The 52557-nt window shown below is 41.9% G+C and overlaps 5 protein-coding genes across 9 annotated transcripts; 4 read left to right on the top strand and 1 right to left on the bottom strand.

Annotated features, from left to right (window-relative positions):
* The first annotated feature begins 7239 nt into the window (after positions 1–7239).
* LOC118785979 (claudin-10-like) lies at positions 7240–12590 on the top strand. Of its 2 annotated transcripts, XM_036540957.1 has the most exons (6): positions 7240–7459; positions 9950–10111; positions 10215–10296; positions 11220–11328; positions 12370–12403; positions 12481–12590. In XM_036540957.1, the coding sequence occupies exons 1-6, from the start codon at positions 7240–7242 to the stop codon at positions 12588–12590; spliced, it is 717 nt and encodes a 238-aa protein (XP_036396850.1). The 2 variants fall into 2 exon arrangements, with proteins under 2 accessions (XP_036396850.1, XP_036396851.1); XM_036540958.1 differs by lacking the exon at positions 12370–12403 and having other exon boundaries at positions 11220–11324; positions 12455–12590.
* Positions 12591–17435: 4845 nt separating this feature from the next.
* si:busm1-52i16.2 (claudin-10) lies at positions 17436–22149 on the top strand. Its single transcript, XM_036540315.1, has 5 exons — positions 17436–17761; positions 19376–19537; positions 19635–19716; positions 20370–20477; positions 21281–22149. The coding sequence occupies exons 1-5, from the start codon at positions 17530–17532 to the stop codon at positions 21534–21536; spliced, it is 840 nt and encodes a 279-aa protein (XP_036396208.1). The 5' UTR covers positions 17436–17529; the 3' UTR covers positions 21537–22149.
* Positions 22150–22560: 411 nt separating this feature from the next.
* LOC118785564 (claudin-10) lies at positions 22561–28702 on the top strand. Its single transcript, XM_036540317.1, has 5 exons — positions 22561–23251; positions 26932–27093; positions 27181–27268; positions 27604–27711; positions 28013–28702. Exons 1-5 carry the CDS (start codon positions 23020–23022, stop codon positions 28224–28226), a joined length of 804 nt encoding a protein of 267 aa, XP_036396210.1. The 5' UTR covers positions 22561–23019; the 3' UTR covers positions 28227–28702.
* A 1108-nt stretch (positions 28703–29810) lies between these two features.
* LOC118785562 (claudin-10-like) lies at positions 29811–33275 on the top strand. The gene is made up of 5 exons (XM_036540316.1): positions 29811–30310; positions 31689–31850; positions 32029–32110; positions 32378–32485; positions 32581–33275. The coding sequence occupies exons 1-5, from the start codon at positions 30079–30081 to the stop codon at positions 32825–32827; spliced, it is 831 nt and encodes a 276-aa protein (XP_036396209.1). The 5' UTR covers positions 29811–30078; the 3' UTR covers positions 32828–33275.
* Positions 33276–34285: 1010 nt separating this feature from the next.
* dzip1 (DAZ interacting zinc finger protein 1) lies at positions 34286–49452 on the bottom strand. 4 transcript variants are annotated; one of them, XM_036540513.1, is made up of 18 exons: positions 49290–49452; positions 48070–48241; positions 47157–47747; positions 45166–45250; positions 44144–44277; positions 43458–43625; positions 42667–42804; positions 42513–42575; positions 41703–41828; positions 41104–41155; positions 40887–40931; positions 39778–39926; positions 39404–39608; positions 39109–39253; positions 38396–38610; positions 37842–37963; positions 35779–35944; positions 34286–35272 (listed from the first exon to the last, which is right to left on the bottom strand). In XM_036540513.1, the coding sequence occupies exons 2-18, from the start codon at positions 48070–48072 to the stop codon at positions 35190–35192; spliced, it is 2490 nt and encodes an 829-aa protein (XP_036396406.1). In that variant the 5' UTR covers positions 48073–48241; positions 49290–49452; the 3' UTR covers positions 34286–35189. The 4 variants fall into 4 exon arrangements, with proteins under 4 accessions (XP_036396406.1, XP_036396409.1, XP_036396407.1 ...); XM_036540516.1 differs by having other exon boundaries at positions 47157–47710; XM_036540514.1 differs by having other exon boundaries at positions 48070–48218.
* Positions 49453–52557: the final 3105 nt, after the last annotated feature.

The following is a 52557-nucleotide window of genomic DNA, read 5'->3' as shown; positions in this document are numbered from 1 at the left end:
TAAGCATGATTCTTGAGCATAAGTAAACAGAAGTCAAATGAATATCCCACTATATTAAACGAACTCATGTACATATAAAACAATCAATCATATCAGTGGCTGCAACAATTGCAAAATGTAATTAAGTGAGTAGGCTACCATGCTTACTTCTAGAATTTCGATGGCACTGCCATCTGCCATGATCAAACAGGAAGATGCCCTAGTTAAGTGGGTGTTAACTGAAAAAATAATGTCCTGTTTATCATTCGATCTCTGTAGAACATTGCAGCAGGACTGCCCTTTTTTAATGGGTCTTTGCAAACTGGAAAGGATGTAATGGTAGATTAATCGAATTTCATGGTGGAAAAATGGCTCAGAAGTGAGCAGAGTAAGCAACCCATATTCAGTTTTTATTTGCATGTGTTACGTGCTAATCTGTATAAACTTAGAACTAATAAAAAAGACATGGCAGGCAGTGGTACACGGTCTGTGTTTCCTCACACTTAGTACACGTACTCAAGTCTGTGTTGTTTAGTGTTTACTGAGCTTTGCTCTCCTCCCTTTCTCCTTTTACAATATGATGAAAAAAAAACATGCCCTCTGGAAATCCATCTGTGTCGTGTTAGTTGGGTTGCAAATATGTGTTCTGTAACATCCTGACCTGGAGGCAGACATTTTAAATGGAGCTTTCTCAAAAAACAAAACTGTGCAGGAGATGTTGCCACACTTGCCCAAATATCAACAGCTAAACTTTTAAATTTGTTTGTGCAATAATCTAGGGAAATAAAATAAAACAAGGCAAGGCAAGGCATTTTTAGAATGATTTGTCCACTTTACATTGATTTTTACTGACTTAATCTTTGAACACATTGTGGCTGTCATCACCAACGTCAGTAGTGCTGCTAGCTGCATGGCACTGTGCCCTAGAGCAAGGTGCTTAATCGAAATTATGTCAGTAAATATTCATGTTTTGACATATTGTTTATATAAACAAACAATATGTGAAATGTAAAATGCAATTTGAAATGTAAGTTGTTCATTATAAGGATGTCTGCAAAGCAATACATGTTGTTTAGATTTTAAGGTGTTTTAAGTTGCTAAGGTACGGTGAAAACTACAAGCCACTTAAGGACTAGCCTAACCCAGGCCTGCATTAGGATATCTTTCAGAGAAACCCAAATCAAACCACTACAGACATAGGGGCCGATAAAATGGCAGGGCTACCACGACTACCTTGGACTGCTTTGCTCCGTTGCTTTTCTCCAGCAACACCAGTAAGTCTTGGATCTCATCCACGATGAAGATTAGTCAGCCCAACAGCGCAGTGACTCTTTATCCACACTGCATTAAACACCGTCTTGGCACATTTTCGTGTGCCCGGCCAGTGAACTGCCGAGTCACACCATTATGGAGCCGCAACCCTCTCCACCTGCATTTCAGGAACACAGTCAAGAGAGGATTACAGCAGCCGAGGCTTAATAAAATCAAAATACAGACCAGGGGCGATTACTGTTACCCTCCATAGATATCTTGTGATTGGCCCTAATCCATGAAACTACAGGAGAATGAAGGTAATCATTATGGTTTTATATTTCTTTATAATGGCAGATGCTCTTATCGACAGTATCTAGAGGAGCATTTGTAAATGCACTGCAGAATACAAACAGCAACTAAGCATGTACAAGACAACCCATAAAGTACACCTAAAATACAATATTATATAATAATATAACATATTATATAATACACATCCACAACTGTGATTTCATCATTCAGTCATTAACATGAATTGTAATTGCAGACAGATGTGCTTCAGGTCTGAGTTCACACATTAGATTTGGGTGGATCTGAGTTGGGTGAGTCCAGGTGCAGTCTGAAGAGATGAGTTGTCAGAAGGCAACAGGTGTGAGGGGAGTGACTGTTGTTCCAGGTACAGTCTGAAGAGATGAGACTTTGGAAATCAAGAGGAGATAGTGACCTCATTTCACCACCAGGGGGTGGAGACTGTGAATGACCGGGCTCTTTTACTTAGCCTTACGATGGGAAGACAGGAGAACAGACAGCAGCATAATATAACGCCATAGTTACTCTCAGTAGTTCAAGCAGAAATGTAACTTTCTGTTTGCAAATATAACCCACCATCACACATTGCAGAAAACTGGGGTTTGAAAGTTGTTGCAAACTGGGGTGAATATGACACATTAGTTCCCTGATCATCAAGCACTAGCCAGTGTTACTGTGTTGCATTTTATCCAATGTTATCTAGTATTAGAAAGTTTAGAAGCACTGCAGTTACTGTTACTCTATAATTTAAGAGCAGCAAAATGTTGTAAATGCTCCTAACTCTTTTAGATAATATAGTACAAATTGTTCCACTATGCATACCTCTGATTGATTATTTAATGACTGAGGAACATTCCTTGTGATATTATGTTTTATTTTTAGGTAAACAGGGAAAAATGTTTCATCCTAAAAAAACTGTCCCACCGCTGGAGGCAGTGCCAGTGTGGTTTGTGGGCAAAGTGTGGCTTTTGGGTTGTGTTGGATTACATCTCCCCCTGAGCATTATGGTGTTGTCATGACAGCACTCTCTGTGTTTGTCATAATCGTGGGGAAAGCATTCACCGGGTTCCAGGATTGCTCAGCAACAGGTTCTCCCTTGTTCAGCCAAGCCAGAGGAACAGCAATTAGCCGTGTGCTTTCATTTGCCTATTAAACGTGTCCATTGAGTCCTCATTAGTGTTGTTTGCTCGAGATGAAGGGTGGAATACGTTTTTAATCTGCATGTCACATTAGTACGTCATGCAAATCTCTGTATTATACCAACTCTCTTATGATTGAATAGGATATACATTTACCATGATTTCTAGAACATAATCACAATGCAGTCTCCTCACTTCAGTTCACATAATGCCCAGCATTGCAATTGTGATACCTGTAAGTCCCACTCCCTTTAAATCATACAACAAAGAATTTATGGTCATGAAGTTGGTCAGAGAGATTAGATGTGGGGTTGTGCATAGCTTTTCTGTCTTATTCATCACTGGTTAAACACCCATGTTCCCCAAAGAAATGAAGATAGCTACTGTACATTTTCCGGTGGTTGCTTGAACCCTCCACCAGCAAGAAAAAAATGAAATAGTTCACCAATAAACTGGACTTTGTGACATTATTTTGCGGCTAAAGGATTACTGATTATTATTTTCGTTCTTATGTTAATTTCAAACTTGACAACACCGCCGGGGTAAAGCTAAAAAAGCGATGAAAAAAATGCAAAAAGACGGCAGTTTCATTTTAATGGCTAACTTTCGGTTGACCGGATTTGCATTGTTGATGTGGAACACAGCCTCACACCCCTGTCCTCGGTAAATGGAGCAAGGCCGGGTGTCGTCCTCGTAAATGATCGCTGCGAAAACACATGTCCCTGGTGTAATTTGCTGGCCCAAGGCATTCGATCCTAGCGCGTCTTTCCCGGCTGCTGCAGGATTTTTACCGTGTTTCCTTTTTCTTTTTTTTTTTTTAAAAGCAAAGCACCATTCTCACAGAGCAACATGTCCACCATGCAGATCATGGCCCTCCTAGGTGGCCTGGTGGGGCTGGGAGCCACGATCGGCGCCACAGTGTCCAACGAGTGGAAGACCACGAGCCGGGCCTCGTCCGTCATCACCGCCACATGGGTGTTCCAGGGGCTGTGGATGAACTGCGCTGGGAACGCCATCGGCGCCGTGCACTGCAGAGAGCACCTCACCATCTTCAAGCTGGACGGTAAGACAGGAGAGAGTATGCGCACTTCTCGGACTGGGAGCAGGGGTCAGACCAGTCCCGGGTCCAACGGGTTGCTTGATAAGTCTCTGCAGTAACAGAAAGCAGAGAAAAGTTCGGAGTTGCATTCTTTTTCCTTGATATTTATGATGGAGAGCTTAAGTCAAACCATAAAAATAATGATTACCTGGTATCATTTAACTTGCTTACCTACCTATCTGAAACAGTGAGGAAATGGAGATCTCTTTGCAGTGAGTTATTAATTGCACAGAAAAAAAAATTCTTAAGTTTCATATAGCGGGGAAATCAGCGTCCAGTCTTGGGAGTCACAGAATACCCATGTAGCTGAAATGTTTTACACTAACCTAGACAGCATTACACATTCATAGGCAGAACCACCAACACCTCCTCAGATAATACTCTCTCTAAACTTTCATTAAGGAATCAAAGCACATGTACACCATAGCGAATTGCATTAGATTTATTTTGGTTCATTTTTTTTGTTTATGTTTCCTTCATATTCTTAAAATATGGTCTACATGCCCTCTATATCCATACATTTTCAATAGCTGCAGATAACACACAGGGAAATTGAATTTAAAATCATGTAGGACTGAAAAACAAATACACACTGGAAAATTGGTGCTCCACGTCTGTTTTTGACAGGTGATGAACAGCCGACGCATTGACAATCAATTTTAAGAACAAACAGATGAATGTGACAATAATGTGGCAGGTGGATTTTCTATACCTATTCACCTGAGTTCACCTGTCATCTGGCTATGCACACTTAACACTAGCAACATAGTGGCAAGACTTCCATACTGTTTCCTTTGTTTGCCATTGACATGGAATATGTCATTAGTCACCAACTGTTTCAAAAACCAAACAGCCAAGATTTTTATTTTATTACTTTCTGGTTATCCATAAATAACATACACATTCATTTTGTATTCAGTGAACAAAAAGTTCATACTGAGGAGATTTTGTTTGTATGGCAACAAAACTAGGGCTTTCTACAGATAAGTGAATTGAATCAAACATCAGTGCTTTTTGTCTTTTACTGAAATAATATTTTAGGAAGTTTCTTTGTGGTTAAACAGCATCATCGTTTCTTTTTTATTTATCTTGGTTTTTTATGTTTTACGAGTTGCTAAATGTAATAAATTTCTTTTTAGAAACAGGGGAAAAGGCCATACTTGGTCCTTTGTGTGTTAGCCTGTGTGTTAGAGTCTGATTCATAGCCTTATTCCAAACATATATTCACAGATGAATTATATATATACAGGCTTTCTGAATTTCACATAGAAAAGGTGCATAAGATTCCTTCAAACATGTACATTGCTGGGGCTTTGTCATTGTTGTTTTTATTGATGAAGAGAGCAGGTTGTCTCAGTAAAGGTCACTTGGTTCTGGTTAATGTGTGAACCCGGGGGGAATGACTAAGCAAAGAGTCACAGAAATAACCGGAACCTTCATGTTCGAACATATCACCCCAGCCCAACCCCCCGATCACCCCACCCCACAATGCTGGGCTTTCACTGCTGCTGAGAGAAGACACCGTTAACCTTTGATTAAAGACCACAGCCTGCGTAAGACGGCAGATTTTGTGGCCCCAGACAGGAAACTCACTCGGAAGTTTAGGTGTCTGGTAACATTTTTGGCCATTTTTACCACTTTCCAATCGTTCCAGTTTTAAGAGGGCACGAGAGCAAGGTGTTAGGGCAGGAGGCATTTCCCAACCCCAGAAATGTTTGGATCACAGTAACTGATCCAGTAGCTCTTTTTCCCTCTCTGAGAAAATGAGTGTGAAGAGGTGTCCTATACTGGCTGCAGGCCATGTCACATCCCTTTTGTGTGAGCTTTGTTTACGTCAGCTTGCTGCATAATCATGTTATATATTCACCCTGCAATGCAGTAACTGTTAGACGCACCTCTCACTGTAAAACAGCCTACAGAGAGGTGCAGAATATTTTAAGTTAAACTCATATTAGTGTAATGAAGGATCAAAGTTCATACAATTCATTGCAAGTGAGCAAATATCACTCTCCCCCTTTAATCTGCATCTCATCTCTGGAGTTGTGCTGTTGACTTTCCCCTGCTTCTGGGTCCTTGATGTGCACGTCTCAATAGTCCTCCTTGTGGTTGGATTTGGAAATGTGCAGATTTACAACGTTTAGCCACTAGATGGGTGTCTAACTTCTTAAAGTATAGCTGATTGATTTTAGTCAAAAATCACAGTTTGTGATTAATGTTTTTTTTTATTTTAAAAGTTAAGAACACAAAACAGTCATAGTTCCACACTCACTCTCCCCCTCTGGTTTCTAGTTGTAGTGACCAATCAGCGATCTTTGACCACAGAGCAGTACACCAGCTGATGACCACACACCTCTTGATATGACCCCTGCTCCATTCCTGTTCTGTTCCTAGTGCGGATGTGTCATGAGCAGCAAATGATTAACGGGCTGCTCACAGGTGTTATTTTTAAATTCTGAGAGAAGTCCTCAAGGAGGCACATTAAGTTCACACGTTCATGTTCATCCGGTGAAAAACTTGTTACCGTGACAACAGTTGACAAAACAGGTCCCTGCTGACCCAAAGGCCCCTACCCCGTCGCTCAGACCCTGAGGTGCAGACGGATAGTCCTCAGGAGCAAAGAACAATGAGCCCTGCATCATTAGCTTCCAGTCTCCACAGTTCCCCTGTAATTTTGCAAAGCTTAAATGACTTTCAGAATGTCCTGTAAGCTCTAGTTTCAAGTTAAATCCAACTGAACAGAACAGCAACAATGAACAGCATGTTTTGAGGGGTTCAATTCAGAAGTTAGATCAGGCTATTTCAGACACTCCTCTCAGTCAACAGTCAGAAAACAATTTAGATTGATTTAATTAGCCCCACATTCCAACAATCCACACAGCCATATACACATGAACAGCACTAGAAGAATAAATATTTTGACAACACATTAGCTTTATATTCACACCTCCACACACATGTCACCCGCCCCAGCATATACAGGAACTCCCACACAGATATGTGCACTCAAACACAGTTCAAATCCCAATCTGAGTCATTATGACACACCTTCTGTCATTCATTCCCCTTTCCCATTCATCATCTCCTCCTGCCCTATGTCCTACAGATGTGTGTGTGTGTGTGTGTGTGTGTGTGTGTGTGTGTGTGTGTGCGCGTGTGTGTGTGTGCGTGTCTCTGTCTGCATGTGCGTGTATGTGTGGTTGTGTCCATGGAGGGGGGATCAAATCCAAGCCTATTGGTCAGCAAGGGATGATGCAGAGAAACCAAGCCCTCCCTGTTGAATATAAATAAGTGCAACACATATTAACCAGCTGCGCACAGCAATCCCACCTCTTCCTTTACACTGGGACTGCCCTCAAGGAGCCCACAGACCACAGATCCACACCCCGACCCCACAGCTCCGTTCAACCTCACGCTGAGCGATTCCTCACTCCCTGATTCACCTCCAAAGAGCCTGTGAAAATGAGCAGCATGTCCACAGAGATCCTGGCCTTTGTCCTGGCCATATCTGGCTGGGTGCTCATCTCCTCCACCTTGCCCACGGACTACTGGAAGGTGTCATCCATCGACGGCACAGTCATCACCACGGCCACGTTCTGGTCCAACCTGTGGAAGACCTGCGTCACCGATTCCACTGGAGTCTCCAACTGCAAGGACTTCCCTTCCATGCTGGCGCTGGATGGTCTGATAATCATTTCTTTCCTTTTTTTGTAGAGCACATGAGCAAAATGCCATTTCTTACCGTGTAAGAGACTCTCCCTTCTAATCAGCTCTGTGTGTGTGTGTGTGTGTGTCTGTTCAGCTGAGAGCAGGTCATTGGTTGTTCCCTGAAACAAACTCTCTAATTTGCACACACCTGCTCACTTACAACCAGTGACTTCCGTTTAGAAAAAAAAATCTAGTGGAATTTGATAGCTCTAATGCTGAGAGCATTGGCCAGAGCTTGAGAGCTGCCACAACACAAGCTACTGAAAGTCTGGAGGCTTGGGGTTTCATCTGGACAGCCTGTTTATGATGGAATGCAGAACTGTCAGTCTATGAATCAGAGCTGATTTAGGAAAACTGAAAGGAAAGGGGAGTTTTGTAGGAAGAGGATTTGAACCTTGATTAATCCATAGCCGTTTATCCCTATTCCAGGAAGAATATCTTTGAAATCTTGCTATCTTTGAAACTTACTATGCTCTAAAATACACCATTCTGACTAATACATTGTTTTACTAATTGGCTGTTGTAAACACATTTGGAATACATCCCACTGGGACATAGAGTCCCAGTTTCTTCTGAGGATCACTGACTTCTCTCAGACCTAATGCAATGTCATTATTTTGAACTCACCACTTCTGAGAATTCTCTCAGTCCTCTCCAGCGCTAATAAATCAACAAGTGAGGTACAAGTAAGCCCTCCTTCAGGGACAACTCATTTACCTCCTAGAATGTCAATGTTTAGCATTACTTCTCAGAGTTGAGGGTGATAAATTAGTTTTACGAGCCCTCAAGGCTGTTTTGGGCACGCTTCGCTAGTTTTAAGGGTTAATATTTGCCAATAAATCACATCCTATCCATAGGAAACTGTAATACCAGCAGAACACTGTGACCACTTAAGCATTACAGCCAGCTAATTGTGGTTCTCATTGCTAACACTTGCGCGCGCGCACACACACACACACACACACACACACACACACACACACGCACACACACACACACACACACAAAACACAGAGCATAATGAGGTCTGATAAGCTGGAGTATTTTTTGTGTTTATGTCATCTAATGGCATGCTGTGAATGCCTCCCTACTTAAAATATTTGTGACATAACTGCGGCTTGTCGGTTTTCCTGACAAACATAAATCCCAAAATGCTCCCCTACATGTCTGTCAGGAATGATGAGGGAACTATTTGTAGTATCCAACTCAAGGGCATACGTGCTATGTAGTGTGTCATTGTGGTTTCCATAAATTGCCATAATTGCTCTTGCATCACAATGGGAAGGCCTAGAGGTAATGCTCTAGTGGAACAGGTAGTTGATAAGCAGCTGATGAAAACGAGAAAATGACAGCAGTATGACGAGATAAATGCCCCTAATGTAATAGAACCTGATTGCGTTTTGGCCAAAAAGGGATACTGCTACTATAGGCATCCACATGCAGACCCACATGCAATCCAGCTGCATGGATATGAGCGACAGACAGCCAGCACAAAACAAAAAAAGAGCTCCCTGTCGCACAGCTATCAGTGAACCGAGGTGAATGACACACTCAGATCTGCCTCCAGGGGCAAACCCCCCTCAGGGGGAGTGGGAGTTGTAGTCCTTGGGTCCTGAATGTGATGCTGTGAGAACAGACAATGACAGGTTCTGTATGAAGTGCGCCCCAGGGCCGATCCGAGGGGAACAATGTCAGCTCTGTGTGACACGAGCGCGCCGACCCTCCTCCCCTGACCAGCTGCTGGTCTCTGTCTCGGCACCGTGTGGCTCATCGAAGCACCAGCGGTTTCACCTTCTGCGCTGTCTGTGCTGCAACGTCAGAGGAACAGGAGTAGTCCATTTGTCTTCTGAACATGTTCACAGGGCAAAATCACTAAAAAAAGAGTGGCATTTTTTTTAAGTATTATTCTCCTTCAACCTAACAACAAAAATTGGCTCCTTCTTGTATGCTAAAAACCAAGTACCGTATCAGATTTTGGGTTTGTTGATTAAGATTGCGTAAGGTGTACTGACTTTTGCCTAGTGGGTAGTTACAGAACAAAACTCACCAAGTCTGAACATGCATTAGCCCCTTATACAGTGTAGGGATAACTTGTATGACCGTACATAAGTGCACCTGAGAGCAGTACAACAGCCAATAGTAAAGCCATGCAAAGGTTGTGCAAAGGTAGGGGAGCAAAGACGCAGTCTGAAGAGGTGGGTCTTCAGTCTGCAACTCCACTGTTCTAACTTTTATGAGAAGCTCGTTCCATCATATTGGAGCTAGCATAAACAAAAGATGTGACTGGCATGTGCAGCTGTCAACGAGCTTCCCAAATGCTGTGCTCAACCCACACTGCAGATGCTGAGGTGTTTTCATCAATGCGCAGAGGCTCGTTCATGTCGCCATGCTGATGGAGCTGTGACAGCACTGTGTTCGCATGACCATGCTGACAATATCTGTGTCTCTTTGTGTCGGCTCCCAGGCTACATCCAGGTGTGCCGAGGCCTCATGATCTCCGCTGTTTGCCTGGGCTTTTTCGGATCCATCTTCGCCCTGGTGGGCATGAAGTGCACAAAGATCGGCGGCTCGGACAAGACCAAGGCCAAGATTGCCTGCCTGGCCGGAGTCAACTTCATCCTGAGCGGTAAACATTGCTGTAAACCCGTCTCCCAGGAGACGGCCGTACCAGCCCTGCTCTGGATGCCATTCTGTGAGGGAGCTTCTTTGACACCTGTCTTCTTTTGCAGGTCTCTGCTCGTTGACAGCGTGCTCTCTGTACGCCCATCGTATAACGTCAGAGTTCTTCGACCCAATGTTCATCGCTCAAAAGTAGGCGATTCGTTTTATCATACTTGGAATTTTGTTAAAGATTATTAAATGACGTCAATGTTGATTAACGAGAATACTGAAATTTCAACGCCCTGGTAAACACAACATCCCCTGTAATCCTCAAGTCTTATAACTAAGTCATATTCAGAAACAGCCTTTATGCATTTAGGTGCGCTTTTTTGGGCAATTTTATTATATAGTCTATATGACTTCATTGTGGCCTATAAATTTATATAACTTCATGTAAATGGCAATTCCTTCATTTGGAGTGAACACTAGGTTGACCAATTTAACACGTAAAGCATAAAGCCAGTATTTCTGCATGTTGTTTTCTATTCTGAAAAGAAATACACACTTAAACTGATGGCATGACTGTTAGCAGTCATTGTCATAGACAACATAAAACAGGAAACAATGTGAACAGGAAATAAATGCAGTGGGTCTACAACCAAGCCAAGCTCTGGGTTTGCTTTTTTAAAACTACGCCCAACTTTAAAGTGTTTTAATGGCTCTTACATTACATTACATAATACAAGTGTAAGATTATTACACTTATACCCAGCAGACACCATTAACCACTGTAACCTACATAGCGTACATATAATCCATTTATACAGGTGAATGTGTATACTGAAGTAATACAGGTTCTGGAGGCTGCAGGTTCAACTGACAGGGCAGACACTGCCATTGTACTCTTGAGATAAGGTGCTTAACTTGCTTCAATACAGATCTAGCTGTCTGACATGTAAAACCATATCAAATCTTTATGTTGTTCTGGATAAGGGCACTAGATGTAAGGGTTAATATTTTCCAATAAATCATAGCCTACCCATAAGAAACTCTAATAATACCAGAACACTGTGAAAAGTATGTCAGCTGTATTATTAATAATGCAATCTCCTGTTTTTGCCCCCTGCTTCTAGATTCGAGCTGGGAGCGGCTCTGTTCATTGGCTGGGCAGGCTCTGTCCTCTGCATTTTAGGAGGAGTCGTCTTCTGCTTCTCCTTGTCAGAGGGCCTCAGCAAGAGGTTAGTCAGTGTGCGATCTGAAATACCAACATGTATGCTCAGGAAATACAGGGATGCCTGTTTGCCTGTTACAGTACAACAGGGAAAAGGGAGAAAGGAGGTGGGAAGGGGATGTGAGAGTGGGAAAAAGAGAGAGAGATCCGAGGAATCCCAAAAGTGCAGCCTGCATGCATAGTACCAGGCACATATCACATCTGACAATCGGCAGTTAGAAGTAGCAATACATTCTGACTGCCACTGAGATGTTGATAACAGGACGTTCCAAATTACCACATTCACGTGTATGTGTGTGGGTGTGTGTGTGTGTATATATATATATATATATATATATATAGCAGAGGAGACACATTTGTTGCGCAGTGAATGTTTCCTTTGTTATTGTCCAATATCAGATCTTATTAATGTGAAAGTCACCTTGGGTTGGGGGCCTGGACAAATGTGAAGGGAAATGAAGAAGAAATCATTACTGCCCCCACCCCCTTGCTCCCCCTGGTAAGGGGTGACCCAGGGGCCACTGTAATTTTATGAATTGCCATCCATTTGTCAGGACTCTGTCAGATGTGCAGCATCATTGCTTGTACAGATACTGATGAATTGTATCAAAGCTGGGCTTCTGCACACTAAATGACTTGCGTCAGGGAAAGAGAGGGTCAATCCTAAATGCCTGGGTTATATCCTCTTTATCTAATCTACAAAAACGTACATGTATCATGGAAATAAGTTCATCAGCTCGACTATATTTCATCTCTTGATCTAAACAAACCATGATTGCTATTTTCCCTTCCCACTTCATTTGAAAATAATCCAGTTTCCATAGTGAGAAAGGCACACAAGCATCTGCATGCAGAATTTTCATTGTGTGTTTGTATGCATGTTTTGGGGAGTGTCATTCAGTCCAAACACTGTGATGCTTCGTTCCTCACTTTGAGCAACAAATTTAAGCATATGTTTAATCAGATTATTTCTGTGTAATTTCAAGGACTGCCAAATGTAAGACAACTTTTTTTTAACTGAAAAAGCTAATAATGAAATTCATGACTCAGAGTTAAGTTATGCAAACATAACTGCTGTTGGATCGAGTTCCATACTAAAAGGACAGTCTTCAGCCTCTTTCTTCTCTCTCCTTCCAGCCGTGCGGATTACGCGTACAGCGGAGCCCCCTCTTTCATATCCAAATCAAACGGCAAGGCGACTGAGAACTACCACAAGGGCCCTCCAGACTACAGCAGCTCATCCCGGCAGTTTGGGAAGAACGCCTATGTGTAGCCAGCCGCAGGAGAGGAGGGGTGTGGTCTCTTTTGATTGACACTGGCGATCATGGACACTGCTTTCCCCTTGCCTGGGGGAAAAGCGTGATGTATTATGAGGGGGAGGGTCTAATCAGAAAAATATAAGCATACGCACATCCCATATTTAATACAGGCACAGGGCAACAAAAATGTGTAGATAACGCGAGAAGGGGAATGTTCCTGCACACTGTAAATGTATGGTCTTCATTGATTTCATGTAGGTAAAATGTAGGGGTATTTTCTGTCATAAATCATATGGGGAGCATTTCAACAGTGTGCGGGCACTCTGTGTTACCTCTCACATCTATCCATTAGACAGTATGGTTGTCATGTTTATAATGGCTTTCTTTTAAAGCCGTTCCGTCAGACTGCTTTCTGTTGTTCAGACAACTAGAGGGGGACTTGGTCCTCCCTCAAAGCATATTAAGTTTCAGCTTATTGTCCGCTTGTTACCTATGAACTTGTGGTCTCATTCTTCTACAAGTGTGTTGGCCTGTTGTCAGCCTCTTAAGTTCTTTGTGGACAGTTTATCCTCTAGGCACTGGAATTTCAGTGCTATTTTTTATCCATGTTTTCCTCAGTTCTCAGCTTTGTGCAATTTCCCAAAGACCCCGTCTCAGTATATTCAGGTGATTTTTCATGCACGTTTTCATGCACAAACTTAACTCCCTTACCTTCTTCACCAAACGCCTTACCTTCAAATGCTATATCATGGAATTCAAATGCAATATTATGCAATGTGATCAGCCATTGTGCTAACATGCCAAGCGTTCATTTACTATTTAACTAATGAAAACATAAGATACTCTAAAAAAAGTGCAATTCAGGGAGTTGTTGGTCACGGCTCTTCAAACACAACTCGGAAGCATTTCTGAAATGCAGCACAGCAATGGCAGGAAAAATATTGTTCACACTTAGCTCCTGGCGTTAAGCATGGTACATGTCCCCATCTTTCATTCCATTTTACCTTTTACTTACGTTTTTGGAAATGTTTTTCAAATGTACTTCATTTACTTTGCTAGTGGCTTTTTATGACTTTTTACTTTTCTAAACTCCCTTTGGTTCAAATGGAGTGCTGCTGAGCAAAGCCATGTGTTTGTAAATATTTCAAATGTATTTTCAATGTTCTATTCAAGTTAGGATGTGAGCTTTTTCAACATAAACATTGCTTTGCTACTGAAGGTGGACTGCTGGAGTGCTTTAAAGGACCAACATTTGAAATGTTAAGTCACTTAAGTCTTTTATTTACATTACACTTCTCTTTCCATTTAAGACATGAAAATATCACCCACAGTGTATTTGTAAGTTAAACGGCATAGTGTTTGTAGTTATTTTCACACATACAGGAAATGTGGAATTATAGTTGGACCAGCATGCCTTTTGAATTTATCATTGTTATTGGACACATGGGTCATTCTTCAATGTCTTCTGTCCTGTCTGTGTTTTCAGACAATAAACATGAAACTAACCCGCTGAATCTCCGATATATGTATACATGAGAAAAGAATTGTTTCAGCTGAACAGCCTTACACATAAACAGACCACATAAAATAATGCACCTGACAGACTGTACATAATTGTGGGAAGTTCTGTTCAGCAATGACTGCCACACAGCAGCTCCTGGGTTAACCTTGAAGCTGCAATGCGACACATGTACTGCTCCATTAAGCAGCAAGCGAGGTTAGTGGCAATCCGGTGTTGTTTTACGAAGCATGGGACTGACATAAATAGATAAAACCAAACATTTTTTGGGGTAAAGTTTCTACTTCTGGAACTATAGCAGCCTTTGGTTGAGGGGAAAGAAAGAGAGCGAGATACACATGTGTAGATGTCAGTAGACATACCAATGTCACAGACGCATAATATTGATGTAGCAGGACACTTCCAATCTGCTTAGGTCTCAGTTGATTTAGAATACATTAGGTCTAATTGTTAACCATTACAGTGCTATTGCTGCACCATCAGCCTCTGTATATTTTCAGTCATGAGCTGAACAGTTAAAGCAAAAAAGTTCACTTTCCACATTCACACACTGCCAGGCTAAGATTTTCAGTCATTAGCTGAATGGGTAAGGCAAAAAAAGTTCACTTTCCGCATTCACACACTGCCAGGCTAAGATTTTCAGTCATTAGCTGAATGGGTAAGGCAAAAAAAGTTCACTTTCCACATTCACACACTGCCAGGCTGTTAAGGTTGTTCAATGCAGGACACTTGTAAGGATCAAAAGGGTCTTTGATAAAATCCATCATCCATATGCTTTTATGACAAAGGAATGCAGCATAACTAAAATACCACATACAGATCCACAGAGAGACACTGAAATGTCCAGTGCTTTTGTTCAATATGTGCATGCATTCAGCTGAAATAAGATCACAAAAGCTTCTCCTTTTAGTCCTTTTTCTCCTTTTTGGAGAAAAAGGAGAAATGTCACTATTTAAGAAAATACTTTGTTCTCACATTTTCTTTCTGAAAGAAAATGTAAGAATGAATGTTTCTCCTATTTTGTAATTTATATCACACTATACGAGGCACACATACACACAAATCTTGTTGTTTTGAACTGTCTGAAACCTGTCAGGTGACCACACAGCGCTTCCTGTTTTGGAAATCTGAGAGGAAGTCTTCCTCACGACGCGGCATCTTTCTCCACCTGATCATCAATGGAAACTCGAACCCGTGCTGAGGCGTGTTCTGCCCGCACAGGACATCCTGGGTCTCCCGCTCTCTGGCACCAGCGGGAACCTCGTGCCGCTGCACCACCGTGGTAAACAAGTGTCAGGTGTCCCTCCTGCTGGGCAAGATGCTTCCCTCTCTAACCCTGACCGTCGTGGAGAACTCTCCTCATTCCTCTCACATGTAAACTTATGATGCTAAATGTTACCCTTTGTGGAGATTTGGCTTGCCTCCTTCAGGTGATTCATTATCTATAAACATCTCAGACATTGACATAGACCAACCAGAGACCTCTCCTATGGAAATGTCTGCTGCTTCATTGATAGGCGTTAGGTGATTGACATCTAAAGATGTGTAAGTTGAGGCTGGGCTCTACAGCCTGTGGGAGTTGGGTTCTCCAGGTTATCCAGCAATATCAAAGTAGGTGATATAAGATGCCCTGAATAAGCAAATCCCCACTACACCCTTCTTGATGTGAACTCCATGAAAATGGAAATACTTTTTAAATTAACATGCAAGATTCCTTGTACAGTATGTGATACAGCAGATTGGTCTCAGATAAAAGAAAACAGTGATCAATAGTCTCAACGATGTCAGATACAATATCAGAAACCCAGTCATTTTCTCAAGCAGTACTGATGCTCCTTATCCTTGTATTCCCTCTCCTTGCTCATAAGAGAGACATGTACTTGAGTCATTGAATGATTGTAAGAATAAAGTCCTTCATTAAAATAATATGAATACCTGCAGAGGGCAGCAGTGAGCACATGTCATCAGTGCTGTGATTATATTAAGCAGATTCAGAAACCTTTTTCTCCATTTTTCTCCATTTTAGGCCAGTAGCGTTAACCACCACAAAAAAAAGTCAGAACACAATCAGAGCAGAAAAATACCAGGTGCTTAGTCTGTGCTTTGAGTAATCAAATTAAATGTGTGTCTGGTTTTCACTTTGCTTTCTCAATAGTTACACAACACAAGTTCATTGAGTTAGTGGCCATTGTGAACTAAAAACATATGAGAAAAGATTCACTTAAATTTGTTTCTTGGAAATTCTAGTTCTGCTCTATCTAAGCCAGAGCGGCATTAGGTATTGAGATGCCTTAGGTTTTCAGGGACCAACAGGTATGCAGCAAAAATAAAGCCACCATTATCACCCAGAGAGGCCAGGAAAAAAAAAAATCAATTACTATTCTGGTAAAGATGGGGAGGATTAAAACATATACTGCATGAAGATATTAATTATAAAATAAAGTGCAGCTGGTATTTTAACTTAATAATCTTCAGACGTATTGAAAGACTGCCAATGGATACTCATAACTGCACTATTGTTAGTTCCCTATTGGTTCTCCAGACCTCCCTTATGAAAATCATAACTTCCCTTTGACTTGCCGTTTTAACCATGAATGAGAATCACCTCCAATACGCTTTCAATAATGAGGCCGGAGTGACGTGACAAAGCAGGCTGTATTCCTCCAGGGGAAACTAATAAAACAAGCGCTCAGATCAAAGGTCTTAAACACCATTATATTAGGCAGGGAAAAAACTGTTCACTTTTATATAGTAATTATGTTTCTTTGAAAGCATGCCGTGCTCAGGCTTCATAAAGTAATTCATTTTCTGAGAAATCCTGGGGCATTGATTAGAAAGTAAACGGGTCACGTTCTTTACATGTTTTTATTTCGTGTCATTGTAAGGCAAAACAACACACAATTTACCACTCACACTTTGCTTTGGAATCAGCACTCACCAGCTGAAATAATTCAGCCTCATTGCTTACATATTACTGAACTACAAAGTCATGCCCTCTCCCTTGTAATAGTTCTGACATCTATATGACAAAGTTAAAGAGCGGAAAAACGAGAAACAGAATGGCAATGTACTTTGCAAATGTACGGAATGACTTTTCCAGTGGCAAAGTGCTGTGACGTCAATGCTGTAAAACAAATGTGGCCAGGGGACTGCCGTGTAAGCAGAATGCCAGGTTTGAGGCACTCTGGTTCTGGGAAAATGAGCATGGTAGTTTCTCACCAGCAAGCTGTTGTGGGAAACAGGCCTACCAACAACCCCCCCCCCCCCCCTGTCCAGGGGAATGGCTGGGGATGCAGTTTTATGGTGCGGGACAGGATGTTACAGCAACAGTGGGGAGTGATCATAGGTGAAGGAGCAACTCCAGTGTGACAGTAAGGTGCTCTCTCTCCGAGACGCAGGACTCACTCGGACCCGAGGGCTGCGTGGATCTAGAGATGAACATCCGGGTGGTGCAGATCTTCGGCTTCCTCTTCACCGTGCTGGGCTGGATCTTTGTGGCCTGCACCATGGCCATGGAGTACTGGAAGATCACTGCCATCGGGGGCCTGGGCGGATCCAACATCATCAAGGTGGCCTGGTACTGGTCCAGTCTGTGGCGGGCCTGTTTCACTGACTCCACCGCCGTCACCAACTGCATCGACTTCCCTGTACTGTGGTCTGTGGAAGGTGAGTCGAGGGTCTCTCACAGCATCATGTCCACACTCTTTTAGGGCAGGGATTCCCAAACTGGGAGTCAGGAACTGCTGGTGGGTTATGAGAGGGGGCTTGGTGGCTCTTGAGATACAAATAAAGGACATATATTACAACCCATTAAATGTCATTCACACTAATCTAACGTAATGCTGCACTGGCTGGTGTACATGCATTTACTCTGACATAATGTATGCATAACTAATCTTTGTTTCATTAACATTTTAATTACATATTTGAGCAAATAATATCTTTGGCTGCATTTTGTGAGTGGGGGTGTCAACAAAAATAAACTCAGTAATTAAGCAGGCTGTGGGCTTGGAACCCCTGCTTTAGATCTACAATTTGAATGCTTATTCAAAAATGAATGCTCATTCAGTTGAGAGGAGATATTTCAGCCCATAAATATATCATTGTTTAACACTTAAAATATTGCAGGACAACTACAAGTATTAGCATACTAATGTATATTCATACTGACCAATGAGGAATGAAGCACTGAGAATGCAGCATTTGAGCAACACCGCCATACTCTTTAGCTGGAATTTATTATGCACTATCCCAGGGAGCAGTTTGATCCTATTAACTGTATGGAGGTGAGTGGGGGGGCCAAGAGTTGATAGCAACGATAAAATACACTCTCTGTGTATGCAGTAGGTTGTGTCTAGTGTGTGGTTAACAAGGCACTACCCAGCAAAATGTTCAGTGTTAAATCCAAAATACATTTTGTGACCTGCACCATTATAAAAGAAGACTTTATCTGTAGGAATTTTTGGAGGATATCAACATAGACTTTGAAGCTGAGTGCTGAATAAATATGTAGAAAGGCAGGCTGAAAAACAGGAGGGCTGAAAAATTGATGTACATATAGAACGAGAGACTGATGGTGTTTTAGTCTGATTTATAATTTAAGAGAAGACAAAAAATGTTTACCAATTCATAGCTTGGAGGAGAATGTTTTGATGTATGTGTGTTCTTTAGTTCCAATTATCTCAAACTCCAACACAAATTTCTCACGATATACATAGAACGGAAGAACAGTGTGGTTGTCATAAAGGGCTTACATACATTTAATCACATTTTCACTGTGCAGCAATGTTATATTACATTACCGGCGTTTAGCAGATCGTCTCATCCACAGCAACTTATACAGGTTTTAATTCTTTCATGTTGTCCATTTATGCAACTGGATATTTACTGAGGCAATTGAGGGTTAAGTACCTTGCCCAAAGGTACAGCAGCAGTGCTCCAGTGGAATCCAGCTGGCAATCTCTCAGTTACACACGCTGCTCCTTACACGGCCACCCCATACATTAGCCAGGTCTCTCTGTTCCACAGCTCATTGAAAGCTGCACTTGCCAGTCACAGCTATTGATTATTCTGGCTCCAATACAACGGAACAAGCTTCCCCTAAAAGCTACAACAGTGGAGTTGCAGGCTGCACCTCTCCCTTTGCATTTTCAAGCTACACTGTTGCCCTGTGTCTGCACAACACTCACCATTTCAACATCAAAAGTTGATAGAAAGAGCATTGGTTAGTAGCTGATATGAAAATGCTACTGTCTGTGTGTGTGTGTGATCTGACCCCAGACTACATCCAGGTGGTGAGAGGTTTGCTGATGAGCGCGCTCACTATTGGCATGCTTGGCTTTGTCCTGTGTCTGATGGGCATGGAGTGTACCTACATTGGCGGGAAGGACAAGCACAAGAACAGGACCGCCTTGTCTGGGGGGATCTGCCACATTATCAGCGGTAAATCTTGGCGCAGATTAACCTCTGATTTGCATAAACACGCCCCATACACTACCCCCTGGACCAATCATGACCAGGTCTCACTTTTTTCTACTAGGGCTGTCGTCCTTCTCTGCTTACGTGGTGTATGCAAACAACGTTTCGGCCGAGTATTTCAACCCTCACTTTGTGGGTCTCAGGTAAGGTCAAATGCGATAAAAAAAAAAAAATCATCCGAAGATTATGACATTAGGTAGTAATGACATGAAAGTGTAATTTACTACAAAACCAAAGCGACTACATAAATTGTATTAAATTGTATAAAGTGTAATGAGTGATTCAGTCCTTGAGGAGGTGTATGTATGGCCTAGCTCTATTAAATTGGGCTAAACACGGATGTGTGGAAGTTAATGGCTCTAGTGTTTTCCCATAAAAGAACAAGGCTCTTATGTAACCATTATGAGAAATTTAAATAAGTTTAAATAAGCATAACTTAAAGTATATGTTTGGCTAAGTAGTCATCATTGGTTCATTTGTAAGTGGCTTCACCTGTAATTCGCTTTGGATAAAAGCGTCTGTCAAATGACTAAATGGAAATATAATGTAAATGGTTCATTGGATATTGCATTTGTATAAAAAATTTTAAAAATTAAATCTATCATTTGCAGGGATTCATTTCTCAAAGTTAAGGACAAAGCGTACAACTGCCTAACACCACTGAAAGCCTAACAGTAGTCTGACTCAGAAGCTGTCATGTTTCAAATCGAAAGCCTTCCGTTAAAAGTTCGACTTGATCTCTGTAACACCTTCTCTTTCTCTTGTTCTCTTTTTCTTGTCCTGTTTCTCTTTACAGATTTGATTTGGGAACTCCATTATTTCTTGGGTGGGTTGGGTCTGCATTTGAAATGGCTGGGGGTGTGTTCTATTGTGTATCTGTGGGGAAGCTTCTCTCCACACAGAGGTGAGTGCCACCCTGGAAATCTTGTTCAGATCTGACCTCTTCTGCAGGTTGGACTGAGACCTGAGGCACAGCAGACTGAAGCAGTTTAGGGATTATGTTTAGGGATTAGTGCTGTCATTGGAAAAAATGTCTCCATGGTTTCCCTTTCAGAAGTTGTACTTTACTTGCTCAATAGCCACTTGTATTCAGCATTTCACTTTTGAATGGTATGGTAGTTTTTGCAAATGCTTTGGCAAGATAAACAAGTGATATGAAATAACAAGTAACATGCAGAGGCCATGCCACCTACTTAAGCCACTGGAAACACTGTAGTTATTCAGGAGTTAGGCTAAGTCAATTATATTTCCTCTGTCTTTTTACATCAGAAGAGGACAGCCATCTGTCCTCTGTCAGACATGTCAAATACTGTCCAAAGAATGTCAAAGAACATCAACATACCATAAACAGGATTAAACAGGATTAAACAGGATTTAACAATGTTTGCAGGAAAACTACAATGGCCAAGCCTTAGAAAACCCTAAAACTGGTCACAGCAGATAAGTCCAAAGTGGCTTTACCACTGTTCTTTCCTATATCTGATGAAGAACAGAGTCATCAGCATGTTTGGCTGTTAAGGGTACAGAGGTCAAATATGTTCTCTGCAATTCATCACCTCTCTGTGGGAGATTGAAATGCTGATAAAAAATTGCTTTATTCAGATTAATTCACAGCGTACAGTATCGCTGAAATAGGGTTATAAATGTGAAACACAGTCAGATGCAATCTCTCTTTCTCTCCCTTTCTCTTTATCTGTCCATCTGAAGTCCAAAAGAGGACAAGCCTGAAGAAACTAAGCCTAAAGCAGGAACAGAGGTCTACTCAAGATCCAAGATCTACTCGAAATCCAAGCTCTCCTCAGAATCCAGGCTATCGTCAGAATCCAGGCTGTCCTCGGAATCCGGCCTCTCCTCGAGGTCGGACCTCTCCTCAGTGTCCGAAACAAGCAGCAGTCTCGGGTCCTCAGTCACCAGCGGCTCCAGGAGCGACCGCAGGGCATTCAACAGGAACTCCTACGTGTGATTAAAAGCACGGACAGGCTTGAGTCAGTGAGGGGTCTGGATGTGCACAGAGTGCCAGTGGGTTCTGGACTGCTAAAGGGTTTTGTGCCCATGTTGTGGCTGCATGGGTTTTGATCTCATGTTGACATTTACACACTGACTGTAAATAGGGTAAAATTAAACATGTGATTATAGCTAAGGTTGCCTTTAAACTACACTCATTCAGCACCCATTGGAATGAACATTTTAGGATGTATCTGAGGGAAACTGAAACAACTTTTAAACAAAATTTTCACGGCAATATGTTTGACAACTAGGAAAATACATCTGTGGCCTTTTAAGCAGAGTATTTTTTAATTGCCGTTTGCCTGGGGCCAGAGTAATTCAAGCAAAACCACTGCAGCCTTTTCAACACCTGACTACACATATCACTTCCTGTTCTGCAGCGGGAGCAGACTGCCAATGTCCTCTTTGTTTACATAGGAAGCCGTCTGTGATTTGGTGCCACCCAGTGTGCATTGTGTGACTGTTGAAACGAAGACGGTTGTGTTGTACTGTAAATTTATTGCATCTAACTGGTGTTTTTTGTGTGTTTTTATGTCAATGTTTGACTATAAACTGCATATGAAATCACATATTCACTTCAGATAACGTGTACAAAAAATGCTGGCAGGAGATCACTTTATATTTTCATGATTGCCAACCATTTTATTGGCTGATATGAAGTGAGCGCTGTACCACAAAAAAGCCGCCATGTATCACCCTGATTGGTGGTTACAGTGTCATCTTCCCTCCACACCCACACCCCCAGCACATACACACTGTAAAGAACCTTGATATTTTTATTATGATTGCTGTTAATAGCATAGTGGTTAAGGAGCAGGACTCATAACCGAAAGGTTGCGAGTTCAATCCCCGCTGGGACACTGCTGCTGTACCCTTGGGCAAGGTACTTAACCCACAGTTGCCTCAGTAAATATCCAGCTGTATAAATGGATAACATTGTAAAGAACTGTAACCTATGTAAGTCGCTTTGGATAAAAGCATCTGCCAAATGAATAAATGTAAATGTACTATGACTACTACTACTAACAATATGCTTCAGTTGGAGATGTCTCTGCAAGGTTCTGTCATTTATGTCCATGGATATGACTTACCACAACCTCCAGTGTGGAGTTGACGGTAAACAGCGACAGTGGTGAAGCTCACAATAAACGCCCTCATCTACCCCCACAGAGCACACCGTCCTAAACTCATGCACCCGGCACTGACAGAGGAGGCCCCGATACCTTTAAACACCTCCTCCCAAAACACTGGTGGGGTGGTGTTTACCACGTGTCAAAGGCTCCAGATTCTTCCTGTGGTAACAGGCTTGGCACCTGGGACTGCCAGTGTGTGAGCACACCTGTGATCCACCACAAATCTCTCTTCAGGAGTGACTCCAAAAAGCAGGCTGCTCATCTCACTGCCTTTGTTAAGAAGTCTCCTTCCCTGTGCCGAGAGACATGAGAAAGAGGTTGTTCCAGATTTTGGGTTTCTTGGTGTCCACGCTTGGCTGGGTCTTTGTCTCCTGCACGATGGCCATGGATTACTGGAGGGTCTCCCAGATTGGTGGTCAAGGCGGGTCCTTCATCATCAAGGTGGCCTGGTACTGGTCCAATCTCTGGAAGGACTGCTTCATTGACTCCACCGCTGTGGTCAACTGTAGGGACTATGCAGTACTGTGGTCTGTGACACGTACGTACTCTGTGCTCCTTTCATTGGTCAGTGAAGTTTGTGAACTTAATTTTAAAATAATTGAGTGTCAGGATTGAAAAAAAAAAATTAAATAATGAAAAAAATTGTTACCCCTGGATTCAATCAACATTAGTTTTAGACTTCTTTTTTCCGTACATTTTTTTCATACATATTGATGGTAATGATTGCAATAATGATTGCTGTACTTTCTGAAAAGTATCTGAAAAAATAAAACTTGCTGATTGAATCCAGCTGTCAGACCTAGAACTGTTTTCATCTCTCCATGCATCTTTGTTTTTATTTTTTGACTGTAGGTCATTGTCTACATCATTTAAAATTTCTTTTCTAATTTAACTCCTGGAAGGATTAATTCATATAAAAGGACTTTCAATTTCCTGCAAGCATCTCCTACACCAAGAAAAAAATAATAATAGTATGCTGCACTGCTTTTTAAGTCAAAAACACCACACATGCAGTACTGTGAGATTCTGACAAGTGGTTGTGAAAAATGCCCTCTTGTTCTGCTGACAGATCCAATGACAAAATAGCTTCCTTAGTCCATTTTTATTTGTCTTTATAAAATATTTTTAAAAATACAATCAAATCTCTCCTTTTGTTGAGACTAAACAGAACATATAATTGATACCTGGACCCAGTCTTACTGCCCTTTTCTGTACTTTTTGAACAGTTTTTATATTCATCTATATTTATTCACCACAATGCAGTGCCACAAACTGGACATAGCATTCTAAATATGGCAATGGTATACTTATACATTTGTCAAGTGTCCATTCAATCCATTCAACTCTTTAAATCTTCTTGAATTACATAAGTAACTTCCAAACTGTTAGCTTTAGATCTGTCTTAAGTGTCCTCTGCAAAATTAACTACATTGCTTGTAATATTCATCATTTCTTTCATATCAAGGAATTTATGTAAATAAGAAATGTGTTCATTTATGTAAATAAGAAACAACAGAGGACGCAACACTGATCCCAGAGGGACTGCGCTTCCTAAAACCCCATATTCAGATCCCTCTTATCACTACTCTCTGTATTCTATGCTGAAGTCAGTTTTTAATACACTTCAACACAACTAGCTTAACCCCTACTGATAATCGCTGTCACGCGGTACTTTGTTGAGTGCTTTTTGACAAAAAAAAGCTAAATTTAGTAGTTTCCTCGAATAGGTACCTGTATGAAAAACATGCTGACTATATGATGATGATATTATGATACACTTCATTTTCCGGGAATAATTCTATACCTTATGATGCACTTTCCAGGAATAATTGCTTGCTTATCGCTTGCAACAGATTCCAAAATCTTACACAAGCTACCAGCTGAACAAAAGGGTTCATACTACATTTCCTGGGAATTGTACAATTCCTTTTCTTATATGCTGGTATTGGTCTTATTTCCAATCGTCAGGAATTTCCAGGTTCCAAGATGCTGCATGAAGTTTATGTTATTGGTTTATAAATATCGTTCTTAGTTCTTTGAGTACTCTTGGACGTATACCACCAAGGCCTACAAACTTAATTTTCTTTAGTTTTTTTGTAATGTGTATTTTTCCAGTACTTCACACTACCTTATTTCAATATTATCTAATGGTTACCTGTTGGCATACATATAGTCTCGTCTATGGTGAAGTATTAACCAGTCGATGTTGTTTAGGCTTTCTTTCATGAGCTAAAATAACATGGGAAACAGAAAACTCCTGAAGAGGTGGTCTTGGCCTTCCAGCACATCTTCATGTTATAGTCACTCACTCCTAGTAGATCCACTACATTGCATTAAATTTTGCACCCCATTGAACCCCATCTCCTCTTTTGCTATTTCTCTCTTTTCTGAATAGCTGACTAATGATATATTCCTCCCTATCATGTGGATTCAGCAAAGTTTCTGTAATGCCATCCATATCACAACCCCCATTTACCGCATGAACCTCTTAACTTCAAACACTTATTTTCTTATACTCCAAGGGTACTTGTACTGTATCTTTCTGCCTCTTCTCCTGCTCCCTGCTCCTCATCACATCAATTCTCCTACAAAATTATGCACTTAGTTTCAGACGCCCTGAATTACTCTTAGTATTACCCCGACACCTGCTCACTGAACAGTCTGTGTTCTTTACACTATATTACTTTGCACCCTATTTAACATCCCTGCCCCTTAGTTTAAATATTCCTCAGCTGCTTGACGCTTGCACAAATGAATCTGTGCCCCTCCAATTCAAGGGTAACTCTTTGCATTTGTACAACTCCCGAAAGGAGGGAGCTCCCAAAGGAGCCCCCATAAACCTGAACCTTTCTATCTTACATCAGTTTTGTTGCCACACATTAAATTTTCATAAAAATCACATTAAGAAGCCTGTAGTGCTATCAGATTTCCAGAGGAGACAATCCTGAAGGTTTTGCTTCTAATCTTTGTTGCTAGATTAACAAGTTTGTCCTGCAGAACAAACCTACTCTTACCCCTGCTATAGTTCCAGTGTGAACCATAACCATTGGATACACCCCAGGGATGCTGGATTGCTTTTATAAGGGGGGGGTCCCAAAATGTGATGGCAACAAAAAAAAAAAAAGACCTCTTGGAGGCAAATTATATTTACATGTACAAAGCTGTTAGGTTAAATACTTAGTGGATGTTGAATTACAAAATTACACCTTGTAACCATGTGAATGAATAAATAATGATAAATTGTGTTTCGCTTCTCCGATTTTCTGTGGCTCGGTTCATTTTCATTGCCGGTTTTAAAGTGGGTGGAATTTGAGCTTTAGAATCTATGAAATGGCACCTCAAGTTGCCAGAGAATTAGCCAATGTCTCTGCTGATACCACTTATGGTTACAATACCACTCTCTATTTCTCTACATATATGGCTGTTTGCTTACTTTTTGGTTTGCATGGGCGCTAGCAAGCTCAAGAATTTAGTAGAGCAGTGAAAAAATAGTGGCTGTTGTAAAAGTCTTTACTTCATGAAAAAAATGATACATTATTGATATAAGTTTAGTGCTGTTATCATTTATCTTTGAAACTTTTTGAGCAATATAATGATGTGGAAAAAAAACCCAATATATTTTAGAGGACTCTGGATAGGACACCAGGTTAGGTGTCAAGGTGTCTGAGGAAGCAGGGGTTGGTCTTGAGCAGTGGTGCAGTTGTCATATCAAATAGGAGCATATATTGTATAACTTCACTCTGTGTTAATGATGGGTGACAATTTTAAATAAATATATTGTCCTTGAACTCTCGAATAAGGTGCTTAGCATGAATTGCTTCCCTTAATATCCATCTATACAAATGGGAAATAATTAGGGATTGGATTAGGGCTTAAGATAAGAACAAGCTATTACTAATATTGTAAATTATATATTATTATTATTATTAAGAACAACAATGTAATGCAGTGTAGCACAGTGGTTAAGGAGCAGGACTCGTAGCCGAAAGGTTGCCAGTTTGATTCCCCATGGGGACACTGCTGCTGTACCCTTGGGCAAGGTACTGAACCCACAACTGCCTCAGTAAATACCCAGCTGTATAAATGGATAATGTTGTAAAAACCTGTAATTAGTGTACATTGCTCTGGATAAGAGCATCTGCTAAATGCCAATAAGGTAATGTAATGAATGTCTACAGACCACTGAAGTGCTGTCTCTCTGTTATTTGGTGTGTTCAGCATACATCCAGGGGGTACGAGGCCTCTTGATGGTCGGACTGGGCCTGGGATTTGTGGGCGCTATACTCGCCTTCGTGGGGATGGAGTGCACGTACATCGGAGGGAGCGACAAAATCAAAGACAAGATATTGTTTGCAGCGGCAGTGTTCCATTTCGTTGGCGGTAAGCACGAGCTGTGTTAATGTGAAGTTTACCCAGGTCTGTTTTTCCTTCAACACCACTCAGTATCGATGAAACCTCTTCATGCAGGTATTTCAGACATCTCAGGATACTGCTTATACATAAACAGAATCGCAAGAACAGCCTTTAACCCAAACTTAGACCCGACAAGTTTAAGGTGAGTCACATATTTTTGTGTTAAACATTCATTTGGTATATAAAGTACTTGATCATTTTAACTAAACTATTGCTATTTTGATGTGTATTTTATGAATATGTTGTCACCTGTAGCCCACAGGGAGGTGAGTGTTTGTTGTTTCAACTGTGGAAAAGAGAGGAGAATAATATGAGTGTTCCATCTCAGAAATAACAGAATCACTCTTCCAGATGACAAAATCTTTATAAAACTGTATTTTCACAGCTCCATCACCTGTGGATATTTTTTAATTGAAATCTTTACAGCCTCTACACATGCTGTTATTTTCTGCTATATTCTAATTTCTTTGCCTGCAGGTATGATATAGGAACTCCTCTCTTCCTTGGCTTGGTGGGAGCTTTCCTCATCCTGGTTGGAGCAGTTTTTTATGTGGTCACAGTATTCAGAGTCATCTTCCCAGAAAGGTAAGTGAAGAGTCATGCACAGGTCTGTTACATAATCATATCTATTCAAGAAAAAATTCCACTCCGTGAACACACCCTCCCAACTTTGACCATCTATTGATCCACACATCCTCCATCTTCAAACAACTTGTCTAAAAATCTGTCATTTCTAATTTACTTGGGACAAATTCTTTGTTATTACTGTCATGATATGAATTATTGCATAACAATGACAAAGATTGCATAGCAGTTACAAGCACAGTGTGTCAACCTGTTTCATGATGAGGGAATGGCAAAAATAATGGATTGTACCTTCTCATAGCAAAGTGGTGTACGCCTACACTTCAAGATCCTACGCGACTCCAAGGAACAGAAGCAAATCTCTGTACACCGGGTACTACAGGTCATCCAGGCAATCAAGAATGTCAAGACAATCCAGGAAATCAATGGAGTCTTCATCGTCCAAAAGCTCAGAGCTCTCCAAAATTTCCCAGATCACCGCAGAGGAAATCTCTGATAGGGACGCCTTTGTGTAGTTGATGTCATTGTCATTATTTTATACGTTTGGCATTTATTTATTTGCACGGTATGTCACCTGACACCAGCAGCTTGGGTTGTGAGCCTTTACCCGGTACTTTGGCAGGTCAGCAGCCTGAGGGCTGATGTTGCATGCTCCTCTCAGGTGTTACTTGTAGCCTGCTTTTTTTTTTTTTTGAAAGGTGAAAAGCTGGATCTTTGAATGTCCTCAGGAGGATAATTTCACAGAAACTCACAGTAGCCTTTTCCTGTATTAACCTTTACCCTTTGAGGGTTTTCCTTGAGACTGCAGTAAGCCACACATACAAAATGAAAAAAACAAAAATCAAACTTCCCCTGAGTCAATAATTCAAAACAAAATGTTACTGTGATGTACTGAATTTATCGCTTTGTCACTCTGTTATGATGTTTTACTTTGTGATGTTTTTTAAATGTATTGTTGGTGACATTTTCTGATGTCCGCATTTCTATGTTTCTGAGGGTCTGTACGTAGTGTACCATAGTGTCATCGAATGAAAGCATTGTTTGAATAAAGTTTTTTGTTTGAAAATATATATGGTAACCTTGTGGCTGTTCCACTTCAGGATTCACTGATTCATTAGCAAATTCCTAACACACTGCTAGCTCTACCACAGTACTCTTAATCTCCCCAAACTTTCATCTGAATGGAGGGGTGAATCAGTGAATAAATACATTATCACTAAAGGGAATTCTTCCTGTGCCATCACACACAAATACTGTATGAAATGTAATGAAATGAAATGAAATTCAATGAGTCTGTGGTCAGAGATGTTATTTTCCTGATCACTATGGGAAGCAATTTCCTTTATCTAACAATACTTCATAAGATTTCTGGAACATTCATTCCCCCTTTTCACACCCCCTCTGCTATACCTCTGTCCCTGTGCCCTTCCGTCCTCCAATGCCACTCCATTACAGCACCCCTTATCGCACGGTCAGTCATATTTGACACCACCCACTGCTGCTCACCAAAGCCCTCTCAGCTCTTAAGACAACTCCCAGCCTAATCCACCAAACTGAAACCCTGCTGCACCAACCGGAGTGCTTTGACCAGGTTCTTTGTTGTCGTTCTACCAGGTGGCAACCTGGAAACGTGAGTGTCAGCTCCACTGTTTTGGGGCCGCGGACCTCCACAACCAAAATAAACACCACAGTTCTGAGAGCGTCACTTTCAACTTAAAACAATGACTATGACAACAGAGCGTTCCCCCTCTTGATCCCTAGCAGTTGACTTTCCTCCAGGGTAGACAACACTGATTGGCTTTGAAACCATTCTCTGTGTATATAAATATAAGCACGCTGGACAGGTGTACAAACCCCACCGTGAGCAAACATTTGTGTTAACGCTGTAGGTCATTTTAATCTCACTTGAAACTAGTCATTTAACTGACATCACTGTTAAGATCATGGAAGAAGCAGGTACATAAAGAATGAGCTCTGCAGTGGCGGTGGTTCCTGGAACTGACATAAACAAACGTAACGGCACACCGCCCACATGACCTTCACAGAACAACACCGTGTGGAGACAAATGCGCAAGCTGTGCAAAACCCTCAGAGATAAGGAAGTATAGGGGTGCGGCAAAGTGCGCTGGGACAGATTCCCACCGCGTGAAGGGGACACGAAGGGAGAGGGAGAGGGCGAGGGCGAGGGACAGGTATCGAGCCGAGACAAACTCTGCCACTCACACTGACCGCCCTGCTCTAACGTCACCTCACGGGAGCTCGGTTCTCCCGGCTACCTAACGTTTCCGTCCGCTCTCTGAGAGAAGGATCCTCGGACGTACCCCTCCGGCGCGCCTTGACAGAGCTCGGCTCTGCGCGACAGTCACCATGCGCTACAGGGTGGTGGTCATGTACACCGAGATCGGCTGCTTTGTGCTGTGCGTCTCCGGCTGGATACTGGTGTGCTCCACCATGCCCACGGAATACTGGAATTACTCCACCGTTGACAGCATTGTCCTCACCACTTCCAACTACTTCTCCAACCTTTGGAAGGACTGCATTTCCGACTCCACCGGCGTATCTGATTGCAAAGAGTTCCCGTCTATGCTGGCCTTAGAATGTAAGTCAAATATTTTTCTTTTTTCATTTCCTGCTTCACAGAAAGAGAGAGGGGTAGCTAATTAAAGAGCGATAACAGGTCTTTTGTTGTTCCTGTGAGCCTCAAACTTTAGATGGGGCTTTTCCCATCTTTGACTTGCAGTCTACTTTGACATGGGGGGGGGGGGGGTATACTTCCAAATGTATACTTCTAATGATCAATGACTTACAAAACAATGTATCACTTACTTTTTTCTTACTTTTTTGTGTTTAATGTAGATGCCCAGCTATGGCCCTGAAACATGTAATCATTCTGAAATGATGCCATATAGAAGAGTAACTGGGAACACATATATATGTCCATTATAATTCTGAATCAATTCTGAAAGTACAGAGGGAAACAAAGGGAACTGAGAACAGTTGACTTTGAGCTTTCAAACATAATTATTGAAATAAATAGGTGGGAATATTCATTGCTACACATTACTGAAAGATTTATAGTATAATAATGGCAAGGGATTCAGACATTCCAGCAAAATTACATTACTACAATATTACAAAATTAAAATAGCTTAAGTAAAATGTTTTGTCACAAGTCATATTAAGTTATATTTGTTGGTAGTTCTTGTGACAAGCTGCTTGGGGAATTTTCTAAAAGGAATCATTCTCTGTGTGCCTTTCAAATACCCCTGTCAATCAAAATACCAGAAGGCTGCAATCCGCTTAAGTTTTCTTGTGAAGTAGGTTTGCTATCAAATACAGTATATACTGTGGTGGTGTTGAGGAAGTACTTAAATCACTTCAAGTAAGACATTTAGGAAGTCATTTCTATGCTGAGCTATGTCTGGGCACATCTATCAACCTAAAATGGTGGGAAAAGGACAGTCTACTTCATGTTTGCATGTGTCTACAGTCTACAGTCATACTTCACTCCCTGCTTTAGTCATTCTACTTCAGCAGCACTTTCCTGCAAACTTGCAAATTGGTTATTTGGAGAGTTAGACTACATTATTATCACTTAGCAGATGTTCTCACCCAGAACAACTTACAATTTTATTCATTTAAACAGCTGGATATTGACTGAGGCAATTCTGGGTTTAGTGCCTGGCCCAAGGGAACAGCAGCAGTGCCCAGCAGGGAATCAAACTGGCAACCTTTCAGTTATGAGCCCTGCTCCTTTCCACTATACTATACTGCTGCCCCACAACCAATTAAATAAATTTACTACAGAATTAACTATAGGTTTTTCAGAAAGGTAATAAGTTGGTTAACGCACAAAATTGGACATATAAAAAAAACCCAACAGCAAAACTTTGATCCCCTACTTAACATGTGTTTATTGTAGTCTTAATTAATGCACGTTTACCTTGATGTGTGTGTGTGTGTGTTGTGGTGGACAGTGTACATTCACGTGTGCAGGGCCCTCATCATCATCTCTATCATCCTGGGCTTCTTTGGAGCCATTCTGGCCCTGGTGGGGATGAAGTGCACTAAGATTGGGGGCTCAGAGATCGTCAATGCCAAAGTCACATTTGCAGCCGGCATAAACTACCTGGTCTCAGGTAAAATTCTGTTTTCTTACATCATTGTTTTGGCCACACGTTTGTGTTTATTATGTGTTTATACGGTTGTGCCCACTTAAAACTTGCCGCCCTCTGTTGAGTTCAACACCACATCACTCCCATCAGCCATTGTCACATGTACCTGTGACCACTCATCATTAACCTTTTCTCTCCAAAGGGTTCTGTGCCATGATTGCATTCTCCTACTATGGAAACAAGATAAGAGCTGAATTTGTGGATCCCAATTTCAAGGCTCAGAAGTAAGTAAAATCAGTGTCAAACTTGAAGGTCCACCATGCAGAACCTAAGAGCACAATTTCACTCCAACAAAGTGTCATTTGGCCAATGACACCTGCTGTGGGGATGAAAGGCACAGGACAGCATGTTTGATAAAGAAAAGCAAACTTCTATATATCTGTAAAATTACAAATGCCAAAATACCAAGCTACTGTTTTAGCTGCTACACAAAATATAATTTTAAGTTTTAAGTTCATATACTTAAGTGTTCCATTTCCTTCCTCTGTTAGATTTGAGATTGGAGCTGCTGTTTTTGTAGGCTGGGGTGGCTCCTCCCTGCTTATTGTAGGCGGCTTTGTCTACAGTTTCTTCGGTGGAAAGGAAGGCCTCAGCTCCCAGTAAGAACAGAGTACACTTTCAACTGCAAACAGAAACTTCTGCCTCACTAACAAGCACAATGCCTTTAACCCTCTGCTACCCCATCCTCCTTCAGGTCAAAGTATCCAAAGAAGCCTGCATCCTACGTCACCGCTCGAACCCGGCGCACATACATGCTGCCGCCCCCAACCAAAGATGGAAGAGACAGCAGAACCAGAACCAACAGATCCCTCAGCAGAGGTCCCTACATCCAAACCACCAGATCCGTCAGTAGAGATCCCTACGCCCAATCCGCAAGATCCCTCAGTAGAGACCCTTACGCCCAAACCGCCAGATCCTTCGGTAGAGATGCCTATGTGTAACTCACCATATCCATGAGCTGAGATATTTATGTGTAATCCCCCAAATCCATCAGGACAAATGCCCATTGTCTAAGCTACCAGATACTTTTGTATGATTAAATTGCCCCTCTATAAAGAAAGCTGGTATCTCTGCGTAGATATCTCTGCAGATTACCAGGAAACAAAATGCAGATGATGAAGCTTTTAACCCATATTATATAGTCTGTACATTATAGTTTACACACCTGCTTAAAACTGCTTATTGTATTAATTACTCACATCTCATGTGCTGAAGACAGAATACTGTGTCTTAAATTGTGAAGTAGTTTTCTATTGCACTGTTTCACTTGGATTGAATTCACTTACATTGTCTGTATCTCACTGTCATGTGCTTTCTGAACAGCAGAGGGCAGTAATCATGCAGAAAATGAAGAGAAAATCAGATTTCTTGTAAAATGTTCAAGTGTGTGGATAATGTATTAAAGGATTTTTTGTTTTAAAGCTTTTTTAATGCGAGTATAAACATGGTAGCACATTTGAGAGAATGTATTAATCCATTCATCAGCATCACATTCAAAGGAGAGGTGAAATGAGTTTTAAAAGTATTTAAAATTTTACATTTTATACATATTGAGCCACAGATGAGCCACTCTGTCACTAAAACAATCACTGCTAAATTTTACACACAAGCATGACACAATAGTACCTCTTCCCTAACTGTCATTCTCTAACTACTGCTCATATTTAAGCAAAAATTCACACAGAGAAAACAAAACCTCAGAAGAAAACACTTTTCAGTTCTTAGAAAATGATTTTTATTGTGTAAATATTCACCCACCTGTACATATGAATACATGTCAATATGTATAAAAACATTTCTTATTTGCATGGCTAATCTGCTTTGGAAAACTATGGTAAACATTCACATATGGCTTCAAATATACACTTTCTGGCACAAAGACCTAAATAGAGTAAACATACATCTTTATGTATTGCATTTGAAAATCATTACATAACAATCATGTATGGGCACAGATTTACCTGTATTGATTCTGAAATATAAACTTCTGACACTATCACACATAAGTTGAAACACTTTTACACTATTCAAATGTATTGATATATAAAAACTAAGTTTGTAAGTCTCCAAAGGCTAGGCACACTGTGTTTTTCCATTGCAAAACTGCGAGGTAGTTTTGAAATGTTTGGCAAGACACCTTCTCCAAAAAATAGATGACATTACCATATTACAACCACAAGATGAAGTACCAACACAGACGTCAACAGAATACACTAACCTTCAGAGTAAATGCTTTGATGGGAAGCACTAACAGACCTCCTAGTGCTTCCCATACAGTAAGGTTCAATATGAAATATTAACCCACACTTTCCTATTATAGTAATTCAGAGCCAAAAGACACCACAAAGTTGTGAGATTAGACATAAAGACCATTACAACAAAAATGCAACTGACGGGAAAAAAAAATTAAATGCTAATGTTCTATGTGTTATGGCAATTGAATTATATGTGATATTAAAGCATTTTAAAAAAAAAAAACTCACACAAAGTGCTGGAGCCATTCAAACAACAAACCCTTGATTGTTCATTAAATAGCGGAAAAAATATGAGAAGCAAGAAAATCCATTTGTGCAGGTAAATGCACACTGTATCATGTGGCAAGACAACTTACTGTAGGTAGCTGCTCAGCTGTTAAACATCAGGCTTGGCCTGGACACGGTTCCTTCACTGCCTTGATAAACACCTGAGGCACACCCCTTTTTCCATCTACTTTTTCCTCAGTTCTGAATTACAAGCAAAATTCCACTAGAAGCTGCTTTACATAGTAAAATACTTACTACATATTAATTAATTTACAAACATATATTCTGATTTCTGTTCCAATTCTCTGTCATATGTGACCTTGTCTATTTGATGAGATTTGACTTTCATGTGTGTAAGGCAAAAGTAAATGGTCTAATCAAAAGCTAAACGAAGACATGAATGAATGTGGCCGTTCCTGAGAGCTTAAGGAGCCGATATACAGAAAAAATTACGCTTTCCATCCAGAACCTTCCATTATTTCTCTGCCACCTTTACCAGATGTCCTATCAGCACTAACATCCACTCATTTCCTCAATGTGCACAACCAATCATTTTTTGTCTCAGCCTCTTACCTCTTCATAGTCAGACAGACAGAGACAGCAGTGATCACATAACCTCCGCCCCAACCTCAGATGTAACTAGACAGGCACAAAGGCTGATTACAGAAAAGGTTTACTACATTAGCATCGACACTTCTTTGAAGTGCTCCATTTTGTGGGTATTTTTTGTCATTGGTACCGAGATATTGCAAAATCTATGGATGTAATTTTTCCATACGTCTTAAATATCGTCAGAGTCGCTCCAGTCACTGACCGTCACCAAGCTGCTTTTCAGAGTGCTGCCTGTGTCTCCTTTCTGAGGGCCTGGAAGGAGGAAGGAACACAGGTGATGGAGGGGGCATTCAATCAACTGCAGCGCTTCATCATAAACTTTGTAATATACTGTGTTAAGAAATACACTGTTTCCTTAAACGCTTTACTCAAAGCCAAGGACAAAGCACCACAGTGGTTAGAGTGAATTCCTTAAATAAGCTGAACTCAGCTATAGTATGATGGCTCTGCTTTAGCCTCTGCACAAATTTATCATGAACAAAACATAACTTTGGAAACAACACCAGCACTTGCCGTCCTTTTCACTACTTGATTTTTCTGCATAACTGAATGAAAAATTCCAACAGACTTCCAGCACGAGTAAACATATTTATAACATGTTTACATCATTAGCTTATGATTTCATCTTATTTTGTTCCCGATTTGATCACATTTGATCACCAAACAAATGATTGCTCCAAAATATCAGTGTTTGAAGATGAAATATTTAGCTCAATCTCACACAATAAGGCCAAATTAACACCAGATCTGATACTGACCTCCTTCCTGGCCCTTCCCTGTTGAAGTGCCCCAGACACTGGTATTGGACGAGTCAAGGCTCTTTTTTACAGCAGCTGTGCCACTGTCAGGCTTGGGTATCGAAGGTTTGTCCTCTAATGAGGAGATGTCCCAGTCATCGTCATCATCCTCATCTATTTCTGTGTACTGGAAAGAAAGAACAGGAAGAGAAAACCATGATGTCTGGAGCATCCTGCGGTATATCAACATTTACCAAGTGTTTCCCTTGCAGGTACATCTATATTGACTTCAGAGTTGAAAAATATAGCTTTGTTTAGCATCAACCAGTGTTCCATTTAATAAACACATATGAAGCAATGTATGTTGTTCCACTATAACCTGCCAGTGTGGCTTATATTTAACAGATTATTAACTATACTACTGGGTATTTATGGAGGTCATCTGGGTTTACTACTTTGCAAAATACAACAACAGGAATGGCAAAACCACATCGAAACCATGATTCAAGTCCTGGGACCAAACCACTCTGCCACATAATTTCCACAAGTATATTTCTCTTGTACACTTGTGGCCTAGGCTAGGTAAGTGGCCTGAGTAGCCATGTGTCCAGGATGACCTCATGTTGAGTCATGGGTTTGCTGGCTAGGTTGTTTAAACAAATGTGTACAACTGTGCTCACCTGTGTTATGGGTGCTGACTGTGAGGGACAGTTCTTTTAATGCCATCGCTTTTTAGTTACCCTTGTCCCAATCTGCAACGATGGGATCTTGTAACCACAGATTTTCTGTCTCTGCTATTTCTGAAGCAGAGCAAAGCACACAGAACTGGAACGCCCCTAGACCCCTGCTGACCAACCAAAACAGCCTCCCCAAAATTACAAAAGCAATACGATGTGAATATCGCTATCATAACTGAACTGTCACACGTGAACGTCAGTGTGGAAGCCACGTAAGAAGATGGACACCACGATTCACTGACTGCATCTGAGCCGTGACACCCTGTGCAAGTCCAGTCCACCCATGACAGATTCCTTTCTGTGCAGGACTGAGAGACTCCTGCAGGGTCTCACGCTCTGGACCATGGAGATCTGACAGGGTGAAACTGTGCTCAGACACCACTCTGCTTAGCCCGCACCAGCCCTCGTATGCTGTGTTTTAGGATAAACAGAGCAACCTAGCAACCAGGCCTGGTATCAGAGGTGACATCACCTTTTCTACATGTAGCCTGACAGCTACACAAAACACAAATAAAACAAAATGGCACAGAAAACACAACAATGGCATGATGCTTCACGTTCACTTTCATCAATGAGCTCATAAATCAAAATTTCAATTTTGTCTGGAAGAATTTGAAGCCAGTTAAACCTATTTGTGTTAAAAAAAGAGGCAGAAATCACTGAATAGGATGACACTTTGCAGATAATATGTTTAGGTCCAGTTTGGCCTTATTGTCAGTGGAGCTGAAGTTTCCCTTCCAGACTGTGGGGAGTGGGGCATGGAGACTTACCTAAGCCCGCATCATGTTTTTATTGATTTTTCTTCCACGTAATACACCTGCTCTGCATTTTACACTGAGGGCGTGATGTTATCAGACAAGCTGCAGGAGCTCTGACAGGACTGTGTTTCTTTCCCTAGTTTTATAACACAACATCAGAACAGAAGTCAGAGAAAACACTTTTACTAACTGCTGAGGGTCACCTTTTGAGTATGATATGTTCATTTGACAATGACAATTGGGAGACCAGTCCCCAGCCAGATCATAAAAAATACTTAAAAAATGGGACTCATTGCCTCTCTGCTTGGCATCCACCTTAAAAGCAATGGAGTCTGGGTAATGGGTAATTGCCCTGCGATAGACTGTGGTCCTGTCCAAGGGGGGGGTGTACTTGCACATGAGCTGCTTCACACCCCTGAAATCAGGATGTGCTCCAAGCCTAAGAGCCATCCAGGCTTGGACACAGCTCCACCCATTACATGCAGAAATTACTGGAGATTTATTCCCCAAGCGGACAAATACATTCTCCTCCAGAGGGCACACCTACAACAGCCCTGTTACTGAATATGGAGCAGGAGCTTTCTCTCACCTTTAATTCCTGTACCACCTCCTTCTTCACTGGTAAAACTGAAACGCCTCCGACTGGCTTCTTCTGCCCTCGTTCTGCAAGCTGCTTCTCCAGATTCTTGGTCAGGTCTTTGATTAGGTTACCTTTCAGGAGGACAGATCAAACTCATTGGGCAAGTTCATGTGGCTACGTATAAGGTCCAGAAGGTATCCCACAATTCCACTTCATTTTGACAAACACAGTCTGGTCATCATTCAATGTAACAACAACACACTTTGTCCCATCACAGAGTAAGAAATCTTAACATCCGAAGTATCACTCTTTTATTTGTTCTTAACAAACCATCTTTCACTAATTTCAGCAATCGCTGAATTCACAAAATCCAAACTCAAAGCTACGGGACGTTTAAATCAAGTGTTCCATTCCCAGGTGTTGCCCAGCTCACATATCCTTGAGCAAGGTACTTAACCTGAATGGTATGAGTGAAATCCAGCAGTATGACCGGGTAAGAGCTGCACACCACAGGCCTACGTGAGGCTTCACAGCAGCCGCGTAGACAGAGAGAGGCCTCTTACCGCGAGGGTTCTTCTCTACGCCGCCGTTCTCCTGGCCACAGCGCTGCAGCTGCCGCGGGTCGATCTCCTCCATGTCGCTGCCTTCCGTCCACTCGCTGTCGCTGTCCACAGCCGTGACGGCGGTCCGGCCCACGCTGATCACGGCGCCGCCCGACGGCGGGGCGTTCAGGGGAGACCCCTCCTCAGACTCCTCATCTGAGCTGAGCTCAGCAGCTCTGGGAAAATAACCCCGCCTTTCTTCAGCCCCCATTCCAATCACAGCACCAGTCCCACAATTACAAACGCTTGGGAGACACTGTCATCCAGAGCAACTGACAAAGTAAGCCATCCTTGTATATTAGTTGGATGCGAATTTTCTGAAGCAATGTGGGATAAGTACCTTGCTCAAGGATATAGAAGCAGTGCCCCACCCGGAAATGGAACCTGCAACCTTTGGATTACAGGCCCTGCACCTGCTGCCCTCCTTCTCTATGTATGTACATGTTGCATTTTTAAATAGTGTCTGCTGATACCACTGGGACTGTTCCAGACACACTTCAAGTTAAGTAGCTCAGTCAAGAACGCAACGGCACAGTGCCACACTTTTAGAATCTGAGACCTTCTGCTTACAGCTTCAGTTCCCGGCACAACTGCCGAACCAGATCACAACTGCACATCCATGACAACATGTAATAGCCACAGGAACCTGGTGAGGCATGAGGGTGAAAGAGTACCTGGGGGTGGAGGTTTTGGGGATGGTGCCTGTCTTGCTCCTCGGGGCTGGCTGGGGGGGCTGCTGTGGCTTGGGGTTCGATCTGGACACCACCTGGGTGACCCGTGAGGACAAGGTGCTCGACCTGCTCCTTGTTTGTGTCACTTCTAAAGGAATGAAAAAATAAATGAAATTCATTCATAATCATATCGAGGATAAGTACACTTTGTTGGCCATTATTAAGGTTTGGGCTGAAAAGGGTTCTTTGAGTGTACTGATGAAGGATAAAAAGGGGCTGTATGCTCCGGCAGAAGTACCATCTGGTGAGTGCTTGGGTCTGCTGTATTGTTCTGGCACTGAAGTGCTCTCTGTCGTCCGCTCCTTCGCCCTCAGAGTCAAGCTGTGGGAGAGGTCTTCTCGAAGGCGGCGATAGTCCGGGAACATCTTCGCCCTCTTCTCTCTTTCAGAACGCACTTTGGCCATAATGTCACTATGCTCATCTTTTGAAAGTCCACTCGCGCCCTACAAAGAAGAACAGGGTGGAATATGTAACCACTATGATTATACAATCCAGAGGACTGCTGGCAAAGATGGTGTCCAGGTACCTCGAGGTGGACCTTTTCTTAAAGAGAAAAAAAAGGTCTTTAATTCAATTTTTTTACCTTAAAGAAATAAGAGGTGTGGCCCTTACCGGTTTGACACCAAGGGACTCCAGCTTTTCTAACAGTGTCTGTTCTAAAGCCAGCCGCAGTTCCCTCTTTAAAGCGGGGTTCTTCCTCAAGGCATTTATGGGCAGCTGTCTTTTCACTTCAGGCTCCTTTTCAGAAATGCTGGAGGAATCTGTGAAAATATTTCCATGCTTACATCTCAGAAACAAATCTTAAAACCTTAAAAAAGGAGCAAAAACTTCACACCTTAGAGGGGAGGCACACAAGTAGTATGACTGGGAGCATTAAAATCCACTACTTCATATGTTTGTATTTGAATAAGACACAGATAGAAATGGCACAGATTAACAGCAGAGGGAGAGACAGAACAGGTTCAAAACCCAGAGAGACACCCATTTCAGGAGGAGTTTGCCTAACAGCTGGCATTAACTGAGAGGAGCTGACTTGTATAGCTCACAATTTCATCTGTTAAAAACCTTGGCATATTTACTGAAACAATGCAAATCAGGGACAGCACAGCCTTAAACCTGCAACGTTCTGGTTTGCGGGTGTAGCTGCTCAGCCTCTACTGCTCATTAGATTATGTCAGTACGGTATTCCACATGGTGCAGGCATCACAGACTGAGACAGCCATGCAGACGGCATGCATTCCATGAGGACCTGTTTACCTTTCTCCTCCTCTGACAGCTCCTTTATAGGATCCAGTTTATGGACAGAGATAGGCTGCTCTAATCGGACGGCACACACAGGTCAGACAAACAAGAGTGGGAGTTAGGGGAAGGGAGCGAACTGGGGTAAGGAGGCGCGCGCGCACACACACACACACACACACACACACACACTCCCTGGAGGCACTCATTCGCTAACTCATTAGCTGATCACAGGCTATCTCAGGAAGCTGCAAGGGAGCCTGCCAGCTTGGCTTACAGATCAAATTCGTAGGTCAGTAAGTCTGTAGGATGAATTCCATTTCAACATGCATCCATAGGTGAGTGATGACACATTTATCTTCTCATATTCTGTAGTCAGTTAACCACTCATAAATGATTCTCAAGTCAATTATTTATCAGCCTCGTCTTCCAAAGCTCTCCCTAAGTGCTGGCTCTTCATTATGAAATTTCATGAAACTTACCATTCATCTGTGGCTTTGGTTTAGGCTCTGGTGCTGCAGCAATGACTAAAAGCAGTAAAAAGCAGGAAGGGAAATTAGAACTGCTCCACATCTACAGAATAAATCTATCTGTTTATCTTCACCTGAAGTGATCAAAACCAAATGAAAGCTGCATAGGTATGGAACAAATGAACAATTTGTGGCACTAATGAAGTGCTTCAGAGGGAATGAGAGGTACCTGTCTGCTCTATCACTCTGGGAGGAGGTGGATTTGAGGCAAGCTGTTTCATCTACAAGAGAAAAGGTCAACAAAGTGTCTTTTAGAGGCGGGCCTTTGCAAAAGCCAGTGTTAAGAATGTAGTTATGACACAATAATAAAACACTGCTGAGCTGTCTTTTATCTTCCTGAATCAGACAAACACATTCAGACTTTATTGTGTGTGACTTACAGAAAAATTAAAAATTACGTGTTTATATTCTCCTATGTGAGAAACATAATGAGGCTGTTTAGTTACGGAGAAAAATGTGAAATCATTTAAAACCTGCAATCAGATTTGCATATTTGTTTCTTCTCTCTGCAAAACAATGTGAGAAAAGTGTACTTAGGGTGTTCTATCTGCAATGAGCTGGCAGGAATTATTCCAGATGTTTAGAAACACTGTTTTGAAAGCCACTCTGACAGGGCAGGCCCCCTCTCACACGCATGCGGGGCGCTTTGGGCGGGGCGTTGGGCCATGTGCCACATCCCGCTCGGGCCGCTTGTACAGGATTTCCTGAATGAGGCCCCCCTGACACTCCTGCTTCCTGTTTTCCCGGGCTGCCCCCGGAAGCGCTGACCTGCTGTCTCTGCGAGGCGATGAGCTCCTTCTGCTCCTGCAGCTTCCAGCTCATCTCCTCGATGCGCCTCCTGTTCAGCTCCTGGCCCTCCGTCACCGACTGCAGCCGGCGCAGGTCTCCGTGGAGCTGCAGGGCGGGGGGGCAGAGATAAGCATCGCGGCGGCTACCTCGGGCGAGTTCGCGAGACGCCGCTGCCAGCAGGTCTGCCGGCTGACAGGCTCAGACAGGATTTATTTACATTTCTGCTTTGATTCCAGAAACAGAGGTGTAAGTTAGCTAGAGCTAGCTAGTGTAAATGTAACAAGGCGTTTATGAAAAACCTATGCAAATAGAAATTTTCATAGAATCATGGCAGACACATCAAGCTATGTTACTAACAAATTTTTACATAAAAATAAAGTTTTAATATATAAATGTAAAAAGTATTAATGTACACTAAATGAAATGAAATGCTATTGAGTGACTGTAAATATGGCATTAAGTTTCATTGTGTTTCAGGTGAATGTTAATGGAAAAGTTAGTCTATGGGCTGTTTCTGTACACTGTTCGCTGAATTATTATGATGTGCCTAAGTGCTGTCCAGCATGCACCATACACGATGCATGATGCCCCTTGTGTTTAAGGACTGATGTACTTTGTGTGGCCTACCATCAAAACATTTCTAAATACCTGTGATAATTTAAATTTCCACAACAAATTAACGGAACCTGCTGTTTGGACTTATTACAGTCTAATATCTTTGTTTTCATGTGTCTAAATGGGCAGTAACTCACTAATGTGAAATATTCCAACGCCTTTATAGAAGTTTACCTGATTTTTTTCTCTCTCGTGCTCCTCTTGCACTTTCTGCATTCGTGACACCCATTTCTCATCCTGCACAGTAAAACCAGAGCGGTGGTTAACAAACAGATCAGTGTTCTGGAACAGGCTTCATTCCATGTGGGCAGGAACGCGCTGCCCGCACCTGTTTCTTAAGCAGGTGCTGAAGCTTGCGGACTTCCTCTCTGTGCCTGTCCTCGGTGCTGGCCAGGATCTTCTCATCCTGCAGTGCAATTATGTCGGACCTTATCTTCCGATTGGACTCCTCCATTTCAGAGAGTTGCTGTGCACAAACAAGGAATCACACAAAAAACTAAATAAACATCACAAAATATTTACACAAAACATGTCCATCATTTTCACTGTGGCTTTACTAGCGGAAAATCAATTCACAGGGAAAACCTGGCAAGGCATGTGGCCTTGAAACAAGAATGTGGGCACAGATCCCAATTTCAATGTCAAAATGGTCAAACTGTAACTCTTACTTTCGCCCACACTCTTAATGCCTAAGTACTATGTTCCACTTAACCCTATAGAGATTACACAACTGTACCATTACCTCACTGCCACACCAAGGAGCATAAACACAATAAGCTAGCCTGTAATTCATCAAAGATCCCAGTTAAAGACCACATGCAGTTTCTTTCTTCAGTCACAAATCAATCATATTGCCTGGCTGTCAGTCAAACGCCTTACCTTTTTCACTATATAAAGGAGTTATTATTTAATAAAGCACATCCAGAGAGGGGGTTACCACTGCTCAGTATCAACAGTCTTTCTCACTGTTTAACAGCAACCTACTAACACTTACCCTCTCTGAAAGGGTATAATTTGGCTACGTAAAACTGAAGCTATTTACAGGACTCAAGTATCCCAGAAATGTGGCAGTGGCATTTTAAAACAGCACAGTTCACATCCATACCCCTCAGCACTCACATTAACTTGTGATTTATATTGCTGTAATTCAGTCTTGAGGTCCTTGGATTCCTTCAGAAACATCTCTCTCATTTCCTCCATTTGCCGGCTGAGTCGTTCCCTCTCTTCCTGCTTCCATCTCTCCAGCTGCTTCAGAACCTCCTCTTCCTTGGCCCGCTGCTCTTGTTCCTACAACAGCATCAACGTGAATACACCACTGTCATTCATAAAGCAAGGTGGAAACCTTAAGAATACTCCCTTGTAAAACGCTTGTATACAGACCTTCTCATGCTGTATGATGTTGTATGATGTGGTGTGATGCTGTGTTATTACATTACATTGTTGCTATTTAGCAGACACTCTTATCCAGAGCGACTTACGTAGGTTACAATTCTTACTTGTTATCCATTTATACAGCTGAATATTTACTGTGGCAACTGCGGGTTAAGTACCTTGCCTAACGGTACACTGGTAGCACCCCAGCAGGGAATCGAACCAGCAACCTTTCAGTTACGAGCCCTGTTCCTTACCACTGTGCAACACTAACCCCTGATTTTGATGTTGTATGTTGTATGATGTTGTGTGATGTGGTGCTGTGTGTGAAGTGATGAAGTGTAATGTTGTTTAATAATGTATAACGCAACGCTATATCATGTGATGTTGTGCCATGCTGTGTGATGAAGAGTGAACTTGTGCGATACGCTTACCTGAGATGCTTTCACCATGTGGGCTTGCTGTGTCTCCAGTTGGGACCTAGTCAGAGTTAACTGCTCCTTCAGTTTGTTGATCTCTTCCTGCAGCTTCACTGCCTGCACCTTCCTCTGTTTCTCTGACATTAACCCTGAGCACAGAAAAACAACAGGCATTTTACAAGTGACAAGTGAGTATACAAATGCAACACACACTACATTCATAGATGAGTCAACATCTGCTGCTAAGGCGGCACAAAGCCAAAGAGGCACAAGTGGATTGTGTACTCAGTGGCTGCTGGGCAGTTGCAGTTGCCTACAGTGAACAAAAATGCCAAGCTACAAGACTGAAACATGTGTACTGAAAGCTGGTTAAGTATTCAAGAGATTGATATGGGGCTGTGATGCCAGTTTTAAAATCATGGTAGTCACTGAAGCAAAAGATGTAACACAACTGCATACAAAACCAACTGCCGTTTGAATGCTGTCTCTCAGAGTAAACTGTTTCACAGGTCTAAAGGAGGTGGGTGCGAAGAGAGAAAAGAGGATTGTTGAATTTGTGATCAAGAAGGAATGCCAAGGGAGGCCAATTACCACATCAATAATAATTAAACCTTGCCCCTGGATTACAGATTGCTGACACCTTCTATCCCTTGTAAGAAAGTGTTCTTCTACTAATGCTGGATTAAGTTGTAATATTTCTCTGGTCTAATTAAGTGTCATTGTTGTCATTTTAAAACTGTCACATTATGTATTGCAATGATACATTACTGTGAAATAAAACATCAATTGTACAATCATTTAAATGCAAAAATTCAAAACACAAGGCCAGGAGATCACAACCATTAACAACAAAATGCTTTTTTACACATATTTACCCTTTATTTGTACTCAAACCCAATATACTACAACTTCTCAAGGTTCCCTAAATGAGAAATAAATAGGCCTACTTATTATGCTTAGGTGAGGGACGTATTCATGTTTAAGGTATTCCAACACCTACTTAAGTACACCAAGCACAACAGATAATCTGGACTCACTGATGTCATACTCTTCGGGATGACGGCGCTGCATGTGACTTTGCAGAAAGGAAGAATTCATGAAGGCTTTATCACAATGCTGGCACTGAAAAGAAAGCACAAATTATTATTTATACATTTTGTTTCAGTTATCCAAGGCTTACATTTCACATACTATCCCTACAACTGGATATTTATGGAAGCAATTGAGGTAAATTAAATATCTGAGGTTATGAAAGAATTCTGCAGAATCCCATCTGATAACGCTCACTGCAACCTTATGGTTACACACCAATTTATTAACAATTGTGCCAGACTGCCATCACAATATGAATTGTATATGATTATCATGTAAACATTATCCAAAAATATGTAGGTTTCACTACTAGCACATCTTAAAGTTCAAGACACATTTCCAGATTGAGAATGGTATCATATTTTCCTGACATTCTGACATCTGGATATTTTCCTCTTTTCTCCTTTAATCGGAAATGAGGTTGTGAAAGTATGTCAATATACTTGAGCAGCAAGATGAAGCTGTTTATGACATCACCGGCCTTCAGCCAATCAGAGTTCATTCCCATCAGAATCAGTCAGCTGCAGCAGACACAGAGCTCCCACTATAAAAGGGGAGAGCTGTGGGTTTTTATGGGAGATGCGCTTGTGCATGGGTTTTAGCCCACTGCTGCGCATCAGATCACGGCTGCTCATTGAACTGACACAGCAGGGGATACGCTGGTGCCGCAGATCACACGGTGAATTTACCCAGCCACCACTGCCTGCTTCCACGTCCTCATTCAAAATTAATATGACTGCCACTGATACCGTGTTACAGCACATGCTGCGGGTTCGCGCTGCATCAACCCACAGAAATCTAGTTATAGCGCGGCCTGCGTCTCAAACAAAGGACTTATTGTGAATGCAATTGTGTTTCATTGTGGCAATTATCTGAAATAACTTCACATCGGAGAATCTCTTCCACATCAAAATGAAATCAGCTGTGAAATTCAATTACTGGTTCAGAGAACAAAGGCATTGAGGAAATCCTTGCATGCAGCGTGAAAAAACAAAAAAACAACAAAGAACCTACAATGGGTTTATTCACAGCATTGGGGCAGGCCTTCTACATCGGTTCAGTAAAATAACCTGTAACTTAATTCTGTTTACAAGGCACGCAATCCACTGTATGGGACTGTACCGCATGGAACACAGCTGTCATGTCCTTCAGTTCTGCATAAAATGAGTCAACAGCTAGCAAGCAGTTCGCCTCAAACAGTTTAAATTTCCCCTGTTCTTGGTACTATGACATCCTATTAATTATTGAGCTGTAGAGAGCAATGTCACCAAAGGTTCTCTGTAAGCCACGCTCTGAGACTTCACCTAGCAACCATGCTCAGTCACATGACGCCCAGGTGTTACCTTGGTAACAACAAGCCCTGGTCAGCAGTCCTTGTACTGCACTGGAGAAAATAAACACAACACCCAGTGCTTTTACATGTTTACCTCAGACTCAGGCAGCTGATGACCAGATTGAGAGGATAAGGGCATGGCAGCCTGGACAGAGTAAACAGGCACTGGCAGCAGACTGCAGCAGCACAAATAAGAAGGCCTTTCTGTCTTCTTAAGTCATTGCCTGGCTGACCTATTGTAAAGGGATTAAGACACTCATTGTCACCAGCCAACACCATCTGCTCTGTCGCAAATCCCGTTAATTACACCTTCAGATTGGGCCAATAAGGATGACGGCAGTGATAAAAACAGAGAGGCCGCCTTCTCCGTCAAGATCCTTTCGGAGAGTCAGAGCCATCTCCATTTCCCGCCTCGTTTCCTGACTTCGTCTCCACAAGGCACTCCGTTTCACGGTGGGGCTACGAGTCCACATTGCTTCCTCTAATCGTTAACAAAGCCCCTCACTTACCGTGTGAACAAAGGCTGGGGGAGACCCGCATCTGGGGGGGGGGGGGGAGTCTGTAATACAAAAGAAATGGTAATGCACTCCACGGCTCACCTACCTTATGGTAACTGCCCATGCCGGCGTTGATCATAGACTGCTGGGACATAATGATCTTCTTCCTCTGCCGCAGCTCCTCCTTGAGTCCCTTCAGGTCCTCGGCCTGCTTCTGCAGCTGGCCCTGGAGCTGCTCCCTCTCCAGCACCGAGGCCTGGAGCTTCTCCTCGGCCCCCTGCAGGCTCTGGGTCAGGTAGTCCTGGGAGTGCAGCAGGTACTCCACGGTGAGCTGTGCCAGGCGGAAGAGCTTGAGCAGCACCGGGTCCACGGGGTTCTGGCAGTACGGGCAGCGCTCGTGCTCCACACTGCAAAAGGTGATACCCATGATGTGCTCCTGCAGCGTCTGGAAGTCCAGCTCGCTGGCCACCCGGTCCACGTCGATGGCGCTGATGCGCCGCCAGTCCACGCTCTCCCGCCGTGGGCGGAACTTGAAGGCAGGGAGGGCAGCGGTGGCCCCCGACATCCCTGAGGGTCCCGCCGGGCCGCTGGACGAGTGCTGGCTCTGAGGGGAGTTCAGCAGGGAGGGGATCCCTGCTGATGAACGTGCCCCAGTAGGGTCTGACGGATACGGATAATAAACGTTGTTGTGAAAAGGCTGAAACGACACGCAGACATTCCCCAGTTACAATCCATTCCTGAGGACAGTATGCCTCAAATAAATAGACCTTCAAACAGCCAATTTTTAAAATTATGCTTGGGTCCTCCCAAAAAATCAAACGGCAAAAATCATAGCAATGCCAGGAAGTAGAGAAACAGCACACAGCAACGAAACACAGGAAATGAAACACACGTCGCTCGGTACAACGAGACAACGCTTACAAACAATACGGTAAGAGCAGAATGTCTAATTCTTTTTCCATCATGGACGACGTGCACCTTCGACTGCAGATGTTGCGTTTTCGTTCAATTGTCCTTACCATCTCCCTATCATCACCGCTTCTGACGGAGACGAGAGCGAATTCGTCCTCCGGTGCCTCCCCCCCTTCAGCTGCAAGCGGCGACACCGATCAACGCGTCCGTCTAATCTCCATGGAAACGAATTCGCGTCCCGCTTCTGATATCTCCACTGTCGGACAGAAGACTCTGTAACTAAAATACGGCCCGCTAGCTACGTTACACAGATACATAATTACATGGATACATAGACAGCTGAAATTATGGCCTATCTGATGAAGCAGTCTGGAAACATGACGATCTCTGAAACATGGTTGTGGCATGGTCTGTGCAAATCATCATGCTTTTAAGCACTGTATTCACGACTAACTAAACTCACGTTTTAAAATAAGGTGTAAATTATCAAGGATAGCAGCTTTTTCAGCTAGCAAGTTGTTACCTACTACACACGCATAAAATCAGCTGACTTAACAACTAAAATAAAATGAATGAAGAAAAATCTTAAGTAGCCGTTTAAAAAACGATAACTCGCTAACCCCTAAGTTCTCCTCGAAAGGTTTTATGCCAAAATCATGTGAACGTACCGTTTGCTACGTCAGCTAGCCAAGTTGAAAAAAGCACATTATTAGTTAGCTTGTAGCTTAGCTAACTTCATTATGTTGGCAAGCTAAAATTACAAACCATAAATTTTAGGTATGCCATTAATTAATTAATTAATTAATCGCTGGAGCGATTAACTAACCACTTGACAAACTCGAATATTATCGTTAACTACATCTTGCTAAAAATGACTTCCAAATGGGGCATTCTCCGTTGCTAGGTACAGCCATATCCGTGCCCTCCCAAATCACCGCTTCTTCTCAAAAACTTCTCAGTCAAGTTGGGACAGGCTCTCTTGTGTTGAACAAAGGACAAACACATGCAGAGGACTTTACCACTGTGTTTGCGTTTTCGCGTCTCAAACAAAATGAGAATGCAAATATTTATAGGTATCCAATGCCACTCCTTTACAATGCATAGTATATATGGACTTCAGTAGGACAGAACAAGTAGATAACTCACTCGCTAGATATCTTAACTTTAAAAGTAACGGAATAGACAGCTAAATAGTATGTAGTTAACGTTAGCTAGCTCTGCATGAGAGCCTGTTGGCTAGCGACCAATCGTTGAAGAAATCTGACACCATCAAAAAGTTAGATTTGTTAGCTAACGAGCTAAGTAGCTACAGAGTTTCCGAACTTACCCCAGATAGTTCGCTATTTTGCAATCAAAGGATATGCGCCGATTTTTCATATAAAAACACAAGGATGGGTTTTGAATGCACACCAATTCAGGCAAAGTGTTCTTGATGCGGTTGGCAGTGACGTAGCTGCACATTCCAAAACCTTCTCATCACCGTCTCCTTCTCCAGCAGGGGTGCGTGAGGGGGAAGGGAGCAGTCCGAGGCCGAGATTTAGGGGGGACGGGAGGCTAAAAACACACGCTAATATGGGTTTGTGGCTAGCTAATCTCAGCAACGAGATGCGAGGCGCCTAATCGCTTTGGGGTTTTATCTCTTATCTGAGTAATGTGACATTTTACTACTTCTAGCTAATTTGGTGAGAGTTTTTTGTTACATTTTTTCCGATTGTCATAAATCATCGGCCAGACTTTTTGAGAATAGGAAGCTGCCTGATACATGTTTAAAACTAATTGTCATATATTATTTCGTTTATGATTTACACATAATATAAAATACATTTTATTTCAGTTTTTTTTTCTAATACGGTAGTCATTGAAATTCGCTGAAAGGAAAATTATTGGGTACGAAATGAAAAATATAATAGCCTTGCCTACATTGTTGTTAGCCTGTTAACAGCAACGCAATTACTATTCTGATGTAGCCTGTTTGTGATTCAGATTATCTATGTCTAAACTGAGACAACTGCATCTTTTGTTGTAACCGTATTTGGAGACGTGGCGTTATTTAACGGTTAACTTTGGTTTTTCAAGTTTGAGTGGAGGTTTTACAGTTTGGTAGCTACTGTTACAGTGTGCCTCTCAGAAGAAAGATTTAAATCCTCTGTAAATCTTTTGGGTTTTTCATAAATATTTTGTTCTGCTTTAAATCTCAAAAAGTCCCAACACTGAAAGCGTATAAATCTTCTGCAAATGATGACGACCCCCAACTTGCTGATCCATCCATGCAAAGCCACAGAAGCTGTTTATAGCCTGAAAAGACTAAACCCATCCAGACGTCGCCACGTGGACGTTATTTATTTATTTATTTTGCAACAAAGCAAACGTGATGCACTTGAAAAATCAGTTTATCTTCAATTGTAAACATGAAATGGTATACACGTGTTTACAAAGGTAAACATAAACAAGTTTTTCCTGTCATAAACACACAAAGTACAGTATATGAACAATGTCTATCACGAATTAGTAGCTCGTCTAAACTCTTAGTTTTAAAATGGAGATTAAACTAATGTACGTTTACATCAAATCCTGTTTTACTCCACGTTGAAATGCAATTCGTTTTCGAGTATTTGCCGCCCCCTAAGGGATCATTACTAATTATGCATTTAAACTTTTCAAACCAACGTCCCCTACATAAAAATAGGTCGACAAAATGACGGAGCATCAATTGTTGTATGCCTCAGATTGAATTTACCCGAGAAAACTATTTTATTGTCATACGTCGCTAAATGTATTGATCTTATATATTACTGTCTAGTGTAGTAATAGTGGCGGTGGTGGCGGTAGCAATGAGCTTTTAAATGCATAATACCACGTTAGCCTTCTTTCTTGTGGAAAGGAGTAGGCCTGCCATGACATTTAAAATGATGACTCTCTTACATTCTATTTCCCTGATTCAGTTCGCTATCTTGCAATTGCATCCATAAAATTTTAAGTTCAGTTTTTATCATCGTGAAGTAAATTACCGTGTTGTCACATACTCTGTGTTTTTCTCAGTTATCATTAGTTTAATTATTATAATACTATCGTTACCTAGCCTTGGCAATTTATTTCACATTGGAATTTGAAATGAAAACGATGCTGCCCTCATGCTATAGTTTTATAGCCCATATGATTAGAATAAATGTTCGCTGTTTTGTTTTTGCTCATAACGTTTGTTATCCCACCACTCTGTGTAATCTTGCTTAATTGTGGTACGTGTGCTGTTTGCAGTACTTGTGATTCAGCCATCTGTTTTACTATGAAAATATAACCTATTTTATCAGTTATCTTTTTCCAAAATGTACGTCATCATTTTACAATCTCAATTGTGCAATGCACGTGCACAGGGTTCTGCACTATTTCGGGCTGAGCTTGCAGTGTGTAGCAGATAAAGTCTTTGAGAATAAAATCTACAGTCCTTGTCACTGAGTTGGTGTTCCCTGCGAAGGAGGATTCGTTATCGAAGGTGGCTTTGAAGAGGTTGGAGGTCGGTATTCTGTAGGATCACTCACAGGTATGTTGAAGTTGTGGGGTGATGATGCAGTCTGGAAGAAGAGACTTTTTTTGGAGTTATTCCGTCTTCAGAACTCTGCCAAGCTTGTGATAATGCACAAGGACACCAGTAACTAAAGGGGGTCGGGGTGTAAATAAGTTACATACCATTAGTACTAGCAGTAATAATTTGGTAATGGTAACAGAACCAGTAGCACCAATAGTAGTTACCCTTCAGGCAAAGCGCACATGAGCTAACCTGCCACTTGGTGTCCCCCATGCACAAATGAATAAGAGCACCACAAAAAAGTGAGCAGTGGCGTGAAATCATGTTACAGAACTGTCATTTTCCAGATCTATGACATTTCTTATAAATGACATTAAAATAGAAAACAGTTTAAAATGATGTCCAAAGATGAACCTCTTTACTCATCCCATGATAAATTGTTGAATCTAAAATGAAGATAAATGCTAATGACCTCATATTAAGTATCATGATATTCAATACAAGTACTTTTAAATCAGATCAATTCATGTGGGTACATCAGTTTTAGCATTGTTCTGTTACATGCCATCTGTATAGTTTGATCTGTCAGCCCCAAATGGTATGTGGGGAGATAATATTATCATGAAGATATATATTTTTTTTTTTATCTGATCCACATGCAGCAGCTTGCGAATCAGTAAAGGAGTTTTCACATTTGGAGCAAGACTATTGATAAAACACATTTTAATGTGAAGTTGGAGAAGAAAACAACACGTCATTTGTCAGTAATGGTGAGTTTAGAGGGTCAGAGGCGCTGCTCCCCAGCATGAATGATATGAAAGGCTCTCTCACATGAAACATGAGGCTCTGGGATGTATCAAAGGGGAATATGCCATCGGGGCTTCTTGCCAGTGGGGTCGGGTGTCTGGAATCACTTTCCCGAGGCAGTCAGAGAATAAGATGCACATGCAGCATTCCTCATCAGTGTGATCAGGCCAATAAATCCGCTCGGTTGGCATGGCCCTTTTTATAGTTCCTGTGTCATCCCCCACTAAACAGCCTTGGTGGTTTTCAGCTCAGTCATGAAAGCAGT

The sequence above is a fragment of the Megalops cyprinoides genome, chromosome 11 (assembly GCF_013368585.1).
Source record: "Megalops cyprinoides isolate fMegCyp1 chromosome 11, fMegCyp1.pri, whole genome shotgun sequence".
NCBI classification, from domain to species: Eukaryota; Metazoa; Chordata; class Actinopteri; order Elopiformes; family Megalopidae; genus Megalops; species Megalops cyprinoides.
This window is presented reverse-complemented; position numbering and strand designations above follow the sequence as displayed.

Bases quoted from the DNA above. Each gene is read 5' to 3' on its own strand.
- si:busm1-52i16.2 (XM_036540315.1), top strand. From the start codon at position 17,530: ATGAACATCCGGGTGGTGCAGATCTTCGGCTTCCTCTTCACCGTGCTG. The intron at 17,762-19,375 runs GTGAGTCGAGGG...ATCTGACCCCAG, and splicing joins TGTACTGTGGTCTGTGGAAG to ACTACATCCAGGTGGTGAGA. The intron at 19,538-19,634 runs GTAAATCTTGGC...TTTTTCTACTAG, and splicing joins GATCTGCCACATTATCAGCG to GGCTGTCGTCCTTCTCTGCT.
- dzip1 (XM_036540513.1), bottom strand. The intron at 44,278-45,165 runs GTGAGTCCAGAT...TTCTGTGCTCAG, and splicing joins TCCCGAAGAGTATGACATCA to GGTTAATGTCAGAGAAACAG. The intron at 39,609-39,777 runs GTAAGGGCCACA...TCTTCTTTGTAG, and splicing joins AGTCCCTTGGTGTCAAACCG to GGCGCGAGTGGACTTTCAAA.
- LOC118785562 (XM_036540316.1), top strand. From the start codon at position 30,079: ATGCGCTACAGGGTGGTGGTCATGTACACCGAGATCGGCTGCTTTGTG. The intron at 31,851-32,028 runs GTAAAATTCTGT...TTCTCTCCAAAG, and splicing joins CATAAACTACCTGGTCTCAG to GGTTCTGTGCCATGATTGCA. The intron at 32,111-32,377 runs GTAAGTAAAATC...TTCCTCTGTTAG, and splicing joins CCCAATTTCAAGGCTCAGAA to ATTTGAGATTGGAGCTGCTG.
- LOC118785564 (XM_036540317.1), top strand. From the start codon at position 23,020: ATGAGAAAGAGGTTGTTCCAGATTTTGGGTTTCTTGGTGTCCACGCTT. The intron at 23,252-26,931 runs GTACGTACTCTG...TGGTGTGTTCAG, and splicing joins AGTACTGTGGTCTGTGACAC to CATACATCCAGGGGGTACGA. The intron at 27,712-28,012 runs GTAAGTGAAGAG...ACCTTCTCATAG, and splicing joins AGAGTCATCTTCCCAGAAAG to CAAAGTGGTGTACGCCTACA.
- LOC118785979 (XM_036540957.1), top strand. From the start codon at position 7,240: ATGAGCAGCATGTCCACAGAGATCCTGGCCTTTGTCCTGGCCATATCT. The intron at 10,112-10,214 runs GTAAACATTGCT...CTTCTTTTGCAG, and splicing joins AGTCAACTTCATCCTGAGCG to GTCTCTGCTCGTTGACAGCG. The intron at 12,404-12,480 runs GTTCCATACTAA...CGTACAGCGGAG, and splicing joins CATAACTGCTGTTGGATCGA to CCCCCTCTTTCATATCCAAA.